Source organism: Nicotiana tabacum, chromosome 16, assembly GCF_000715075.1.
Source record: "Nicotiana tabacum cultivar K326 chromosome 16, ASM71507v2, whole genome shotgun sequence".
Taxonomy (NCBI): domain Eukaryota; kingdom Viridiplantae; phylum Streptophyta; class Magnoliopsida; order Solanales; family Solanaceae; genus Nicotiana; species Nicotiana tabacum.
This window is the reverse complement of record NC_134095.1, coordinates 4,990,376-5,062,464: the sequence shown is the minus strand read 5'-3', so window position 1 is coordinate 5,062,464 and position 72,089 is coordinate 4,990,376. Positions and strand designations below refer to the sequence as shown.

General features: G+C 39.8%; 1 protein-coding gene across 1 annotated transcript; it reads left to right on the top strand.

Annotated features, from left to right (window-relative positions):
* The first annotated feature begins 57,723 nt into the window (after positions 1-57,723).
* On the top strand, positions 57,724-58,134 carry LOC142170144 (uncharacterized). The gene has a single exon (XM_075231967.1). It carries the CDS (start codon positions 57,724-57,726, stop codon positions 58,132-58,134), a length of 411 nt encoding a protein of 136 aa, XP_075088068.1.
* The last annotated feature ends 13,955 nt before the right edge of the window (positions 58,135-72,089 follow it).

Here is a 72,089-nt window from a genome sequence, read left to right as displayed (position 1 = left end):
AAGTTGTTATTGCCTCTTCCCGATTTGAGAATATTTGTTTAAATGATGAAAATGAATTTGGAAATATTTTTTAAAAGAAAGAACTTCTTACTTGCTTCATTCCATTGAATTACAATCATGTTTATAAAAATCACCGATTTACTATATTGTTGAGATAACATTATTGGACCACTAGTAAGTGTCAAAATCGACCTCTCGTCTCTACTTCTTCGAGATTAGACGGAATACTCATTGGGTACACGTTTTCGTACTCATACTACACTTGCTGTGTATTTTTGTTGCACAGGTTTATGAGTGGCATAACAACATGATTGATACAGAGACTTAGGTGAGTTGCATTTATCGAGACGTCCGTAGCCAGCAAAGTCTCCTTCTTGTATTTTCATTTCTGTCCACTTGTATTCCGGATAGTCACTATATTTTATTTCATTCACTGGTAGATGCTCATGCACTTGTGACACCGAGTTCTGGGAGGATCACGAGATTTTTCAGTAGTTAAATTTTGTAAAAACAACCTCATTTATTTAGTGGAGTTTATTATTTGTTATTCAGTTGTTTAAAGGAAATAATATCAAAATAAATGAAATGAGAAATGGCTAGTAAATTATTGTTGGCTTGCCTGACAGTGGTGTCCGGCGCCATCACGACCCTTAGTGGATTTTGGGTCGTGACAACATGGTATCAGAGCACTAGGTTCCTTAGGTCTCACGAGTCATGAGCAAGTCTAGTAGAGTCTCGCAAATCGGTACAGAGACGTCTGTACTTATCTTCGGGAGGCTACAGGGCTGATAGGAGTACTTCCTTTCTTGATTCCTCATCGTGCGATTTGATTCCTCGAGGCTTATGCCCTTGCTCCTTCCTACTCAATCTTATGCTACGTGAACCGCTGGTTATAAATCGAGTATTGAAGAGTTGTAATGGCACTACGAATGTGGTGCGGAGTGTTTCTCCCTACGGGGTTGCCTGAGCTATTATCGTCGCCTTGTGGAAGGATATTCTATCGTTTTAGCTCAGTAGCGGTACTTCTGAGAACTCTGAGGCTAGACAGAAGTTGCCATGATGATATGAACGATTGTTCTGCAATATTGATATGATGGTAGGATGTTTGCCTACGTGTCAGGGGCAGTGAATGACTTGAAGGGAGGTTTACTCAATGCATGATCTATAGATTCGGTATTTTATTCCCGGCAGGGGAAAGGCAATCAGACTAAGAATGTTTAGATTTAGGTGGATGAAGTAACGAGACTTGGTATTTGCGAGCGTGGTAGAATTTTTATCTGCGATGTAGTGTCGTCGTCCTCGATTGTGTGTGTTAAGTTTACTGGTGTTATGGTCTTCTGCAATTCACCCTTGGGGTAAGATATTGTGAAATAATATTGGAGAAATGACTGTTGGATATCGCGGGGTGCGGTGGTTCAGGATTGAGTCGATGTTTCTAATATCGATAGCTCGAGAAAGATGATCCCCTGAAAGGTTTAAAGTAGTAGCAATTTGTGGGTTCAAGTGTTACGAAGGTAGATTTTATTAAGGCAACAATCTAGCAACAAAGGATGAGGAAGGACATGTGGGAAGTGTCAAGCGGTGGTTAACATTTCTTGATGGCCAGGTATAAGAAGCAAATGTCGAATAGTCGACTAAAAGGGTGAGTTTCGCCAAAGTGGGAGAGTAGCGGAGTTGCATATGGGCTTGTGGTAGGATGACCACGTACCTTAAGGAAAGTTGGAGTGATTTGAGAATTTTAGTGATTGGTGATTTGGGCCTACGGATTGATTTGAAGTATGGACTATTATGCGGCAGGAGATTTGAGTAATGGAAAAGAGCTGCTTGAAATGAAGGAAGATACAACCTAACTTTGAATTGGAAAGATGTTGCGGCTCAATTAATTGATGTCCATGATGGGTGAAGGGACTTATGTAGCTAGAGAGTGAGCCCAGACTCAGGATGGGTTATTGATGTTGTAGTGATTGTACCCCGTGCAGCAGCGTTGGAAGATGTCATGAAGAGATTTCCACAGGTGGGTGATTCCTTGTGAGTAGGTTAGCGGTCGCGTGGTTGGCGAGGCTTATGCAAAGAATTCTATAGGTTATACAACAAAGAGATCAGTCGTGCGGATGTGGTTGTTGATTCAGAGTAAAAAAAGGGGTTTTACAGAAAGATTCCGAGAATTTTGACGTTGATTGTGCAAGGTTATATCAATAAGAGATAAAGAATCTTGGTGAATTCCAGAGTTGTGTAATAGTGGCTTCAAGCTAAGTGGGAGAGTCACACCGCCTATGATTGGATTGCATGGTTAACTACTTGCGAGGTTTCTAGTTATTAGCATATTGATGGGCTATTTCAGCTACGGGAAAAGAACATAAGTGGTAAATTGAGCAAAGGAATTGTTAAAGGTGTGATATGGTTGGTCTTATTGGCTCATGTTCAGACTTGGGGAAGGATTTATGACTTGTATAGATGCGGGTTTCAAAGGAAGTGATTCTGCCGGGTGCTTCGTCGAGAGGGTATTCACATGCTAGAATATTCATGGAGTTAATTATATTCGGGGCCAAGTTAGAGCGAGTGGCTCTCAACAATGGTCCTAGTGGATCCAAAGGGGTAAAGTGTGGTGCCTAATGATTTCTAGCCTATAGGTATGGTTAAGAATCAAGCTTTTGTAGCAAGCTTATGAGAAGAGGCCCAGAATGTTCTATGATGTTTTGACTTGCAGTGTAACATTTGGGAGGTATGAAATAGTTCGTGGAATTGGATATAGCGTGGTCTCGTGATTCAAGGTCACTCAGGATGAGTGTGGATGGGGTGTGTTATATGTTGAATGGAGTTATTGTTATTTCTAAGGCAGTCAAGGATAAATTAGAAGAAGACAGATTGATTAGCCATAGTTTAATTGGCATATTGGTGGTAGTGATCAATTCCTTCAGCGTGATCAAGTTATGCAAGTGATTTGTGGCGGTACGTGTGAGGCTTGTCGGCCACCGTAATTGATATTATTCAGAAGTGTTCCACTGTTATGGCCTGTTATGTGTAGGCAGATCCCGGAAGGGCTAGGGTGGCTTAGACCCACTACTTGAAGATTTGCATATTCCACGATTATGGGAATTCACCTGTGTGTTGCTATGGTTCCCCTAAAGTGAGTTAAGTGAAAAGTTTTATATGATAAAGTGTTAACCTATTAGTGGTTCCGGAGTTATGATGAAAATCGTGTTCTATCGCATATTGGCATGATGGGTGCAGTAAGTGGTATGAAAATTGAAGTAAGGATTGAGGTTGCAGTTCAGTGTTGACAAGGATGCCATGGGCTCGGATGAGCAAGAAGGGAGTTTCGATGTTTAAAGTAAGTTGGTATTGTCCTCAGCGTCACCTGAGATTGGTGCTTTGTGAAAAAGGCTTTGCATCCTGGTTAAGGATTATTGATCTCTTTTCAGCGTTAGTGCGGCCGGTGATTTGGATGTACAGACCTGTTATCTGATACGGAAGGGCTATGGTAGCGTGCCCCACGGGAAGGTTGTATATGTGTGGCATGTAGTCACTTAATTGATTGAAGAGTTAAGCCAAGTATGAAGATTGTGGTGATGACGTTAAATTGAGAATTGATGCCTGGAGGGCACTCGATTTATTGGGTTGTGGACTGTGGAGGATTACTCCAGTTATGATGGTTGTTCTTATGTGTTATGAGAAAAGGGGAGTTATTATGGACCTTTGAAAGGTTATTAGCCTAGTTCAGTGCAATCAGAATCAGCTTGAGGTCTGTGGATGGATTTAAATATGAATATGGGCCTTATATCAGGCCGAATGTGTTCATTTCAGCATTGCGCTCCTTATGGGGGAGTATTCATATATGGGGTGTTATTTCGTCGTCGGCTATTTCATGTAATGCTATATTGTGCCGTGTGAGTTGTGAACAACTCGGTAATTTTCTTATGTATTAAAGTTCCGCGTAGCGATAGTGATATGTGAGCAGGATAGCTCTTTAGCTTCAGAACATATATCGCACCTCAGTTGTGTTTGAGTTTTGTAGCCTATGACACTATATGTCTTCCCAGGGATGGTATTATGCACTTAGCGTGCTTGTGACCGATATTCGGTATTTTGTTGTAATGAGCAATTTAGCTCGATGTATATCTCCTTCTGTGAATTCTATGTGTGGATCGAGTGGCGTGCCGCCATGGGTATGCTATTCGGATCGGGTTGCACGCCTCAACAGTGTGATGTTGAGTACAATTTTCTATATGCTATTTTTGTATGCCTTGTTTCCTATTTTCTAAGGAAAGTCCATATTAGTGCGTGAGTTGAGTAGTTCCTTCCAGAGTTCATTTTCCTTTTGTCACGTTCGAGTTCATAGCCTATGGGCACATTATGGCATCATATGAGACTTTTGATCATGTCCGAGGTGGCTTATTGCCTAAGCGGTTTGTATTGGGTGAGACGAGATCATTGGATTTAGGATCAGTGCAATCTGATTATATGAAGTATATCAAGGAGCTAAGACCATTATTTGGTTCAGAATGAGGTGATGGTTCTTATCAGGAGTATAGACCTAATGATTTGTTGGTTCGGCAGTTGGTTATGAATTTCTACACATCTCTTCTGTCGTGGCAGTATTGTAAGAGTTAGAGAAAGACCTATGTGTGTCATGAGGTGCAATGGGAGCATCAAATTTGTGGAATTTCGACTAATTTGATCAGAGAATGTTATTGTGTTCCTGTGAGTAAAGTGGTGCAAGGTGTGAATTAAGCTAAGGTATGCAGTCATGTTTTGGTGCTGCGTGTAGCTATTGATACGGTGAGCGTATGTTGGAACAGGCCTAACAGAGAGTTCCGAATATTGGAATTGGGCTCTAAGGCTTATTTGCTTAAGTGAAAAAGGATATCTTCAGATTAATCAAGCTAGGGTGCTCAGCTGAGTTGTGGTAGCACGGGTAGGTGCTCGAGGTGTTAAACAGTGATTTCGGACAACTCCAGCACAGTTCTTAGCACGTTCGAGGACGAACATATGTTTAAGTGGGAGAGAATGTAATGACCCGACCAGTCGTTTTGAGCTCTAGCACGTTGTTCAGTAGTTTGAGGCCATGAGCAGCTTCACTTCAGGTATTATGAATTGTGCGCACGGTCGGAATTGAATTTCGGAAAGTTCGGAGTTGATTTGGAAAGAGAATTCTCATTTCGGAAGATTTAAGTTGAAAGAATTGACTAAGGTTGGATTTTTGAGTAAACGACCTCGGAATCGGGATTCTAAGGTTCCAACAGGTTCGTATGATGATTTCGGACTTGGGCGTATGTTCGGACTGGGTTTTGGAAGACTCGGGAATGCTTTGGCGCCTATTGTGGAAGTTAACATTTTGAAGGAATTTCATAAGTTTGGGTTGAAGTGCATTTCAGTGTTATCAATGTCCGTTTGGGATTCCGAGTCTGGGAATAGCTCGGTATGGTGATTCTGGTGTTGGGAGCACGATTGAAAGTGAATTCGGAGGTTCGTGGGCCATTTTGGAGTCATTTGGCTAAAGATAGAAACTTGAAGGTTTTTGAGAAGTTTGACTGGAAGTGAACTTTTTGATATCATGGTCGGATTCCGATTCCGGAAGTCGGAGTAGGTCCATAATGACAAATATGACTTGTGTGCAAAATTTGAGGTCAATCGGACGTGATTTGATAGGTTTAAACATCGAAAGTAGAAGTTTGAAATTCTAAAGTTCATAAAGTTTGGATTGGAGGTCGAATTCGTGGTTTTAGCATTGTTTGATATAATTTGAGGCCTCGAGCAAGTCCGTAATGTGTTTTGGGACTGGTTAGTATGATTGGTTGGAGTCCCGGGGGCCTCGGGTAGATTCCGGGTGGTTAACGAATCAAAAATGGAATTTTGGAAAAGGCTGAAGTTGCTGGTTGCTTGTGTAACCGCATCTGCGAGACTAGGGCCGCAGGTGCGGAGCCGCAGAAGCCTATGGTCACAGATGCAAAATTGGTGGGGGAGAGCTGGGACAGTAGATGTGGTCATTTCGACGCCGATGCGAGACCGCATCTGCGGAGGAGAGGATGCAGAAGCGAAATAGGCTGGGAGCCCTGGATTGCAGAAGCCGCGTTTGGTTCGCACCTACGGAACCGCAGAAGCGGTCAAGAGACTACATGTACGGAAAGGGCTGGAGGCAGTGAGTGTTTTAAAAATCGGGATTTGGCCATTTTCTCTCATATTTTCTTGGCTTGGGTGATTCTTAGAGGGTTTCAAGAAAGTAGTTTCATCATCAACGATAAGGTAAGCTATCCCCACCTATCTTGAGTTAAATACATTGAATATATACGGAATTGAGCATGAAATTTGTAGAAACTTGGGGTTAGAGGGAAGACCTAGAAAATTGATATTCTTGGAATTTGACCACGATTTTGGGCATGAAATTGAGAATAAATTATATATTTGAGTTCGTAAGGTTATGGGTAAACATTATCTTCGAAAAATTTCAGATTCCGGGCACGTGGGACCGATGGCAATTTTGTCAACTTTTCGATCGGGGTTAGGAATTGCTATACATTGGATTGTAATGTGTAATTGAGCATATATTAATGGATTTGCATAATTATTGGCTAGCTTTGGAGTATTTAGCATCGATTCGGGTCTTCGGAAGGGCGTGGAAATGCCAGTTATGGATCTTCGGAGCGAGGTGAGTCTCCTTTCTAACCTTGTAAGAGGGAATTGTTCCCATAGGTGAAATAATTGGTTAGGTTCTCCTATTTGTGGGGGCTACATACGCACTAGGTGACGAGAGTCCATACGTAGTTACTATTATGTTTAAGTCCGGATAGTCTAGGACCCAAAAGCATGCTATACTTGGAATATTTGTAATCTTATTGACATTTGAATTGCTTAAATCCTATCGAATTGGTAAATGGATTTCTAAAAAGAATTAAACTTCATTTTTCCAAATTGTTAAAAAGAAGTCGTTTTCTTTGGATAATTGTTTCCTGATGCCTTCTTGATTGACTGTCTGTGCGTGTTTAAATTCTGGAACGGGCCGAATGCCTCGGTAGATTAAATAGATGCATCTATGGTTCGCGCCATTCGACCCTCTGGCAGTGCATAATTTAAATATTGTTGGATCGGACCGTGTGACCTCGGCATGATTTGCGCATGCTTGTATTGCTTGCCTTGAAACTTATTGAAGTTGTTATTGCCTTTTCCCGGTTTCTAAACGATGAAAAGGAATTTGGAAATATTCTATAAAAGAAAGAACTTCTTACTTGCTTCATTCCATTGAATTAAAATCATGTTTATAAAAATCACCGATTTACTATATTATTGAGATAACATTATTGGACCACTAGTAAGTGTCGAAGTCGACCTCTCGTCTCTACTTCTTCGAGATTAGACGGGATACTCATTGGGTACACGTTGTTTTCGTACTCATACTACACTTGCTGTGCATTTTTGTTGCACAGGTTTATGAGTGGTTAGCGACATGGTTGATACGGATACTTAGGTGAGTTGCATTAATCGAGACGTCCGTAGCCAGCAGAGTCTCCTTCAGAGTATTGTATTGTATTTTCATTTCTGTCCACTTGTATTCCGGACAATCACTGTATTTTATTTCATTCACTGGTAGATGCTCATGCACTTGTGACACCGGGTTCTGGGAGGATCACGGGATTTTTCAGTAGTTAAATTTTGTAAAGACAACCTCATTTATTCAGTGGAGTTTATTATTTATTATTCAGTTGTTTAAAGAAAATGATTTCAAAATAAATAAAATGAGAAATTGCTAGTAAATTGTTGTTGACTTGCTTGACAGTGGTGTCCGGCGCCATCACGACCCTTAGTGGATTTTGGGTCGTGACAGTTTAGGTGATCGGGAGGCCATTTTACCTTTTATAATTGACGTTTCAATTAGCCAAGAATGTTCTATACCACCGGGCTATTTACCTCCAGCCTCAAATTTTCTATTATCAAACCCTGTAATCTTATTTTAGTACATACTTATTATGTTTTAGTTTATACAGGAAAAGTTTATTTTGGTACATTGTAAAATGTTTATCAACAATTTAGATTCATTTAAACAATGCAACTGTAGTACTGATATAGTAATTATTGTGAATTTCTATTCTCACACTATACTTATTAACCATTTTTTCTGTTTAAAATAGAATGTCTATGTTTTTAGTGTGGATACCGTTCACTTTCTACCAAAAAAACTCTTTGGACGTAACATAATCACAAAAATACATGAGATTCATGTTTACTTTCTCTAGATAACTGTATAATACTAAATCGTTAAAATTTAGTCACGGATAATGATAAACCGTTAAAATATATAAATTTATCTCTTAATTTTATATAGAGTAAAATTAATACATTAAATGTGAATTGATAGTACTATAATACCCTTTTTCTCTTAATATGTAAACTGCAATTCAAGTTTTCCCTTTTTTTTTATAAAACTTCAGGCTCACTCGAATAATGCAAAGGAGAAATATACAATTTGATCAGATTAACACGTTGCTTAATCAGTTAATCTCGTCCACTTATCTAGCTTCCTGCTTATTACTGAGTTCTACTTGTACTTACAGTGGAGTGCGACGTACAAGATCCACTAGTCTGTCCCAACTCCCACGTCAAACCTTCGCCAAAAAGAAAAAGAAAAAATCTAAAAAACCTCCTTAGCCCTAAATCCTGAATCCCCCCTTTTGGAACATCAACAAAGAAAATTACTGGTAATTCTAAAATCTGAATAATCTTTTTTGATTATTTTTCTGGTAATATTTTCAAAATTTAAATGTCCTTTTATTGATTTATCTTGTCCATATTCTTGGATTATCCATTTATCTCCCACACCCTTTTTACCTGGTCTTGCATTGCGTCTATTTCCTAAATATTTATAGGACTTTCTAATAGTTGTTGCCTGCCTTATATTTTGTAAATATTGAACCTTTATATAGGGAACTAACTATTATAATCAAACTGGATTTACTTAGTACTGTAGTTAGTATGTGGTTTGCCGATGGGATCGGTTAGTTCTGTCTTGCAAGAGTTAAGAATTTCCTATAATTGCAGAATTTCCAGCAAGCCTCAGGAGTAGAGACTGAATCTTGTCATGTCTCTTGGCCTTGGGTCCTGTGATTAGGGGTAGTGTGTATTGGATAAAGTATGCTTTTTTTGCACCAACTGGACAAGTAATACTTTCCAGCTTTATCAATGTTGTTGTTACCCAAATTAACTTCTTTTAGACATATAAGTAATTCATCCCATTTCTTTGGCCCTGGGAAAGATTTTACCTTTTAGGCTTATGCTTTTCCAAGAAGTACTTATTTTTGGAATGTATACTTGCACCAAGAAATCTGAAAGAGTGCGTGAAACCAAGTCATCTTTTTTGTTGAATGACTATAAGCATAGATATATTGATCTGCATGCGTAGCAAGCAATATAAACGAAAAGCATTTGCTGCGCGTCTTGCATTTCCGTGGATTACTCACCAACAAGTTTCTATTTGCTTACTCTTCGTTTGATTGTTATTGATTAATGGACAGTTTTGTCACGACCCTAATTTTCCTCCATAGAATGTCGTGACGACACCTAGTCTCTAAGACTAGGTAAGCCCAACACTTATTGAATTAATAGAATAATTTAACCATCAACTGATAAATATGAAATAGAAATCGTTATACACAACTTACAATTCCCAAAACCGGCAGTACAAGTCATAAGCTCTACTGAGTTTGCTAGAAAATTCCTAAATGCAACTGTTCAGAATAGAATTAAACAGTACAAGTAAAATATCAGAAGGTGACATCGAGGCCTGCGAACGCGACAACATGTTTACCTTGAGTCTCCACAACAATGCTCGACCAACTAGCTAATAACCAACAATGACCGAGGCATCTGGATCTGCACAAAAATATAAAAAAAGCGTAGTATGAGCACACTACAATGGTACCTAGTAAGTATCAAGACTAACCTCGATGGAGTAGTGACGAGAGATAGTCAAGATACCTACTGGACTAAACAACCTAAACAAGTATGAAAATGAACTAACAGAGAAACAATATTAGTATAAAGCTAAGGAGGATAAGGAATACAACACAATTCTTCCAATGATACACCAGTAACAACAATTTTTAGCAAGAAACAGTGAGGTAATAATACTGTAGAGTAAGCTGAACACGGTCTAAGTCCAGTGAAGCCAATAAAGGAAAAAAACAGCAACAACTCAATAAGAACAACTGCTTTCACACCAGGTTCAAGCATTTTCACGAGGTACCAAACCTCATAATCACAGCTCGAGGGTCCCAATTCATGAACCCTAATAACTTGACATCTTGTGCCCATATAACAATTCATAATCACACGGACAACTCACGTGCCAACAGAATAATTCTCACACAGAAGGTAAGTAGACAAGAGTACATGTAATGGTCAATAACGTTAGGATTCATTTTCTTATACCGATATGGGTAGTTCATTTACGTCTATTCTTGTACAAGTATTTTACCACAATCCAAGTCAACAAGTAAGAGTAGAGACAATTAATGGCACATAAGAAACGATCACCACAAATGTATAGTGTACTAAATACAACAATGAAGTTGAAGCAACGACTAGTACAACAAGATTAGCTACATATAACTAAGCAAATAGCACAACAGATAAAAAGATAGTTAATAGTATGATAAGGAAACACCAATCAAAGGCAACTACAAAAGAATAGGGAAATGTCAACAAGAACCCTACTGAGGTACCGCCTCGTAGTCTCAAATCATAAAAATGAATCACAAACTTTCTTTATATCGCCGTGGGAGCCTTTTCATTTAGTTTTGAAAATTATTTTTTCCGAAATAGCATCCCGCGTTTTAGTCCCCTTATCACACCACATGACTTCTAATAATTCCATACTAGCCACACGTATCAAACCTACCTTATCTCACCGCATGCGTTTCAATACCCAGATCTTATACCACCGCATGCGATCAATAATAACAACAACACAACAGAAACCTCGTGCAACATAATAACAATAGCACGTCAGAAACCTCGTGCAAACACAATAACAACGGCATGGCAGAAACCTCGTGCAAACACAATAACAGCAACACAGCAGAAACCTCATACAAACATAATAACACGTGTGCCAAAACATAACAACTCAATAAAATGACTTTCACAATATATACCCACATACCACAATATTTCCTCAAAACAATTTCAATATCACAACCACGCATAGCCCTCGTCTCAACAATACTGAATACAACAACAACAACGACAATAACATGAGGATACGACAAGTAAATCAACTCAGGAACTTCAGAACACAAAGAAACGGTAGAACGAGCTCACAAAGAAAGACACAACATAGAATATTGGTCTCAACAAGAATAACTCAACATGGAAGAGATAATATGTAGCAATGATTCCATAAAAGTACAATTCGATGATAGGAGGGATAACATGAATCAATGATTCCAAATAAGGATAAGTCAAAAATGATAATGGATAACAAAACTTCATTTAGGGTTGAGCAATTACAGAAGAGATACAACAAATTCAACTAAGGATAAGCAATTACGGAAATGATAATAATAACTTCAATTAAGGATAAGCAATTAGGGAAGGATATCATGACAATAAAAGAGGCAACAACTTCAGTTAAGGCACATAAGAGTTTAATCGGCAATAAGGGTAGAGCATGAATCAAATAATTCCAAATAAGATACGTAAGGGTGAATTTAGTAAATGGGGGGATTTAACATGATAAAACAACTTCATATCTAATTAACACAAGAACCTAGGAGCCTTAAAAGGTCAAATTTCCACAAACAAGCCCAAGCAAGTACTCATCACCTCACGTACACGACCTTCACATGACACAATTAGCACAAATGTCTCGAATCCTAAAAGGTAGTTCCCCCACACAAAGTTAGGCAAGATACTTACCTCAAAGAAGCCAGACCGATACTCTAAAATAACCTTCTCGAGTGAAACAACCCCCTGACATCTCAAATCTAGCCAAAATAACTTCAAATCATAAATAAACTCATAGGAAATAATTTCGGATAATAAAGCTTCAATCTTTAACAAAACTAAAAAGTCAACCCAAAAGAAAACCCTCCGGGCCCGCACCTTGGAACCCGATAAAATTCACAAAACCCGAACACCCATTCCGATACGAGTTCAACCATACCAAAATTATCATATTCGATAACGAATCGCCCTCTAAATCCTCATTTTTCATTTTTGAAAGATTTTACAAATTTTCTAATTTTTCACTTTGATTCTCACAATTTTGATGTTAAAACTCAAATAAAATCATTAAGTATACATAGCAATTGAACAATGACACTTACTCAATGATTGTAGATGAAATTCCTCTCTCAAAATTGCCCACTCTCGGACTTAGGATTCATAAATATCACAAAATGAAGCAAAAACTCGAATTACACACCTAAAAACAAGCTGCAGATGTCGCATTTGCGATCTTGCGAACCCTCGCAAAAGCGAAGAAGCCTTCACAATTGCGAATAAGAACAAAGATGGAAAATGTCACAATTACGATAAAATGTTCGCAATTATGAACTGGAACAGGGTAGCGCAATTGCGATAAAATATTTGCAATTGCGACTACACTAGAAACCAGCAGTCTCCCCGACTTGAAAATAAGCATAACTCTCTCATATGATGTCCAAATTCGACGATTCTTTTTTTCTATGGCTCCATAATTACGATATGGATCTAATGCATTAATAAAAACAGAAATTGGAGCTTATTTTCATAATGTGGTACTATTTATTCTTGAAGAAACGATGTCGAAACATAAAAAACGAGCGCAACACAACCCAAACCTATCTGAAACTCACCCGAGCCACTCGGGACCCCGTTCGAACATAACAATAAGTCCCAAAATATAACGTGGATCTGCTCAAGGCCTCAAATCGCATCAAACAACATCAAAGCTATGAATCACACATTAAATCAAACTTAATGAACTTATAAACTTTCAACGTCTTGAACTTGCGCAGAATCATATCAAATCATTCTGGAATGATGTCAATTTTTGCATACAAGTCCCAAATAACACAACAGAGCTATAACAACTCCTGAAATTGGAATTCGAACCGGATATCAACATAGTCAACTCCCAGTCAAATCTCTCAATCTTCCAAACCTTCAACTTTCCAACTTTCGCCAAAATGCATCAAATCAACCTACGGTACTCCAAATATAAATCCGGATGCACTCCTAAGTCCAAATTCATCATAAAAAGTTATTGGAACCATTAAAACCCAATTCTGGATTTGTTTACACAAAAGTCAAACTCCAGTCATTTCTTAGCGCTTGAGCTTCTAAAACAAAAATCCTTCTTCCAAATTGAACCTGAATCATCCGAAACCCGAACTCGACCGCACACGCAAGTCATAACACATAATACGATGATGCTCGAGATCTTAAGCCACTGAACGGGATGACAATTCTCAAAACGACTGGTTGAGTCATTACAAGTTTGGTACAATCGCATCTAGTAGCAAAAGAAAAGTAACAGGGAGAAGGGTTCCATTCACAAATGTCAACTATCCATCTATGAATACCCTTCTCCAATTTTATTTCCTAACTTTCAGAGAAACTTTCAAGTCTTAGTGAGTGCACCTCACGCAGTTACATGGGTAGTTGGCCCTTCTATCCTACAATGTAATTGATGTCCAAAATGACTTGGCATATGAAAGGCTGAACTTACAAATGGGAGAAATGCTTGAAGCTTTAGAGTTACAAAAATCTTCGGAAGTTAATGATAGCCACGAATTTTTCTTAGATGTGGAAGCCGAAAACCCTTCCTTGGCACTTGATCAAAACCAAGAAGAACTCTCAAGTGATCAAAATAAGAAGATGATGCTCATGTTGGAGACATATCTTGCAAATGAGGAGAAGCACAACTTTGCACTCTAGGACTTGAAGAAATTCTTGACTCAAAATGATGATAATATCTGCAGTTTGGAAAGTCAAATGAAAACATTGGTTGAGGCACACTATGCCCACCAACTTGAGAGGGTGGAAAGAAGTCAAGAAGAGTCCAACTACGAGGAAGAAAGTGAGCTCCACTTTGAGGAATCAAGAATTGAACATCTACCAACCGACTCCATGAGTGTTAGTGATGCCAAGAAAAATATGGAATTAGAGTCAACCAGTGTGAATGAAAATTTGGTTGAGATTGACTCTAGTCCGGGGGGAAAAAGAGAATGTCAAAATCCGGGAAGAATTGCAATTTGGAGGGTTGATGTCACATTCCAAGCATTTTTCAACATTAGAATTGTGGGGTGATATGTTAATTGAACTACACAAATCAATGAGGGGTTACGAGGAGGAAAGGCAAAAACCATACATCTTACAATTTGAGGGAACAAGAAGACAAAATGACATTCCTCACATGAAAGCCAAGAAATGCAAAAGGAAGAAATTGAGGCTTGTCTTGATCATCAACTTACCACCCCCACTGCTCGTGGTCACAAACTTGATTCCAAGTTGGGTTCCCAATTCATATCATCAAAGTGGCGAGAAAAGTGGTAAAGTGACTTGCGTCGTGCCACGACGTTAAATGCGACACTTGGTGGGAGGCAACCCGTCGTTTTCAATATTTTTTGGTTATTTTTTAAATTTTTTTTAGAATATTATTTTTGACTAATCTGCCAAGTTTTAGAATTTTTGGAGTTGATTTGAGCAGGTTGGAGTGGTCCGGAGAACCAAAACCAGTAGCTAAAAATTGCAGAAGCACCAGCATTCGCGTTTGCGAACCTGACCCTTATCGCAAAATCGAGGACATTGTCGCATTTCCGACATCTGCTGAACATTGAAAGTTCGCAATTGCGAACCTGGTGTCGCAAATGCGACTCTGAAGCACTTAACTGGGTCTCGAACTGAACTTAACATAAAATTGCAAAAACAATCTATTGAGGCTAAAGATTGGTATCTCTCACTCCCCAAATTTCCAAATACTACCTCATTTTCACTCCTTAGTGAAAGCATCCAAGTATGAAAGTTTAAATTGTTTCATCTTCTTCTTCTCCTTCTTCTTCTCTCAATTTTCTCTAAAAACCTACGGTTTCAAATGGATAACATTCCTCTACCCGAAATTATTTAAAATTTATTCAAATCGTATGTTGATTTCTGGGTGAGGTTGGTTGAGAGTGTGAGTTTTGTTCTTTGCAAAAAAATGCGGAAGTCTGAGTACCCAGGGCTTTGTAAAATAGAAGTGAATTTTTGTGCTTAATATGTGATCGATGAAAGGCCCGAATAAGATTCTTCTCCGAATCATTGATATATTTTCAATTCATGGTTGTCTACGAAGTATATTGCATGATTTTATGTTTAAAAGATGATTGGGTTATCCAGACTTGTGCTTGTATTCAAAAGTTGTAGGGCTTAGGACTGTTCTCTGAGAAGGAGAGGCTAGGGACGACGATATCGCAATTGCGATGGCCTCTTCGCATTTGCGAGATTCGCATTTGCGAAGAGGTGGTTGCAATTGCAAAGAATCTCAAGTCCAGTCAACTTCGCAATTGCGATCCTCTCAGTTTCCTCCTCCCTTCATATATGTGATAAATTGTCCGCCATTGCGATCTCTGTTAGCTTCGCAATTGCGACATCAAAGAGCAGCTATTTCCAGGCTTGAAATCTTGAATTTTTTTCTAAGGCTGGGTTTCGATTGTCCAATCATTTCTTGACCATATTTGAATCATTTTGCAATATTTTTCATAGCCATACCATGTTTTCACTCTAATCATTTGTTTACAGGTACCGTAAGCTTAAAATGAGCTCTAACTCTGATGAGTCCCCGAATGACAACCCTTTTGAAGAGGAGGATAATTATGACCAACATCAGTTATTGTCATTGGAATGCCAGGAACGGTACTATGCTAAGCTGATTTCAAAGAAATTGCTACTGGAAAGGGGTATAGCGCTGGATAATGTCCCGGAACGTCTTCCCGAGTTGCATCAAAGGCTTGTAGACATGGGAAGGAACTGTTTTACCCCTCAACCTTGCAGAGCCAATGAGCAATGGGTAAGGGAGTTTTATGCCAATCTCCCAGCTATCAGGTTAAGGAAGCCAAAGATGAGAATTCGCGGCAAAATGGTGCATTTCGGAGCTGAAGCTGTGAACCAAGTTTACCATCTGCATGACAATGACATGACCCCATTACGTGCAAAAGATTGTGCCTCAGGTGAGTGGTTGTCTCAAAAATTGTGCTCGGGTATAAATGTTCCATGGGCAGCTGAGAAGGGAGGGATCACATCTAAAGAATTCACTGTCGAAGAAAAAATATGGCTGGTCATTATATGCAGTCGCATATCCCCTGCAGGGAATGTATGGAATGTACCAATGACAAGAGTTCAAATGATATCCTCTATTGTTGATGGTATTCATATCAATGTTGGTGAAATCTTCATAAGTGAACTGCGGGAGTAACTAGCTCTTAGGGGTCAATCATTGATGTTCCCATCTCTCATAACTGAATTATGCTAACTTGCTAGAGTTGAGGAGGCTCCAGAAGACAACTTGATTGATCCGGAAAAGCCTATTCAACCATTGAAGAAATGAGGAGAGGGCGGTGAAGAGCAAAAAGAGAAAGTTGGGATCGTCTTCTCAAACTGATCAGGGTAGCCAACCATCATCTTCTGCAGGAGGACCATTTGTTGTGCTTACTGAGGAAATGCGGCTAATTCATGACCTAGTAATTGGCCTTCCACAGGGACCTGGGGAAACATTTGAGGGACCCGCTGCATACATTTCAAAGAAAGAGTTTCAAAAGTATCTTGATGATCAGAAGAAGCAGGGGGATCACCTTAAGACACTACACAAGGCATACGTTGATCTGGCCAAGACGCATGGTAAGTTAACAATTCTCATGACAATCTGGAAAAGGCACACACCAAGATGAAGAAAAGGGAGAAAAAAGAGATATATTCTTTACTCACATGTGGAAGGGTGTGAAGGGGCTATGGAAAGTCCTAAAGCCTCAAGACTCAATGTCATCGACCGAGCCGGAAAATGATGATGATGCTCTAGTTGATTAGTCCGAGGAAGAAGGAGAGGAGGATGCCTCTGAGTCAAACATCGAGGAGAGCACCTGATGCAGTATTCAGGGAGCACTTTCCACCATTTTACTCTATTATGTTTAGTTGCATTGGGGACATTGCAACATCTTTAGTTGGGGTGGCTTCTTGTATAACTGTTGATCTTGTATAATTGGATAACTGTAGGTATGGTAGATTGGTACTTTGTTTTCATGTGATGTTATTATGTTTTCATGTGATGTGTTATACTAGTATGTTTAATAGCTGCTTAATTTTTTTATAGTATGTTTTATTTTGGTGGCGATGTCACGACCCGGCCCACACTGTGCATATATTGTCCGCTTTGGGCTTCGCCCTCACGGTTTTGTTCTCCCCCAATCGAACATGGGGAAAAGGCCTATGCACATGTAGGTCCAAGTCCTACTAATATATCCCAGGACTCCCTCTCTCTTTTCCGATGTGGGATTCCTGCGAGCTACAGGAGTGCTACAGCACCTGTACTGTACTCACCCCACCAACAAGAACACAACGTCCTCGTTGTGGGTACCCACCCATCGTACTTCCTGAGAGTCGGCTCTGATACCAACTGTCACGACCCGTCCCACACTTATATAATCTTCCCGTGGGACATACTCCCACAACCTACCACAACAATATCTAGAGCGTACCTCCAAACCACCGATCGCACTAACGCTGAAGAGCGATCAAGAATCATTAACTAGGACGCAAAACCCTTTTTACAAACACCGATCTTAGGTGACGCTGAAGACAATACCAACTTACCGTAAACATCGAAACTTATCTCCTGCTCATCCGAGCTCATGACATCTTGTCAAAATTTTCCTTCACTCGTGCCATTCTCCGCCCAATTTCCACAACCAGAACTGATTCACCAACATGCATCGAATCGAAACTAACATAGTACATAATCGCATAATCCGCTAACCAATAGCAAGCTCCCCAACTTGGCTCGAAGCCATAGATCATAACACACTATACTCATAACGCATATACTCCATTGTTGCCTCAATACCTTAGTGAGGTTAAACTCAAATCCTCTGTAAGCTTGTGTAAACACATTTCATCTAGTACTTCAACTCTTTGGCAATCTCGCAACAGTTAAACTCACTCTCTTAAGTGAACCAAAAATTTCAAACTTTAACACTTACAATTCATTTGCACATGAGATATTCTATCATTCACATGAGGATCACACCGCCTTAGCACACTTCACGGGAGATAACCCACCTGCTTCGCCTCAATATAACATTTTTGTATACCTTCCACCGCCATAAGCATTACGCAGTCACTTGATCTTCCTGAGTCTGTACTCATACCACAATATGAAATTTACTTCACTCCCAACTAGGAGTCATGAAAATATTCTTCAAACGCCCATAACTCGGGCTATAACATGAATCAAGATAGACTTCAAGCATCTACTAATTCTTCCATCATTCACAGACCCCTTGTTGTCTCTTCCAATTCGTATGGATACGCCTCGTAGTACTAACATACTCCTCATATAGCCACAACCATCATTTTCATTAACGGGGACACTACCGAACATATAAGTTCAAAAACACTTGTTTACACAATCAGCACCTTGGCGCTCCCGCCATAGGCAAAGATACAACCTCAAGTCCTCCAGACTGGCCCACCATAAACTCACAGAGATAACACCTCGCCCCTCGATCGGGGAATCACAAGCCATCGAGGCACATCTGATACTGAGCGCCCATGCGCGCATACGAATGTGTGGAAGGAATTTCAAAAGTTTCTTTTCAAGATGAATCAAGGACGCACGATAAGAATTCAAGAATGTAAAGTTTTTCTAAAGGTTCTGTAGCCTCTCGAGGATAAATACAGACGTCTCTGTACCGATCCGCGAGACTCTACTAAACCGGCTCATGACTCTCGAGACCAAGTAACTTAGGCTCTGATACCAACTTATCACGACCCGGCCCACACTGTGCATATATTGTCCGCTTTGGGCTTCGCCCTCACGGTTTTGTGCCTAACACCTTCTCCTGGGTTAACAAAATTCCTTACCCGGATTTCTGGTTCGTGGACTATTAAACAGAGTCTAGCTTTTCCTCGATTCGGGATTCAACTGGTGACTTGGGACACCATAAATCTCCCAAGTGGCGACTCTGAATCTTTTAAATAAATCCTGTTTCGATTGTCCTTTAATTGGAAAAACTCCTTTACACCCTTTACGGGGTGTAGATGAAACAAGGAGGTGTGACAGCTCTGGCGACTCTACTGGGGAACGAACCCAGAATTTCTGGTTCAGGATTCAGAATTCGAGCTGAGATGAATTGTTATATTTGGCTTTATCTGATTTTGTTACATGTTTGGGCCTAATGTGCTAAATGTTATTTTTTACCGCTTTGATATTATCTGAACTATATATATAAACTGCTACGAAACCCCTCTCTTCTCTCTCCTGAGGAGTGCACGTTGGTCGTGACTTCTTTCTGTTAGTGTCATATCCCAAATAGAACGAGGTTCGGACAAGTTGCAAAGCCGGATGATCTTTTGGTTACCGGTACGCAGCCCCCCCTCGGCTCGAGTTGTCCGCTCGGGTAAGCCAGGTCTAGAACAATAAACCCAGGTTTTAAATCTAGTATAAAAAAGCCTCATGCCGGATCCCTAGTAGGAACGCTTGTTTGCATCATGTGCATTTTGACTTTGGGGACTCAACACAGGGGTTGGGTCCATCTAGGACAGGTATACCCCAAAAAATAAAAGACCACCCTGATACATCTTATGTGCTACATGTTGCATTTATTCAAGGGTAAAATGGTCATTTGGTGGACAAATATAGCTGAGGGTAAATGGGAAAAAAAAAAGAAAAAAAACAATGAAAAAAGAAAGAAGAAAAAAAGAAAAAGAGAAGGGGAAGTGTGAAAATATTGCAAGTAGGGTCTAGTTATGTTTTTTTTTTTTGTTACATCTTTAAGAAAAAAGACAAAAAAAAAACATGAAAAATTCAAAAAGGATTTTGCACTTTTTCATCATTTTTTTTTTCAAAATCAAAAATTTAAAAAAAAAAAGAAGGAAAAAGAAAATCCAAAAAGATTTTGTATGTTTCATCTTTTTTCAAAAAAAAAAAGACAAAAAAAAATGTTTTCTCTAAAAATAGTTGTTTTTTTTCTTGCCTTAATCCAATTTGCCCGAACTACGCAAACCTGATTCTCGTCTTTCGGAGCGGGATACGTAGGCAACCCACATAGGGTCCGGTATTCCTAGTAAATCTTAGGTTCTTGGCTTTGCAAGGTCTTAGCCAAATCTTGCATTTTTAGTCACTTTCAGCCACATAGGTTAATTTTAGAAAAATTGTCACAATCATGTCTTGCGTGTGTCTAGTAGGGAATATTTTCATCTCACATAGTGTTGGTTTAAGTTTTCTCATACAGGTGTGAATTTTTTTACCGGAGTTTGAGCATGACAGACACCCCATGACCATCCAGTCAGGATCGCTCATTCAGGAGTTGCTTAAGGAGATTTGTTTTATTTTTTATGTCCTGAGGCTGTTCTTCATTTTATGTCATCTTTTACTTTCTACTTTTGTACAGTAATGTCACGTCTTTTGTTATTGTTATTTTCTGTTTTATATTTGAAAAAATGTGATGTAACTCAAAAATCCAAAAAAAAGAGATGTTGCATTTTATATTTCCGTTATATTTCCTTTAGTATATTAGGATTAAAAAAAGGAGGATTTTTGTTTTTAATACCTCTTTAAAGGTTTTCCCTAAGATATTAATTCCAAAAATCCAAAAAAGATTTTCTTTTGAGGTTATAGAAAAAACATTTCTTTCATTTTTACTAGATTTAGGACATTGCATATAGGAGAAATAAGATACCTTATCTTCTGTTTATTTTTAAAATTTCTCCTTTAGGTAATTAAAATTGAAATCCAAAAATAATTTTTATCTTTTTTATTTCTCGTTACGAAGTCTTTCTTCAAGAATATCAAATGAAAATTCAAAAAAAGAGTCAAAAAATATCTTTCTCTCTTCTAGGATTTTTCTTTAATAGAGTATTTGCCTCAAAAAGAAAGGAAAAGAAAAAATCTGTTAAGCTTGAGTTTAAAATAGGTTATAGAACATTAAATTTATAAAATTAAAAAAAAAGGGTTTGCTTCTTTTATTTCTCTTTTCTCATCATATTGTCATAAAAAAGGGGAAAAGAAAAGGAGAACGTTGGTTTGTTTACTTTATTTCCAATCTTCCAGAACTACGCAAAGATCTGATTCATGCGGCGTTATGATACGTAGGCAACCTACATAGGGTTCGATCGAATCATTTTTTTGTTATTATTAAAAGAAAAGGAAAATATGAAAAAAAAAAAGGAGTTGAATACAGAAATCGTGAGATGTGAGATATGAGAGAAAGAAAGGGGGATGGTTAAAAAAAAAGAAATGAAGGAAAATGAGCGAGCTAAGAAGTGCGAGGGAAGAAAAGAAAAGAGAAGATTCAAATGGACAAATTGGGATAATGCCAAGTGACCTTATGACCCTCGAAGTCATTCTAGAACCGATAACTGTGACTAGGTGCATGACACGAAATGTGATATTTTTAATTGTTAAATGCTCTAACGCTAACATGATGAATTCATTTTGTTCCTTTTGTTCTCCTCATTGTAGCAGAAGGGTGGTTGGTTTGCGGTTCTTAAGATAACTCATCCATTCAACACAAGGCCAAAGGGCAAGGTAGCCATGACTAGCAAAAACTTGAGCATAAGAGTTGTTGACCCGTCAAGGGAGTTTGTGGAGTCAGAGTCTGAATTGAAAGAGGAGTTCCAAAGGGTGAAGCAACATATGGCAGAAATGTATCAGTCTTGGATCAGGGGGCATCCTCCGCCTTCATTCCCCACTAACTACACCGAAAACCCTGCAACTATCCCACCACTATCCCAAATCCAGATTCCCACTGCTGTTGATATCACCCCACAACCTTTTCACACTCTACCCGCCAAAACCACCTCGTATCCCACTCCTTTGGCCACTCATGCTCTTGTAGCTCCTCCCTCAGCTACTTTTCCTCAATCCTCTAACGAGGTTGTGTTCAAAGTCCCTGATGCCCAACACTATGCACCAGAACCAACTTTCAAAGTCTCAGATTCATACTCTCCCGCTCCTCATTTTGAGCCTCCTGATAAAACTAAAAAGCCTGCTAAGATAGTGGAGCAGGATGAGATATCCAGGAAGGTGAAAATCTTAGAGCAGTCTTTAAGAAACATGCAAGGGATAGGGAGCCAGATGAGCATGTCTTACAAAGACTTGTGTTTGTTTCCTGATGTCCAACTGTCTGCTGGGTTTAAGATGCCAAAGTTTGATTTGTATGACGGGCACGGAGATCCCGTGGTCCACTTGAGAGGTTACTGCAGTAGATGAGAGGCGTCGGTAGGAAAGACAAATTATTGATGGCATATTTTAGTCAAAGTCTGAGTGGGGCAGCTCTGGAGTGGTACACCCGCCAAGATGCTAGCAGGTGGTACACGTGGGATGATATGGCTCAAGCCTTTGCCATGCACTTTCAGTACAATATAGAAATTGTCCCAGATCGCATGTCCCTCGCCAAGATAGAAAAGAGGCCTAATGAAAGCTTTAGGGAATACGGGCTCAGATGGAGAGAGCAAGCTGCCAGAGTCTATCCTCCCATAGAATAAAAAGAGATGGTCGAGTGCTTTCTTCAAACTCAAGAACCAACTTACTTTGGGCATTTGATCACGACTGTGGATAGGTCTTTTAATGATGTGGTAAAAATGGGAGAAATGGTAGAAGATGGGTTGAAGTCTAGCAAGATCATGAGTTATTCTGCTTTAAAAGCCACAACACAAGCAATTCAGAACGACACAGGAAGCTTGCTGGGTCAGAAGGAACATGATGATTTTGCCATGGTTGTTTCAGAGTCATGACATGGACCAAAGGGTCCGCCTCACCAATATACCCAACCTCAACTCCAACCCCAAACCTGTCCCTGAGCTCCACATGATCCACCTCAGTATTATCCTCCGAACAATGTCTGGTCATATGTCCAACCACCAGGTCACTCCCTATGGCGAGCGCCAGCACGGCATAATGCATTCTTGCCTTCACAACATTTTCGAGCACCCAACAACCCTAAAAAATAGGGGCAGGGAAGGGGACAAAGGCAAATAAATAGTTTCACGCCAATTGGGGAGTCCTACACAAGCTTGTTTGAAAAGTTAAAGCATTCTGGCCTGATTGAGCCGCTCCTCGGCTATACTCCAGACCCATATGCAAAAGGCTTTGATCCTACCGTATGATGCATGTACCACTCTAATGTCCAAGGGCATAACATTGAAGATTGTCGTTCTTTGAAAAGGGAAATAGAAAGAATGATTCAAGAAGGGGTAATTGTGATCAATGACAGTGACAGGGAGTATGTGAATCCTCTTGGGAACTTGCGGACTGAAGTTAATAATATTGAGGTTGTTAATGGTTTTGGCAATATTGATGGGGAACCCAGTGGCTAAGATGTCGTGCTTGGTAATTGGAAAGACACTTCATCTCTTGGCTAGCTGGAGAGGAGTCTTGGTGGTTTATTTTGTTGTCATTTCTGCCGTCCGGGTTATTTTCAGGGTTGTAATCCGGATATTGTCTTGTGATTCAAACCCTTTTATCCTTTTATTTTGCCTATTTTATTTTTTGTAGTAACTTGTTTAGTGTTGTCTAGGTTTGTTCCAGGGTTGTAACTCAGTTTAGTTTGATGGTTTTGTTGTTCAAACTCTTTCACCATCTGTCTAATGCAATTTTCTGTTATTTTTAGTCATTTATGTTTAGTTCTCTTTTCCTTTTATAGTCTTTTTCCTGTTGACTCTAGTGACAGGACATGCACTCGTAATTCTCAGCTTGGTTTTAAAAGTCAGTTTAGTCACGAAGCAATGAAACAATGTTGAAGATGTAGGGACATTGGAGGGAAATAAGTAAAGGCATTTTGAGATCACTTCAAACCCGAATTGTGTGAAACTGGGGCAGGTGGAACATAAAAATACACTATTGAAATTCATCATGCTGCATCGGGTAAAGATAATGACAAGTTTGCCCCAAATTTGTAGGGGGTCGTTCGTGGTAATGAGAGTGAGGGTGTTGTCCAATGGGGCTTGGTAATTAACAGATGTAAAAGGCGAATGTGTGGATATGGTTATCAAGTCTAGTACAATCAAAAGATGTTACAAATGTTTTCCTTGGTCTGTTTTATTATGTAGTTTGCACTTGGCATGTTTTGGAGATTGGAATGATGAAGGCATTTTGTTCTGCTATCTAAACACTTTATCCTTTGTTACCCCTTTGAGCCTCATTTATTTTCTTTCATACCCCTCTTTTGGAATCAATAGCAAAGATCAGAAACACAAGAATGAAAGATAAGTAAAGGAAAAGGAGAAAAGAAAAGAACGAAAAGGGAGAAAAGAAAATGAAATTGAAAAAAAGAAGAAAAGAAAAAAAGAAAAAAGAGGAAAGAAAAAAACCAGCAAAACAAAAAAAAGAGAAAAAGAGTAAAGAAAAGAAAAGAAAAAAAAGAGGAAAAGAAGAAAAAAGGAGAGAGAGAGAAAAGTACAAAAACGAAGCAATTCCTATGTCATAAACTACGTTCGACCTGATTCCTTTTAAGGATACGTAGGCAGCCTCACGATTCGGTCTCATCAAAATAAAAATCCAAAAATCCCCAAGCAAGAAACTGGGGTAGAAGTTGTGGTTGTTGCAAGAAATCTGATTCCAAAAGTTGTAATTCTGAATACACTTGAATTGTTTTTAGCCTTTGATACCCTTTCTTGCTAACCCTATCCAAAATCCCACATTACGGTCCAAAGAAAGACCTTCCGATCAGTCTTCGAGAAATGCCAGGTCAAGCAATGAGAGGTAATGCATATCAGGGGCAACATTTTGGTCCAAGCAGGAAAATGTTAAAATGAGAGAGTCTTATTGGTGAAAACCTTCACGAGCACCGTAAGGCGATGAGATCTGAGAGAAATAATAAAAATGAGAGAGTCTTATTGGTGAAAACCCTCGCGGGCACAGTAAGGCGACGGTAAGTTGAGAGAAAGAACAAAATGAGAGAGGCTTTATGGTGAAAAACCTTCGGGCACTACAAGTCGAGTAAAGATCATGAATCAGATTGGAAAATTGGAGCATTGAAGCCCAGTTTCACGGCAGAGAAGTACAATAAGAGTTGAACATCGGACTCTCTTGGCAGATTAGGCCATTTAATCCAAAGGTGCATGTCACGGTCATTAGAGTTGGTATCTACATCTGATAAGTGTTTAGTTTTTCTTGTTAGGAATCATCTCTTTCCACTGTCCTTACTATGTTCCTTTTGTTTTGTTTACTTCCCCTTCTTGAGTCTATTTGGTTAGAACAAGTGAGAAATGACTTCAAAATTTGCTACCAACTTTCCAATTGTATATAACGGAATTTTTCTAGCACATCAAAGTGGCATAAGTCAAGAAAGAACAACGTGCGCACTGAGTTGTTAACAATCAACATGCTTTGGGGTCCATGAGAAATACAAAGGTTTGGTATATATCAATTCATGAACAATGCAACAGATAGAGGATGTTGGGTGAACGGATCAAAGGTATTCTCTGTGATGAGGTTGACAGAGAAAGTGGTTAACCAGTGACAAGCGAGGTCTTCCGAGCAGAAATCAAAGTTATCGTGACAAGTGAAAGAGCAATAGGCCTCAAGGCCAAGGCCAGTGGTTTATGTCAAGAAAGAACAACATATGCACTGAGTGGGTGGCAATTGATGTGCTTTGGGATTCATGTGAAACACAAAGGTTTGGTAAATATCATTTCATGAGCAATGCAACAGATAGAGGGTATTAGGTCTGAACGGAGAAGAGGTATTTTCTGTGATAAGGGTGACAGAGAAATTGGTTAGTCAATAAGCAAGCAATGTCTTTCAAGGTGAAATCAAAATTATCATGGCAAGTGAAGGAGCAATCGTCGCAAAATCAAGGCCACAAACCAATCACCATGTTTAAACTCACAAGTTTTCTTTGTCTGAAATAGGGACGAAAGCTACGTTCATATCAAAGCTTGGAAGGTTAAAATTTTCAGGTGTACTGCCCCAATTCTGCTTACGCAAAGGATATTGAGAAGATCACACATCACCACCAGGAAAAAACATTTCCTAGTCTAGGTTTTCAAGTTATATTTTGCTTTAGGAGACGCACTTCCTAAATTGAGATTTTACCACTAGGAGACGCACTTTTTATTTGGTTCATTTAAGTTCACTCCTAGGAGATGCACTTCCTAGTTTGAGTCATTGATGTTTCACCCCTAGGAAACGCACTTCCTAGTCTGGGTCTTTTGGGTTATATTTTTGAGTTAGGAGACACACTTCCTAAATTGAGATTTTCTCCTAGGAGACGCACTTCCTAGTTTGAGTCATTGATGTTTCACCCCTAGGAGACGCACTTCCTAGTCTGGGTCTTACGGGTTGTATTGTTGTTTTAGGAGACACACTTCCTAAATTGAGATTTTCTCCTAGGAGACGCACTTCCTAGTCTGGTTCATTTAAGTTCATTCGTGGGAGACACACTTCCTAGTTTGAGTCATTGAAGTTTCACCCCTAGGAGACGCACTTCCTAGTCTGGGTTTTTCAGGTTATATTTTTATTTTAGGAGACGCACTTCCTACATTAAGCTTTCCCCTAGGAGACGCAATTCCTGGTTCCACGCACTAAAGTTATACCCTTAGGAGACGCACTTCCTAGTCTGGGTTTTTTAGGATACACTTTTAGGAAATGCACTTCCTAGTTTGGATCGTATGAGTTTTAGTCACTGAAGTTTTCACCCCCAGGAGATGCACTTCCTAGTCTCGGTCATTTAAATTCATTCCAAGGAGACACACTTCCTAGTTTAAGTCATTAATGTTCCACCCCTAGGAGACGCACTTCCTAGTCTTGGTATTTCAAGTTATATTTTGGTTTACAATATTGCTAACAACTTACAAATCGTCCAGTTACCAAACTGGGGCAGAAAAATTTCTTTATTTTGTCGATTTTGTTGAAATCAGGAGCCCGCCTGGAGAGGAGGGATTACATTTCAAGTTGAAGTTAGGAGCCCGCCTGGAGAGCAGGAATACATTCAAGTTTAGAAATCAGGAGCCCGCCTGGAGAGCAGGGAATACATTTCAAGTTAAAGTCACGAGCCCGCCTGGAGAGCAGGGAATACTTTCAAGCGTAGCAGTCAGGAGCCCGCCTGGAGAACAAGGGAGTACAATTTAAATTTTAGCTTTCAAATTCTTTGTTTTGTTTATCTTGAAGTCAGGAGCCTGCCTGGAGAGCAGGGAATACTTTTCAAGTTAGAAGTTAGGAGCCCGCCTGGAAAGCAGGGAATACATTTCAAGTCCAGCAATTAGGAGCCCGCCTGGAGAGCAGGGAATACATTTCAAGTAAGCAGTCAGGAGCCCGCCTGAAGAGTAGGGAATACATGTCACGTCAGCAGTCAGGAGCCCACCTGAAGAGTAGGGAATACATTTCACGTTAGCAGTCAGGGGGCCCCGCCTGGAGAATAGGGTCAGTTTTTACTTTAGTCAAGCTTAGTTTATAGTTTTCATAGTCTCTTATTTAGTTTACTTTCATCATTGCATCAATAGTACAAGTGATTTACAGTTTTGCTAACAACTCACAAATCTTCCTAGTGCAAACTGGGGCAGAAAAATTTCTTTGTTTTGTTTGTTTTGTTGTAATCAGGCGCCCACCTGGAGAACAAGGGGAGGCAACTCAAGTTTCTAGGGAAAGAAGCATCAAAGGAAGACAACTCGAGTTTCAAAGGAAAGCAATTTCAAAGGAAGACAGTTCAAGTATCAGGGGAAAATGGTGCAAGGTGCAAGAGAAAACAGTGTCAAGTGAAGACGGTTCAAGTTCAGCAATCAGGCGCCCACCTGGAAAAAGGGGAACTCAATTCAGAATGCAATTCAGAAGTTGATGAAGGATGTGAGCTGCTCAAGACATGGACGAGGTCACAAGCACTACATGTCCGGTCTTTGTCCGAAATCTGAAGAAGAACATCACTTGCAACTAGCAAGCGTCAAGGTTCAAATCCAAAGTCTGCATGAAGAACCATTCAAAACTCAAGATCAAGCTTCAGAAGACTTATAGATAGGAATCTTGTAGCTCGTAGTTGATAGGTTTAGTTAGTCTTTTTCATTTGATTTTGATGTAATAACAGGAACCGCGGACCGGAACCTCGGCGGAACGACACCTCGATCGGTTCTCCACCTCGGTATACTCCATCATCTCACTCATTTTTGAACTACACGTGGCCTGATTCCTTTATAGCCAAGGATATGTAGGCAGCCCAGATACCAGGGCTCGGTCACATTCCCCTTTCTCTTAGCTTTGGTCTCTCCAAATAAGGGTCGAGTCAAAAAACCTGTCTAGTCAGTCTTTGTCTGAAAACTCTGTACGTTTCCAGTCAAAGAAGGGCAGTTGTAGACATGTGATTTTTGACCCTCCCCAAGATTTTTCATATTTTAGCGCATAAATATTTGATTTAGGCATAATATAGATATTTTAAGTAATTTTGACTCTTTTACTTTAATTTTATTACAAGAAAGCAAAAAAATCACAAAAATAGGTTCATTAATGTTTTGTAGTCATTTTTAATCTAAAAACAATCTTAAAAAATATGTACAACAATAGTATTGTATTTTTATTTTAATATAATATTTGAAAATACCAAAAATAGATTTGTTTTAATGGTTAGTTTTATTTTAATAATTATTTGAATAGTAGGAATAATTAACAAATGGGCCCGTATTTTTAGTCTTGTTCGCAGCGAAAGAATAGTGCTTGGGCTCGAGCAACCTATCTTTAGGACTAATTTTGGACCTAGCCCATAATTGCCAAGCCCATAATTCTTAGGCCGATACCCCTTAAACTAAAACCCTACCTAAACCTAGACTATATAAATAAAAGAAAAAAACAAAAAATAACGAAGGAGGGCTGGGAAAGCAAAATACGCAGAAGTTGCGCACCAACGAACCCCACCCTCACGTTTTCTTCTCCAACGACCCCTTCCCCGTTCTTCTTCTTCTACCAACAGCCCCCAAAACCGGGAACAACCCAGCTCGCCGGAGAAAACACCAACGACCCCTGAACGTTAATCTTCAAACGACCCCGTCTCTGCCTGAAACCCGCCGGAAAAAGGAGCTCCACCAGCTCGTCGGATCAACGAGTTCCAGACGTGACAAACAGAATTAAGCGACCTCACCCAGCTCACCATCATCGCTGGACCTCCGTTCACCGCGAAGCTGCCATTTCCGGTGAAGCTTCACGTCACAAACGACCAGCCAACACCAAGAACAGCCACGCACAGTAGTAGCCAATCTCCTCCCGTCCATTCTGTCACGAAAAACACAACCCTCATCTCCCTCTCACCGGAAAACACTCACACATAGCCACACACACGCACAGAGAGGGAAAAGGACAGTAGCGAACCCGTCGAGTTTTGTGAGCATGAGAGGCACATGAGTATGGTTTCTGGATTCGCTTGGTTTATTACAGAATATCGTCCATTCAATTTGTTGAAATTGAGATCGAGGTAGAGTTGGAGATTCGAGTTTGCTGTTGATGTCGTCGTCGAGTTTTCCGGTCCTGGTTCATGGCTCCTGTTCGATTATTGTCGCTGCTATTTCATTCAAATTTTGGAGTTAAAACCTTGTACTTGCTGATTTTGTATAGAGAAAGAATTTGCTTAACGGGTTTACTCCGTTCTCTTCCCCTATTGTTTGCGATGTTATTTTGTGTGCGACAACAAATTATTCCTTCGTATTGGCCATTTGCTTACCTATTCCCTTCGGTTTGGTACTCTATTGGAATTACGAAAATGGTTCGTTGTGTGATTAAGTCTGTTCGGCTTTTTTTTTTTACAATCTTGATTATGTTTGAAAGGAGGTCTTCGGTTGAGGTTTGAGCTTCATAGACGTTAATCTGCTCAGTTTTATTAGCCTACTCATATTCTCCTTTAGTGATTTTCTTTAGTTATTTTCTTTGAAGTTACAATTAGGCAGTCAGCAATTGGGGTCCCTAATGTCAATTGGTGTTTAAAACATAAATTACTTTTGTCATATATTTGAAGGAGATTAATAGCTTAATATATCCTCTTTTGGGCAAGTTGGTACTATTTGATGATATCTTTGAGTTTTAGCGGATTAAAGTCAGTTTTGGCTCATAACTTATTTAATTGGATCTTGTTAGAATGATCACTTGTAAAAATGGGCTTTTTTGGAGTCATTGATGTCCCCTTAGCGGCCATCCTCAAATAATGAATACCGTAGTTCTTTAGGCCGAGGTGTGTCATTCAACAAAGCATATGATTTATGGCACTCAAAGACTAAATCAAGAAAATCATTTTTAGGGAAGTAATTGAGGCGTGCCATGCCAAATAAAATCCCAAAATCCATGGCCCTCACTTAATTAATATTAACCCTTTAGAAATCGAGGCGTGTCATTTAGTTGATTTTCCATAGCCCTCGCAAAGTTGCAAACACGTAGTTACTTTAGGCGCATTATTTTAATAATTTACCTTCCTAAACTCGGGTGCACATTTATGTGACCCAAATCCAAATCTCAAAAATGTTTGATAAAATATGTCGTGGACCGCGGGTGCATTTATGTGACGTGGTTCAAAACGCATTTTATATGACGTTGAATCTTTCCTAAAAAATATTAAATAAAAGCGGTTATAAAGCTGAAATTGAACTATAGGCTAAAACCTGTATTAAAATCAGATAATTAAGCTGAATATATAAGTTAAGCAACCTTGCTAGAACCACGGAACTCGGGAGTGCCTAACACCTTCTCTCGGGTTAACAAAATTCCTTACTCGGATTTCTGGTTCGCGGACTGTTAAATAGAGTCTAGCTTTTCCTTGATTCGGGATTCAACCGGTGACTTGGGACACCATAAATATCCCAAGTGGCGACTCTGAATCTTTTAAATAAATCCCGTTTCGATTGTCCTTTAATTGAAAAAACTCATTTACACCCTTTACGGGGTGTAGATGAAAAAATGAGGTCTGACAGAAGGTTTTTGGAGAAGTTTGATCGGAAGTTGACTTTTTGATATCGGGGTCGGATTTCGATTCTGGATGTTGGAGTAGGTCCGTAATGTCGAATACAACTTGTGTGCAAAATTTGAGGTCAATCGGACGTGATTTGACGGGTTTCAGCATCGAATGTAGAAGTTTAAAATTTCAAAGTTCATAATGTTTGGATTGGAGTACTATTCATCATTTCGACGTTGTTTGATGTGATTTGAGGCCTCGAGCAGGCCCGTGTTAAGTTATGGGATTGGTTTGTGTAGACGGGGTCCTGGGGGCCTCGGGTGGATTTCGGATGGTTAACGGATTGAATTAGAATTTGGAGGAAGAGCTGAAGTTGCTTCCTTCTGGTGTAACCGCATCTGCGAGAATTGGGCCGCAGGTGCGGAGCCACAGAAGCGGCTAAGAGGGGCGCATATGCAGTTTTGACCAGAAGTGAAGAGACCGCAGATGCGGTCATGTAGCCGCAAAAGCGAGACCGCACCTGTGGTGGTTGAGGCGCAGAAGCGGAAAATGGGGTCTGGTGAGAAACCGCATGAGCGGTAGAAAGGCCGCACCTGCGAAACCACAGAAGCGGTCAAGGGACCGCAGGTGCGGAAATGATGGAGGCAGTGAGGTTCTTTTAAATCGGGGGTTGAGTTCATTTCGACCCCACTTCTTCCATTGGAGCCAATTTTGGAGCAATTTTGAGGTGCTATTTTCACCACCAAGCATGAGGTAAGTAATTTATGCTATTTTTTAGTTAAATACATGATTATATATGGATTTGGACACGGAAATTGGTAGGAACTTGGGGTTTGAGGGGAAACCTAGAAAATTGATATTCTTGGATTTTGACCACGACTTTGGGTATGAAACTAAGAGAAAATCATATATTTGAGTTCGAGAGTTCATGGGTAAACTTTATCTTCGAAAAATTTCGGAATCCAGGCACGTGGACCCGAGGGAAATTTTGTCAACTTTTCGATCGGGGTTAGGAATTGTTATAAATTGGGTTGTAATGAGTAATTGAGTAATTGTTATTAGTGGATTTGCATAATTATTGGCTAGTTTTGGAGCATTGTACATCGATTCGAGTCTTCAGAAGGGAGTGGAATGCCGGTTAAGAATCTTGGGAGCAAGGTGAGTCTCCTTTCTAACCTTGTAAGAGGGAATTATCCCCATAGGTGAGTTAATTGGTTATGTGCTCCTAGTTGTGGAGTCTACGTACGCACGAGGTGACGAGAGTTCGTGCGTAGCTACTATTATGCTATTGTCTGGGTAGTCTAGGACCCAAGAACATGTTGTACTTGAAAATATTTGTAATCATATTGACGGTTTGAATTGCTTAAATCACATCGGATTAGTAAGTGAATTTCTAAAAGATTGAGCTTCATTTTCTTGAATTGTAAAAAGAGAATTGGATTTTCCTTGGATAGTTGTTCCCAGGTGATGTCTTGATTAACTATTTGAATATGTGATTCTATGTGTACCTGCGTCGCATGTATGATTCGCGAGCAGGGTATTGTTTGTTTATTTTATGTTGACCGCGTCGCATGGATGATTCACGAGCGGCGAAATAGATTTATCTATAGTTCGGGTCGTTTGACCCTCAGCAGTGCACATTTTACATTTCTGTTGGATCAGGCCATACGACCTCGACAGGATTTCCGCATGCTGGTATTGCTTGCCTTGAAGTTTATTGATATTGATATTTGCCCTCCTAGCCTTGAGGTAATTGAAAATTAATAGATTATGATTCGGGAGACTTTTAATATAAAAAGGAACTTTTACCTGTTCGTGACTTATTTGAAATTACTACCGTTCTTAATAAATCCATGATTATTCGCATTAATAATATATATTACTATTGGACCACTAGTAAATGCCGAAGTCGACCTCTCGTCTCTACTTCTTCGAGATTAGACGAGATACTCATTGGGTACACGTTGTTTTCGTACTCATACTATACTTGCTGTGCATTTTTGTTGCACAGGTTTATGTGGGGCTAGAAGCTCAGTGGCATAGTGGCATGGTTAGTACGGAGACTTATGTGAGATGCATTTTCGAGATGCCCCGCAGTTGGCAAAGTTTTCTTCAGAGTATTGTATTGTATTTTCATTTCTGTCCACTTGTATTCCGGACAGTCATTGCATTTTATTTCATTCACTGGTAGATGCTCATGCACTTGTGACACCGGGTTTTGGGATGATCACGGGATTTTTCAGTAGTTAAATTTTGTAAAGACATCCTCATTTATTCAGTGGAGTTTATTATTTATTATTCATTTGTTTAAAGGAAATGATTTCAAAATAAATAAAATGAGAAATTGCTAGAGAATTGTTGTTTGCTTGCCTAACAGTGGTGTTCGGCGCCATCACGACCCTTATTAGATTTTGGGTCGTGACAAGTTTAATTAATTTGGATTAGTTTTGCATTGTGTAGTATTTTTATCTTATATTAAATGGAGTTAATTAAGGTGTTGGACCACAATTTCAAGAGTCTTAGAGCACAATTTTAGGACCCAATTCGGACTTGGCCCAAACAAGACATGCTCAATACCCATTAAACCCAATACCCTAAAAAACCCTACTTCCTCACCTTTAATACACACTACAATAAGGAACCTAATAGACCCCTAGACTAGACCTAACGCCTAAGATCACGCCACCAGAAATCAGCCGTATTTCTCACAATCTGGGACTACACACCCCTTCAGCATGCTAACCCTAGAGAGGACACACACCTAAACTTCATCTTTCTCTCAAAAACTTAGACCAAAAAACCCTAGAAACACCTTCCTGTCGCCGACCTCACACCAGCTCCCAACACACTTACCCTAAGCAGCCCCGCCCCATCTCCGCCAGCTGCTCACAATCGCCAGCACCCCACCCACCTCCATCGCCCAGCCACACAGAACACCCCTCACCTCACCGCCGTCCCACCCCTTTCAAGAACCCAAACAGTGGCCTCTCTCCACCAGCTGCTAGAGCAGCAGTATCCCAAGCCACCGGACCTCACGACTCAACCCAGCTCGTCGGAATTCCTCCATAGTCACCAAGCTCCCTCCTCTCAAAAACGAAAAGTAGTGACCATCAACAGGCGTCCTTCAAAACCAGTCATAAAACAAGACTTTTCAAGTTCGTTTGCGGTAGTATTCTGTCAGGATCAAGTCAAATTCGTCGCCATCATTCAAGTTTCGGTCTTGGTTCGATATCCCCGTACATCTAGTTCAAGTTTTCTGGCCATTTGTTTTAGTCGACGTTTCAAAGATCTCACCTATAATGGATTTTCTTCATGTTTAAGATAAAGAAGGTTGCTGTTAAAAGTATTTTGGGCCTCTCATTATGCAAGTCATTCTGTTCCCGTTGTCGTTTTCTCTCTCTACAATTTCAAAGTTGTCGAATTCACTTTTCTAAATCATGGGGGTTCGTTTGAGTTCGTGGTTCCGGGTTTGAGTGGATGCTATTTTCTCGACTGAGTTTAACTTGGATTAAAAGCCTTATATCTATTTGGATGCTCAAATATTTAAAGAAATCTACTCATTGAGGTCTCTCTCTAACTCTGTTTGCATTTCAATTCCCCGATTTGTTTTTCTCGATGTTATGTGAGATCGTTGCTCGATTGCCTATTACTTTTAGTTTTTGTGATTGAAATTGGCTCTGTTTCATGAATAAGGTGGGGAACATAATTCTCAGATTTCATAAAATAGCATTTGTGCTCAATAAGTGTTAAATTTTGTTCTTTCTTGTATAATTTATTCAATTTGTATGGATGCAGAAGATAAAAATATTCCATTAAGTGGGCTGTGATTCTAATTGGGTGTAACACGTTTGAATACGTTAGAGTGTTTTAGGCTTGCTCTTAACTAATTATACTATCGTGGTTGTGTACATGTTCGTGTGACATAATTACGATCTTAAAAACAAAATCGGAGTATGTGTTCGCGCAATTTTAACTAAACTTTCTTAATAATAATAAAGCGTCATTAATTGTGGATACATACGCGTGACATGATTTTTGACGCGCCAAACGAAATAAGTACACATATGCATGACTCGTTTCAAGATAATTCCTTAATTACGATTAAATCAAGTAATTAAAAGTGGTTAAGGGGTGGATTAACATAGGTTCTAAAATAAGTAATTAGACAATTTGATTAAGTCAAGTATTATCAAAGTGACTGTGCTAAAATCACGGAACTCGGGAATGCCTAACACCTTCTCCTGGGTTAACAGAATTCCTTACCCGGATTTATATGTTCGCAGACCGTAAATAGAGTCAAACTTCCTCGATTCGGGATTTTAAACCGGTGACTTGGGACACCAATAAACTATACCACCCTAGAGAGGACACACACCTAAACTTCATCTTCCTCTCAAAAACTTAGACCAAAAAACCTTAGGAACACCTTCCTACTGCCGACCTCACACCAGCTCCCAACACACATACCCTAAGCAGCCCCACCCCATCTCCGCCAGCTGCTCACAATCTCCAGCACCCCACCCACCTCCATCGCCCAGCCATACAGAACACCCCTCACCTCACCGCCGTCCCACACATTTCAAGAACCCAACCAGTGGCCTCTCTCCATCAACAGCTAGAGCAGCAGTATCCCAAGCCACCAGACCTCACGACTCAATCCAGCTCGCCAGAATTCCTCCATAGCCACCAAGCTCCCTCATCTCAAAAACGAAAAGTAGGGACCATCAACATGCGTCCTTCAAAACTTGTCATAAAACAGGCCTTGTCAAGTTTGTTTGCAGCAGTATTCTGTCCGATCAAGTCGAGTTTGTCGCCATCATTCAAGTTTCGATCTTGGTTCGATATCCCTGTACATCTAGTTCAAGTTTTTTTGCCGTTTGTTTTAGTCATCGTTTCAAATATCTCACCTATAATAGATTTTCTTCATGTTTAAGATAAAGAAGGTTGCTGTTAAAAGTATTTTGGGCCTCTCATTATGCAAGTCATTCTGTTCCCATTGTCGCTTTCTCTCTCTACAATTTCAAAGTTGTCGGATTCTGTTTTCTAAATCATGGGGGTCCATTTGAGTCCGTGGTTCTGGGTTTGAGTGGTTGCTATTTTCTCGACTGAGTTTAATTTGGATTTAAAACCTTATATCTGTTTGGATTCTCAAATATTCAAAGAAATCTACTCATTGAGGCCTCTCTCTAACTCTGTTTGCATTTCAATTCCCCTATTTGTTTTTCTCGATGTTATGTGAGATCGTTGCTCGATTGCCTATTACTTTTAGTTTTTGTGATTGAAATTGGCTCTGTTACATGAATAAGGTGGGGAACATAATTCTTAGATTTCATAAAATAGCATTTGTGCTCAATAAGTGTTAAATTTTGTTCTTTCTTGTATAATTTATTCAATTTGTATGGATGCAGAAGATAAAAATGTTCCATTAAGTGGGCTGTGATTCTAATTGGGTCTAATGCGTTTGAATACGTTAGAGTAATTTAGGCTCGCTCTTAACTAATTATACCACCGTGGTTGTGTACACATTCGCGTGACATAATTACGAGCTTAAAACAAAATCGGAGTATGCGTTCACGCAACTTTGACTAAACTTTCTTAATAATAATAAAGCGTCATTAATTGTGGACACGTACGCGTGACATGATTTTTGACGCACCAAACTAAATGAGTACACATACGTGTGACTCGTTTCAAGATAATTCCTTAATTACGAATAAATCAAGCAATTAAAAACGGTTAAGGAGTGGATGTACATATGTTCTAAAATAAGTAATTAACAATTTGATTAATCCAAGTATGATCAAAGCAACCGTGCTAAAACCACGAAACTCGGGAATGCCTAACACCTTCTCCCGGGTTAACAGAATTCCTTACCCAGATTTTTGTGTTCGCAGACCGTAAATAGAGTCAAACTTCCTCGATTCGGGATTTTAAACCGATGACTTGGGACACTAATAAACTATCCCAAGTGGAGACTCTGATTTAGTATAAATAATCTCGTTTCGATTATCACTTAAATTGAAAATAACTCCCTTATATACATATTCGGGGTAGAAAAATGAAGTGTGACACCCCCACTGTTTTGACTTGATACCTGTACTCAGTAATGCTGTAGTTTATTATTTTCATAACTCAGCAGTATTTACTCTATTTTGATATTTTAAATGATATTTTGGGTTGAGCATCATGTTTTACTATTGCCCGAGTGGCTTGAGATATTTCTGACTGAGTCAGGCCGAGGGCCTGTGTTGTGAGGATATTATGGGATCGGGTTGTGTGCCGCAGCATGTTGTTACTGATTCATGATATTGTGAGGCCTAGGGCCTGATTGATTTATTCCACGAGGTGGCTTGTTGTTTTGAGGCCGAGGGCCTGATTTATTATGCCACGAGATGGATGTTATAACACTTGGGCTGTAAGAGCCCCTCCGGAGTCTTAACACCCTCACTGAGCGCGGGTACCCAGTGTGAGTGATGTGATGTAGCCCGAGGGGCTGTTGTTGTTTCATGTTGTTGCCCGGGGGGCTATTCTTGATCCATGTTTTGTCTAAGGGGCTGTTCTTGATTCATGTTATGCCCGAGGGGCTGATTACAGGTGATTGTGAGGTAGCTCGAGGGGCTGGTTCTGTTGATATTATACCCGAGGGAAAGTTTATGATACATGTTTTGCCCGAGGGGTTGTTTACGCTTCTATCCTTTTTCTTACTGTTTTCATCACTCGTTTGAAACTATTGAAATATGTTTTCATCACTCGTTTGAAACTATTGAAAGATATTTTCATCACTCGTTTGAAACTATTAAAAGATGTTTTAAAAGGAAAGGTTTTACTGAAACTGAGTTGTTTTACGAGAAAGATGGTTTCTGTACTGTTTTGAGCAATGTACTGTATATGTTGTAGTGTTATGACATGAAATTATGTGTTTTCTTACTGCTCAGCTTTCATTTACTTTTATTACTTATTGAGTTGGTGTATTCACATTACTCCCTACACATTGTGTGCAGATTTAGGTATTTCTGAACTCGGTAGCGGGTGTTGATTGCTCAGAACATCAGAGTTAGCAAGGTAGCTGCCCGACGTTGGCAGCCCTGCTCTTCTCCCCCTTGTATTCCTTAGACTATTTTTAGTATACTTTTAGACTCTTCGTTGTATTCAGACCTTAGTAGATGCTCGTGACTTGTGACACCCCGATGTCGGGCTTGTGTTATATTTCCGGACTGGTTATTTAGACCTTTATTATGGAAATTTCTTGTTAAATTAAATGGCTTAAAATGACTTTTATAGAAAAATGGTCTATTTGGGAATTGTGTTGGCTGGCCTAGTTTTACGATAGGTGCCATCACGACTGGGTCAGTTTTAGGGTCGTGACAAGTTGGTGTAAGAGCCTAGGTTACATAGGTCTCACGAGTCATGAGCAGTTTAGTAGAGTCTCGCGGATCGGTACGGAGACGTTTGTACTTATCCTCGGGAGGCTACAGAACTTTTAGGAAATCCTACATTCTTGAATTCTTATCGTGCGTCTGTGATTCAGCTTGAAATGTAACTCTTGAAATTCCTTCCATGCGTTCGTATGTGCGCATGAGCGCTCGGTATCGGCTGTGCATCGATGGCTTGTGATTCCCTGATCGAGGGGCGAGATGTGATTTCTGTGTGTTGATGTTGGGCCAGTCTGGAGGACTTGAGGCCGGGTTTTTCCTGTAGCTTGAGCAGTGAGGTGTTGATTGTGTGAGCACGTGCTTTTGAATTTATATGTTCGGTAGTGTCCCTATTAGTGGACCTGATGGTTGGATGACTATGTGATGAGTATGATGTGACTGTGAGATGTATTAATCTGATTTGAATGTGACGAGAAGGTCTGCTTGAGGGTAGAAAGAACTATTTGGTGCCCGATTTCCATCATGATTTGATGTATAGCCCCAAGTTATGGGTGTGCTGAAGAATCCTTTCATGTTGTTTAGTTGGGCAGTGAAGTAGATTTTATGTCATGATATGAGTCCAAACTCAGGAAGATTGAGTGGCTACGTGATGGTTATGACAGTGGAAGGGTATAAAGAGATGTTAGTTTGAGGCGAAGTAGGTGGGTTATCTCCCGCGGAGTGTTTTGAAGTTTGTGTGATCCATATGATGTTTGTTGGAAGACCTCTTTTACCAGTAAAATATATGTGTTGCAATTTGAATTTGGATCGCTTTAAATAGTGGGCTTGACTGTCATGAGGGTGAATGCGAGATTTGCAGAAGATTTGGAGTACTAGATGGCTTGAGTTGCACGAGCTTATGAAGGATTGAGTTTAATCTCACTATGGTATTATGGCGGTATTAGAGTATAGGCATTGTGAGTTATTATGTGTTTTGATCTATGGCTTTGAGCCAAGTGGGGGAGTCCGCTATGGATCAGTTGATTGCTTGGTTATGTGCTATGATGGCCCCAGTTTGAGGCGTACCGGTAAATCAGTTATGGCTTTCAGAGGTTGCGATCGAGGATGGCTCGAGTAAAGGAAATTTCAATAAAGTTTATGTTATGCTTTATGGGTGTATGAGAATCACGGAATGACTTGAGTTGTTATTGGTAAAGGATGTACGGTGCATAGAACAGGAAGTTACTTGGTTGCATTAAGGTGAGGTTACATTCTACGATGTCGGAGTGCATATGGAGCACAGGTCATCCGGTCCGTTTGGTTAGTCTAATTGAGGTTTGAGCAGAGTGGATGAATCTCGAGATGGTTCTAATGGTTCAAGAATTTACAAGTAATAATTGGGATTTCAAGTGTGTATTTGGCTAGAAATTGAGGTTTACATTGGATGATGACAAGACTTGTGGCATTTTTGTATCATTATGGATTCTACATACCAGTATTAGGAAGGCAAAGGTAATAACCTTAGATTCGCAGAAGGTCTCTTCAGAGCAGGTATCTCGGTTGTGGTACTTTTGGGGGTGCTTCAGAAGGATACAATGGTTTATGGGCCTTAGGGCGGTGTGATTTTATGCTTGGGTCTTGCATGGTGAGTCTGGGTTGAGGATTGTGGTATTTTGGCAAGGAGAAGTATCAATTTGAAGGTAATTTAGAAGGAGCTTGGGATAAATAGGACAGCTTGGTAGTAGGTCGGACCGTGATGGTAAGGGATATGATTAGTTCTTTGGGTTCTTACGAGGTAATGAGTTTCTACATGTATTTTGTGGAAATGCTCTTGGGATTTTGATGATCTTCATAGCTTGGTCGAGTTAAAAAGATTCAGACCTGATGGTTTGGTTGGGCGCAAACGAAATTCGGAGAGTCCTTGATGGTTTCTACCATGGTTGGAGATATACCTTTTCTACGAGCGTGAGGAGCATGGGATGTATAGTGAATTACTTTTAGATGGGATCAATGGAAAGTTCTTGGCTAGTTGAGTACGTAGTTGCCTGTGGCTCATAATGGATATGAAGTTCTCATGTTTATCTTAGGATGGTATGGCATATGCGGTATGTTGTGTAGGATTCACATTTGCATGTGTAAGGTCACGGTTCAGTTATGAAAGGAAGGTCACAAATTCGTAGGCAACATTGACAGTCTTAGATGACTAGATAAATGAGATCACTGATTGGTATGGCTTGATGAGGGTATATATTTCAAAAGGTGTGGATGTGTTTAAGTTATGGATACTTCATTAGTATTGCGGCACTCTCTTGTTTGATCGACTACTAATGTTCGAGTTTGCTTGGAGGCATAGAAGAATTACAGGAGTACCCCTCGTGGGATGATTGGGTATTAGAGGTGTGTTATATATTTGGATGGTGAGTTAGGATCGGATATGGTGATTCATGTGCAATATGGACTTGGAGACTGGAAGTTCACATAAACAGGTTATGTTGTATCGGCCTTATGTGGTGACTATTGGGGTTTGGAGACCCGAGTGGATCCTTTGTCACTTAGTATGTTAGATTTTGATGTGATGTTGGGTATGGACTAGTTGTCTCTGTGTCGTGGTATTTTGGACTGTCGCGCTAAGACGGAAACATTGGCTATTCCAGGTATGCCACGGATTTGAGTGGAAATATTAGACGGATTATGTTCCTAGTAAGGTGATTTCATTTTTGAAGACCCGGCGGATGGTTGGGAAGGGTTGTCTTTCTTATTTGGCCTTCGTGAGGGATGTCTGTGCAGAGGCTCCTATCAATGATTCAGTTTTGGTGGTGAGGAACTTTCTGGATGTGTTTCCTGCTGCCAGGCATGTCGCCAGACAGGGTTGTTGATTTCGGTATTGATTTGGTGTCGGGCACCGTATCATATGGCACTGGCGGAGTTAAAGGAGTTGAAGGAGCAACCTCAGGAACTCTCTAATAAGGGGTTCATTGGTAGGCCTATATGGATGTGTGTTATGCATCGAGTCGGTTTTGTTGACTCCGAGTTGCTATTGTCGAGGGACGTGTTGATTCGATTGTGAATGAGCTTATTAATGTTCTAGAGTGATCTATAGGTTGCCTTTCCGTGTTGTGAGGCATTATGATTTATGAATTATAGGCACATGTGGTGTGATTTTATTGGGGTATCATAATGGAATTCGAGCGGGAAGAGTATTGGGTATTGCTCGGTGGATGGCATATTGGCTATGTCATTTCGGTTTTGTGTGGTGTCATGTCAGTTGCTTCTCCGTGGTTATGATGATTTGCTTTTGGTACTAGACATCAAATGGCGCGAGATGGTTGATTTTTAGCATAGTGACTTGAGGTGCTTCATGTGGACCAGTGTTTGGATAGGGTCGCGCATTGTAGCGGAGTTATGTGGAGGTATGATCCTTCAGGTTAGATTTGTGCGTTCTCGTCCTACGGTGTATGGAGAAATCCTAGTATCGTGTTGTGGTAGTACTGGTGAGCTTGTGGTACAACTCTCTCATTTGAGTCACTTTCCATGATTTGAGTATATTTGGACTATTGCTTATTGGTGCACGGGTTGCATGGGTTGTGGCTTGAGATTGTATCGATGCGTCATGTCACTAGAGTAGCCGTATTGAATAAGATGAGGTCGTCAGGATCTAGAATGAATACTATAGGATTCGATTTCTACATGTTGGAAGGATATTATCCATGTCCGTCTTAGAAATTTACTATGGTCCGTGCCAAAGGAGAGGGAGCTTCATGAATGGTTGATCTGAAGAATGGGTATGATTTTTGTGTGTTTCTTTCATCATTGGAAGTATACAAAAGTGTTGGAATGAGGCTTTATTTGTAAGAGGTTATTACCGGTATTGGGTTGTTTGAGCAGCTGTTGTGATTAGAAGTTATTGCTATGAGTGGTTGAGTTGTGGGGTATACCATGTGATTTTCCATCTTGAATTGTGGTTATGGCTTGATACGGTCTGTTCGGACTTACTTAGTGTGTAGATGTGAGTTTTTGATCTTATAGATAATTTCGAAAGTGGAAATTTGGTTCTAAGGTTTATGGGCTAGGTTGGATTGTGAAATTTTAGTTACATTGTGTTATCGAACCTATATGAGATAGGGTTACGTGGAATCACCCCCGGGTATATGCATAGTAAGATTACATAGTGATTTGAAGGTTTTTGGAACAACTCTGGGCACGTTCGAGGACGAACATATGTTTAAGTGGGGGAGGATGTAACGACCCGACCAGTCGTTTTGAGCATTTGCACTTCGCTCGCCAGTTTTCGGGCATGACTAGCCCCGTGTGATGTATTATGACTTATGCAAATTATCGATTTTGGTTTTTAGGATAATCAGAATAGATTTGGGAGAACAATACTTAGTTTGAAGCTTTAAATTTGAAGGGTTGGCCAAGTTTTGACTTTTTAGTATTCGATCTCAGATATGGATTTTTATGATTTGGTTAGCTTCGTTAGGTTATTTTGGACTTGGGAGCACGTCCAAAATGTATTTTGGAGGTCCGTGGTAGATTTAGGCTTGAATTGGCGAAATCAGAATTTTGGCATTTTTCGGTCGGCAGTGGAAATTTTGATATCAGGGTTGGAATGGAATTCCGGAAATTGGAGTAGGTCTGTTGTGTCATTTGTGACGTGTGTACAAAATATCAGATCATTCGGACAAGGATTGATAGACTTTTTGATCGAATTCGGAATTTCGGAAGTTTTGGAATTCTTAGGCTTGAATCCGAGGGTGATTCGATGTTTTGATGTTGTTTTAAGTGTTTCGAAGGTTGGAACAAGTTTGAGTAATGTTATGGGATACGCTGGCATGTTTGGTTGAGGTCCCGAGGGCATCGGGTGAATTTCGGGTGGTTAACGGACCCATTCTTGGTTTTGAGAGTTGTAGATTTTGCTGGTTTCTGCTGTAGAGATTTTGTTCATCGCGTTATCGGAGGGTGTATCGCGTTCGCGGAGGGTGTCTTCTGTGGTGGTGATTTTGTTCTACGCGTTCGCGAAGGAGAGGTTGCGAACGCAAAGGTTAAGGCAGCATGTGCATCGCGGACGCGTGATTGGGGTCGTGTTCGCGAAGAGGAGTGAGGTTGTTAGGGACCCCAGGTCCTTGGTCTATGCGTTCGCAAGGTTAGGGCTGTGTTCGCGAAAGCCTAGGTTGGCGAAGCATCGCGTTTATGTGGCAGTGTTCGCGTTCGCGAAGAGTAAAGTGGAGAGGCAATATAATTTGGTCTACATGAATGCAGAGGGCGGTCACGTTCGCGAAGAAGGAAATTTTACCTGGGCAGAATGTTTAAATAGTGGCTTTTGCGATTTTGTTCTATTTCCACCATTTTTGAGCGATTTTGGAGCTTTTTGAGAAGGATTGAAGAGGGAATCGAAGGGAAACACTTGGAGGTAAGATTTTTGAATTCAATACTCGATTCTATGGTGATTTCTACCTAGTTAGACATGAAATTTATGGGATTTAAGGCCTAAAATTGGGAAATTAGGGCTTGAAATTGGAGACTTTGATTTAGGGATTTGAGGGGTCTTTTGTGGTTGGATTTTGATGTATTTGATATGTATGAACTCGTGAGAGTGTAAGGATTCTAGTTTTGTGATTTTTATCGGAATCCGAGACGCGGGCTCGGGGGTCGGGACCAATTTCGGGATTTTTTATGTAAATTGGTTATTTTCGAGTGGACTTTGTTCCCTTAGCGTATTTTGATGGTATGGTATTGTTTTTGGCTAGATTTAGAGCATCTGGAGGCCGAGTCGAGAGGCAAAGGTATTGCGAGCTATAATTTGGACCGGATTGAGGTAAGTAATGATTGTAAATGTTGTCCTGAGGGTATAAAACTCCGGATTTCACATCGTTGTGCCTTTAAGGTGACACACACACTAGATGACGAGCGTGATGTCATGCACCATTGGGGATTATGACTTGGTCCGTCCCGTACGACTGTTGAGTCGCGTATTTGATTGAAAACTATTTGATATCATTGTGTTTTGGAAAGTATTACTATGTTTTGGGCTGAATGCCACATTTGGGTCGCGTGCTAACTATTTTGGACCCTTAGGGGCTTTTTACTACTATTCCCTCATTGTTTTGACTTGATATATGTACTCAGTCGTGTTGTACTTTACTTTTTTCATAACTCAGCCGTATTTACTCCGTTTTGATATTTTAAATGATATTTTGGGTTGAGCATCATGTTTTACTATTGCCCAAATGGCTTGAGAGATTTCTGACAGAGTGAGGCCGAGGGCCTATGTTGTGAGGATATTATGGGATCGGGTTGCGCACCATAGCATGTTGTTACTGATTTATGATATTGTGAGGCCGAGGGCCTAGATTAATTTATTCCACGAGGTGGCTTGTTGTTATGAGGCCGAGGGCCTGATTTATTATGCCACGAGATGGTTTGTTATAGCGCTTGGGATGTAGGAGCTCCTCCGGAGTCTGAACACCCCTAGTGAGCGTGGGTACCCAGTGTGAGTGATGTGATGTAGCCCGAGGGGCTGTTGTTGTTTCATGTTGTTGCTCGTGGGGCTATTCTTGATCCATGTTTTTGCCCGAGGGGTTGTTCTTGATTCATGTTATGCTCGAGGGGATGATTACGAGTGACTGTGATGTAGCCCGAGGGGATGATTACGAGTGACTGTGACGTAGCCCGAGGGGCTGGTTCTATTGATATTATGCCCGGGGGCTGGTTTATGATACATGTTTTGCCTGAGGGGCTGTTTACACTTCTATCATTTTTCTTACTGTTTTCATCACTCAATTGAAACTATTGAAAGATGTTTTCATCACTCGTTTGAAACTATTGAAAGATGTTTTAAAAGGAAAGGTTTTACTGAAACTGAGTTGTTTTACGAGAAAGATGGTTTTGTACTGTTTTGAGCAATGTATTGTATTTGTTGTAGTGTTATGACATGAAATTATGTGTTTTCTTACTGCTCAGCTTTCATTTACTTTTATTACTTACTGAGTTGGCGTACTCACATTACTCCCTGCACATTGTGTGCAGATTCAGGTATTTCTGAACCCAGTAGCGAGTGTTGATTGCTCAGTGGTAGAGTCATCGGAGTTAGCAAGGTAGCTGTCGGACGTTCGCAACCCTGCTCTTCTCCCTATTGTATACCTTAGACTGTTTTCGTATATTTTCAGACTCTTCATTGTATTCAGACCTTAGTAGATGCTCGTGACTTGTGACACCTCGATGTCGGACTTGTATTATGTTTCCGCACTGGTTATTTAGACCTTTATTTTGGAAATGTCTTGTTAATTGAATGGATTAAAATGACTTTTATAGAAAAATGGTTGATTTGGGAATTGTGTCGGCTGGCCTAGTTTCACGATAGACGCCATAATGACCGGGTCGATTTTAGGATCGTGATACTTTCCTTTTATGTATTATATCGGAAGTTCTTATATTTAGTACTTTAAACTTAATTTATCCTTAGATAAATCAACTAAAATTTTGTTCATTAAATTCCTCCTAATTAGATACTATAAGTTCACCTTTTGACTGCATCTGCGATCCCAGCTCTTCCCCATCAAATCGCATCTGCGACCTTAGGGCCGCTTCTGGACTTCAATCCAAACTTATGAAATTCTTCAAAAAATGCTAACTCCCACTATAGGTTCCGAAACGTTCCCGGGTCTTCCAAAACCCGATCTGGACATACGCCCAAGTCCGAAATCATCATACGAATCTGCTGGAACCTTCGAATCTCGATTCCGAGATCGTTTGCTCAAAAATCTAATCTTAGTCGATTCTTTCAACTTAAAGCTTCCGAAATGAGAATTCTCTTTCCAAATCGACTCTGAACTCTTCGAAATTTAATTCTGACCCCGCGTACAAGTCATAATACCTGAAGTGAAGCTGCTCATGGCTTCATACTTCTGAACGACGTACTAGAGCTCAAAACGACTGGTCAAGTCGTTACATTCTCTCCCACTTAAACATACGTGCATCTTCAAACGTGCTGAGAACTGCGCTGGAGCTATACGAAATCACTGCTTAATACCTCATGCACCTACCCGTGCTACCACAACTCAGTTGAGCACATTAGCTCGAGCGAATCTGAAGATGTTCTCTTTTATTCAAGCAAATAAGCTTTGAGCCTAGTTCCAACATTCGGAACTCTCTATCAAGCATGCTTCCAACATATGAACACCGCATCAATCACCACACGATGCATTGATACAAGATTGCATGCCTTTGTTGAATTCACACTATGACATGCACAACTCACATAACCATAATAATATCCTCTGATCATAATTAGTCGAAATTCCACAAATTTGACGCTCCCAATGCATCTCAGGACCCACATATATCCTGCTCTAACTCTTACAATAGCATCATAACGGAAAATGCGCATAGAAATTCATAACCAACTGCCGAGTCAATAATTCATTGAGTTTATACCCCTGACAAGAACCATCACCTCATTCTGAACTAAATAATGGTATTTGCCCTCTTTTTCCCATAACACACAAGAACAACCATCATAACCGGAGCAATCCTCCACAGTGCACAACCCAATAAACTGAGTGCCCTCCAGGCATAAATTCTCAAATTAATGATATCACCACAATCTTCATACTTGGTTAAAATCTTCAATCAATCAAGTGACTACATGCTCTACTTATACAATCTCCCCGTGGGACATGCTCCCACGACCTTCTGTAACAGATAACGAGTCTGCACATCCATAGCACTAGCCGCACTAACACTGAAAGCGATCAATAATCCATAATCGGGATGCAAAGCCTTTTTTGCAAAACACCAATATCAGGTGATGCCGAAGGCAATGCCAGCTTACTCTTACGCATTCAAATCCCTTTCCTGCTCATCCGAGCTCGTGACATCCTTGTCAACACCGAACCGCAACCTTGATCTTCACTTCAAATTCCATAACACTCACTGCACCCAACATGCCAATATACGATAGAACAAGATTTTCATCATAACTCCGGAACCACTAATAGATTAATACTTCATCATACATAAACTTTTCACTTAACTCATTTCAGGAGAACCATAGCAACACACAAGCAAATTCTCATAACCGTAGAATATGCTAGTGTTCAAGTAGTGGTCTAAGACACCATAGCCCTTCCGAGATCCCCCTACACATAATAGGCCATAATAATAGAATACTTATGAATAAAATCAATTACGGTGGCTGACAAGCTTCATACGTACCGTCACAAATCACTTGCATAACTTAATCACGCTGAAGGAACTGATCACTACCAGCAGTATGCCAATTCAACCATGGTTAACTAGTCCACCCTTTTTCCAATTTATCCTTAATTGCCTTAGAATAATAATGACTTCATTCAATGCATAACGCATTCAACCTGCACTCATCCCGAGTGGCCTTGCAACATGAGACCATTCTATCTCAAATCTCACAAACCATCTCATACCTTCCTTGTGCGCATATTCGTATCTCAATTGGTACATCCATTCTGATAATTCCTTTACGAATCCGAAGTCATTTTCTCTCATTCCTCCAAAAGCTATACTGCAAGCCGAAGATATCATAGAACATTCCAAGCCTCCTTTCAAAGTCTGTTATAAAAGCTCGATTCTTAACCATACTTATGGGCTCGAAATCATTAGGCAACACACTTTAACTTTTGGACCACTAGGACCGTTGTTGAGAGCCACTCACTCTGACTTGGTCTCGAATATAATCAACTCCATGAATCTTCTAGCACATGAACACCTTCTCGACGAAGCGCCCGGCCGAATCACTTTCCTTGAAACCCGCATATATACAAGGCATAAATCCTGAATCCTCCCCCAAGTCTAAACATGAGTCAATAAGGCCAACCATAGCACACCTTTGACAATTCCTTTGCTCAAATTATCTTTTATGCTCTCTCCCTTAGCTGAAATAACCCATCAATATGCTAATAACTGGAAATCTCATAAATATACGACCATGCAATCCAACCATAGGCAGTGAGACTCTCCCACTTAGCTTGAAGCCACTATTACACAACTCTGAAACCCATCAAGATTCTTTATTTCTTAGTGATATGACCTTGCGCAAGTGAATCGCCAGATTCCTCGGAATCCTTCCGTTAGCTTCTCGTGAACACTATGAATTGCTAGCAACATTCACACACTCGAGACCTCTTGCTGAATAGCCCGTAAAATCCTTCGCATAAGCTTTGCCAACTATGCGACCGCTGACCTGCTCACAGGAAATAACCCACTTGAGCCCGTGCTCATTCACCCGCTACACAAGTCCATTCCCTCCTCGTAGACATCAACCAAATGTGCGACAATATCTTTCGATTCAAAGTTATGTTATATCCTTCTCCATATCAAGCAACTACTTTCCGTCATATCCCATCTCCCGCCGCATAATAGCTAATACTTCAAATTAAATCCATAGACCCAATCATCGTCCGCTAAAATCCCCAAATCATTCCAAACTTTCCTTAAGGTGTGTTGTCATCTTGTCACAAAACCCATATGTGACTTCGCCACTCTCCCACTTTGGCCAAGCTCACTCCTTTAAACGACTACTTGACCTTCGCTTCTTATACCTGGCCTTCTAGAAATTTTAATCACCGCCTGACACTCCCCACATATCCTTCCTTATTCTTTGCTCCTCAGTTATTGCCTTAAATAAAATCTATCTTCGTAGCACTTGAACACACAAATCGCTACTAAATTTAAACCTTTCCGAAGATCATCTTTCTCGAGCCGTCAGCATTAGAAACACCGATTCAATCCTGAACCACCGCATCTCGCGATCTCTGACAACCATTGCTCCAATATTATCTCACACTATCTTGCCCCAAATGTGATTGCAGAAGACCATAACACCGGCGAACTTAACACATTCATCGAGGACGACGACACCACATTGCAGATGAAAATTCCACCATGCTAAAAAAGTCTCGTTATTTCCTCTACCCAACTCTGGACATTCATAGGCCAATTGTTTTTTCTCCGCCAGAAATAAAATACCAAATCTCTGAATCATACACTAAGTAGACCTCCATTCAGTTCATTTACTACCCCAACACATAGGCAAGAACCTTACCAACACGTCTATACTAAGTGACAACCGATCATGAGCAATCATAGAAATCTGCGCATCGACCCAAAGCTCTCAGGAATACTGTTACTGAGCAGAAATAGCAAGATATCCTTCTACAAGGCAACACTAATAGCCTAATCAACTATGCAGGGAGAAACATCTCACACCACATCGGTAGTACCATTAAAATTCTTCAATTCTCGATTTATAATAATCGTTTCGCATTGCATAAGACTGAATCGGAAGGAAATAAAGGCATAAGTCTCAAGGAATCAAATCGCACGATGAGGAATCAAGAAGGGAAGTGCTCCTGACAGCCCTATATCCTCTCCGTACCGATCTGCAAGACTCTACTAGACTCGCTAATGACTCGTGAGACCTAAGGGAACCTAGTGCTCTAATACCATGTTGTCACGACCCAAAATCCACTAAGGGTCGTGATGGCGCCGGACACGCTGTCTGGCAAGCCAACCATAAATGCTTAATTTAATTCTTATCTTAATAATTTTTCAATACAGATAGTAAAAGATAATCTTTACAAAAATAAATAAAAGAATATTTAGAAGTAAATACAGAATACCCCATAATCATCCCAGAACCCAGTGTTACAAGTGCATGAGCAATTTCTAGGAAATAATGTAATACAACAACCGTTCGGAATACGATATTGGACAGAAAGTAAATACAGTAATCTGAAAAAGAACCTGTTGGCCGCGGATTGTCTCAAGAAGTACAGCTCACCTAAGTCTCCGTATCAACCATGCTGCTACGCCCACTAGGCCACTAGAGATGCATGTGTCTGTGCAACAAAATGCACAGCAAGTATAGTATGAGTACGAAAACAACGTGTACCCAATGAGTATCACGTCTAATATCGAAGAAGTAGAGATGAGAGATCGACTTCGACACTTACTAGTGATCCAATAATAATATTTGTAAAAATGGGAGGAGATCATGGATTTTATAAAGCAATTATAAACTCATAAAGCCGGATAGCAGGTAAACAACTTCTCAAATAATAATGGATTCCAAAGATTTACTTTTCATCATCTTTTATCAATTTATCTCCGGCCAGTAAAGACAAATATCACCATTTATAAATCTCAGGCAAACAATACAAGCATGTGCATATCATGCCGAGGTCATACGGGCCGATCCAACATAAATGTAAAATATGCACTGCCGAGGGTCGAACGGTGCGAACCATAGATGCATCTATTACCCCGTTCGTGAATCATACATGCGACGCGGTCATCATAAATAAACAAACACCCCGATCGCGAATCAAACATGCGATGCGGGCACACATAGATACACGCATTCAAACAGCTAATTAAAAATTTATCGGGGAAAAATATCCAAATAAAAGCCAATTCTCTTTTAACAATTTAAGAAAATGAAGTTTAATCCTTTTAGAAATTCATTTACCAATTCGATAGGATTAAAGCAATTCAACTGTCAATAAGATTGTAATATTCTAAGTATAACATGCTTTTGGGTCCTAGACTACCCGGACTTACACATAATAGTAGCTATGCACGGATTCTCTTCACCTCGTGTGTACGTAGCCCCCACAAATAGATGCACATAACCAATTATTTCACCTATGAGGACAATTCCCTCTTACAAGGTTAGAAAGGAGACTTACCTCGCTCCGAAGATCCATAACCGGCATTCCACGCCCTTCCGAAGACTCGAATCAATGCACAATGCTCCAAAACTAGCCAATAATTATGCAAATCCATTAATATATGTTCAATTACTCATTACAATCCAGTTTATAACAATTCCTAACGCCGATCGAAAAGTTTACAAAATTGCCATCAGGCCCACGTGCCCGGATTCCGAAATTTTTCAAAGATAAATTTTACCCATGAACTCACAAACTCAAATATATGATTTTTTCTTAATTCCATGCCCAAAATCGTGGTAAAAATCCAAAATATAAATTTCTAGGTCTCTTACCAAAAACCCACAATTTCTACCAAATTTTCATGCTCAAATTCGTATATAATCCAAGTATTAACTCAAAACAAGTAGAATCCACTTACTTCATGCTTGGTGATGAAAATGACACTCCCAAGTTGCTCAAAAATTGGCTCCCATGAAAGAAAATGAGTGAAAATGAGCCAACCCAAATTTTTATAGAACACACTGCCTCCAGCCTTTTCGTACCTACAGTCTCTCGACCGCTTCTGCGGTCCCGCAGGTGCGGACCAAACACCGCTTCTACGGTCTAGGGCTCCCAGCCCATTCCCTCTTTTGCGTCCTCTCCTCCGCAAGTGCGGTCTCGCTTCTACAGTGAAATGACTGCATCTGTGGTCCCAGCTCTCCCCCATCAAATGTGCATCTGCAACCTTAGGGACGCTTCTGCGACCTTAGGGTCGCTTCTGCGGCTTTGCACCTGCGGCCAAAACCTCGCAGGTGCGGTTACACCAGATACCAGCTGCATCAATCCTTTTCAAATTCCAAATTTCAATCCGTCAATCACCCAGAATCCACCCGAGGTCCCCGGGACCCCGTCCGAACATACCAACAAGTCTTATAACATAGCACGGACCTGCTCAAGGCCTCAAATCACATCCATTAACGTTTAAACCATGAATCTCCCTCCAATCCAAGCTTAATGAACTTTAGAATTTCAACCTTCAACATGTGATGCCGAAACCTACCAAATCACGTTCGATTGACCTCAAATTTTGCATACAAGTCATATTCAACATCACGGACCTACTCCAACTTTCGGAATCAAAATCGGACCCCGATATCAAAAAGTCCACTTCCGATCGATCTCCTCAAAAACCTTCAAATTCTATCTTTAGTCAAATGACTCCAAAATGACTCGCAGACCTCCGAATTCACTTCCGATCGCGCTCCCAACACCAGAATCACCATACGGAGGTATTCCCAAACTTGGAATCCCAAACGGACATCGATAACACTGAAATGCACTTCAACCCAAACTTATGAAATTCTTCCAAAAATGCTAACTCCCACCATAGGTACCGAAACGTTCCCGAATCTTCCAAAACCTGATCCGGACATACGTCCAAGTCCGAAATTATCATATGAATGTACTGGAACCTTCGAATCTCGATTCCGAGATCGTTTGCTCAAAAATCCAATCTTAGTCGATTCTTTCAACTTAAAGCTTCCGAAATGAGAATTCTCTTTCGAAATCAACTCTGAACTCCCCGAAATTCAATTCCGACTCGTGTACAAGTCATAATATCTGAAGTGAAGCTGCTCATGGCTTCAAACTACTGAACGATGCTCTAGAGATCAAAACGACCCATCGGGTCGTTACACATTGGTGGTATATGAAATTTGTATCTATAAATTTAGGTAGATATTTATTATGTGATGATATCATATTATATATTTAGAATATATGTATGAGTAGGAATAACATGTATTTACGGTTAATTTGTTATTCATTTGATTATATGAAAAACTATGAGTAGTTGATACTGAGTTTGATACATGCATAAATATATGTGGATGATTATTTTCAAGGTTGTAAGACATGAATTAGTCTTATAGTAATACTTGAAGTATCTTGAGAATATAATATATGTAAAAATGAACATATATGTGTTTGATTAGAGAAAGAGATCAAACTGTTTAAAGTGTTATAATGGTTTAGTTAGAAAACCATTTGGAAAGGAAATTAAAGTTCTTGTGATTTTTTACACACATTATGGAGCATAAAGTCCTCATGATTTTCTACTCCTGCTTCAAGATCAAAGTTTGCGTGATTTTTTACTCGTTCGTTGAGATTAAAGTCTTCGTGACTTTCTACTCATTTGTCGGAATAAAATCTAAGAGACTTTATACTCATTTTGGAGATTAAAATCTTAGTGATTTTCTACTCTAATTTATTATTCGGTTTGAAGATTAAAAACTTCACCGTTTATTAAATTTGATTGTGTCATATACTACTCGATTTGAAGATTAAAAAAAACTTTACCATTTATTAGATCTAGTTGTATCAGATGTTACTCGGTTTGAAGATTAAAAACTTCACCGTTTATTAATTTTTAATGTGTCAGATTGGTTTGAAGATTAAAACTTTACCATTTATTAATTCTGGCTATGTCATGGCATAAACAACAGTTCTTGTGGTTGGCACTACAATGCAATAGGGGCATTCAATATGAATCTCCTTTTGAAGAATGTTTGAAATATGAAATTATTCACCAAACGACTGCCCCTTAGTCAACGCAATCTAATGGAATTGCGGAAAGAAAAAATCGATCATTAAATAAAATGATGAATACTTTGTTGATAAGTTCTAGTTTACTCAAAAACTTATGGGGAAGCTATTCTTACAGCTAACCGAATACTCAATCGAATTTCCCATAGCAAAACACAATCCATTCTAAATGAAAAATGAAAAGGAAGAAAGCCCAACTTAAAATATTTAAAGTGTGGGGGTGTTGGTTCAAGTTCCCAACCCAAAAGGGTAAAGATCTTACTGGAAAATATTTATTGTATTTTCATAGGATATGCAACAAATAGTAATGCATATCATTTTCTGGTTCATAAATCAGAAAATCTTGACATTCATATTAATACGGTAATCAAACCAGATAATGCTGAATTCTTTGAGAATATTTATCCATATAAAAAGGAATGTGAGTCGTCTAGTGAAATATCTAAACGACCTCGGGAAGAAGCAAAGGAAAGTATACCTAATGAGGTGAATCCAAGGTGTAGTAAACGTCAAAGGACAACTACTTCCATTGGATCATATTGTCTGATATTCTTGTTAGAAAATGAGCTTCAAACTTTGAAATAAGTTATGTCTTCCTCGGAAAGAAGCAGTCGATAGTGAGATAGAATCCATATAAGTAATCATATTTGGGAATTGGTTAATCTTCCTCCAGGAAATAAACCTATGGATTCTAAGTAGATTTTCAAAAGAAAAATGAAGTCTATTGTGCTATTGACAAATATATGGCAAGGTTAGTTGTCAAAGGGTTTAGACAACGAGAAAGTATTGATTACTTTGACACTTACTCGCTGATAACAAGGATTACATCTACTGGGGTGTTAATAACGTTAGCCATCGTGTAGGACCTTGAAATCCATAAGATGGATATGAAGACAACATTCTTAAATGGAGATTTGGAGGAAGATATTATATGGAACAACCTGAAGGGTTCGTAGTTTCCGAAAAAGAAAAGAAGGTGTGTCGACTTGTTAAGTCACTTTACAGACTAAAACAAGCACCCAAACAATGACATGTGAGATTTGACCAAATAATATTTTGTCAAATAGTTTGAAAATTAATAAGTGTAAACAAATGTGTTTACGTTAAGAATACTCCAAATTATATAGTCATTATTTGATTATATGTGGATGATATGTTGATGAAATATTTAAAATGTGGGGGCTTTTAGCTTATGCATGACAAAAACTAGTGTTAGACTTGATGTCTATGTTATTTAGAAGAATTAAATGATATACTTTTTGGACCCCATGAATCTTTAGTGGATATTGATATGGTAGTTGGTAAATTCATTAGTTGTTTAATCCTAGTGAAGACTAGTTGTACTAATTCGAAAGTTGGTCACGTGCCTTTCTCGAAAGATTGTTTTCTTTATTGAAAACTTATATTGTTAAGTTCTTTTATGAAAGGGTGTCACTTCGAAGGTTATGACTTTTCATAGAAAGATACGTCTATACATTTTTGTATGGACATGATCGTTCATGAATCAATGTATTAAACATTGGTCTATAATAAGGTGAACCAACCGATGAACATGTCCAAAATCCATTGCATGTTGGATTTGTTTCATAAGTGATATAATATGCATATCATATAGACGTATGAATAAATATCTGCTTGAAAATTGCGGAGTGATTGTGAAATGTGTTTTATATTAAAAGGTTGTGCCCACAGCTGATGCCAATCATTCCAGTTGTTGTAATAATATACTATTACTACATTAAGTGTAGTCAATAATCTGTTATGCAATCAAAAGTCGAGACGTATAATTCTACGAGATAAAAAAGTTTGCATTGAACTTTCATGACAATGAAACGAGTTTTGAAGTATTTGAAATATAGTCCAAATTATGCTAAGCACTACAATAAGTATTCCACGATAATAGAGGGGTATAGTGATGCAAATTAGATCACTGGTTCAACCGATTCTAAACAGCCAATGGAGGAGCGATGCATTGGAAATCGTCCAAAAAAATGTACATTGACCGCTCTACAGTGGAGGCTGAGTTTATAGCCTTAGACAAGGCTGGTGAAGAAGCTGAATGGCTCCGAAATTTCTTGAAAGATATTCTATTTTGGCCCATACCTTTGGCACCTATATGTATACATTGTGATAGTCAAGCGACAATAGGCAAGGCAGGGAGCGTTATGTATAATGAAAAATCTCGTCATATTCGACGGAGACACAATACCATATTAGAAACTACTCTCTAGTGGTGTTATTACGATTGACTAAGTAAAGTCAAGAGATAACTTGTCAGATCCACTTATAAAAAGCCTATCTAGAGAGGTAGTTGAAAGATCATCGAAGGTAATGGGGCTAAGGTCTAGACAAGTCATTATGGCGGTAACGTACCTAGTAAACTGGAGATCCCAAGAGCTAGGTTCAAAGAGATCAAACAAAGTTATGAATGGCATTCATAACTTTATATATAGAGAGATCAAACCAAAATAAACAACTATATATATATATAGTTGTTTATTTTACTTAAATTCAAAGCCAAATCAATTTTGTCGACTTTTTAACATTTAAAACAAAATCAAATCAGACAAAAAAATATCGATTTTTTTCTCGGTTTTGTTTGGTTTGCTTTTTTGATTTTCCGTGATCACATCTAAATATAGGAAGTTGTTTTGGAATTTTCACAAAAAGAAATAAAAGTAACTAATGACAACTTATTTATAATATATTTTATCTTTTACTGGTTTATCTTTATTGCTTCAAGTGCATTTTTACCAATATGACTCTTAGAACTCTTTCATAACTCTTTTTTACTCTTTTTTATTCACATGATAAAATCTATATAATGTCCTATGGCATTAATTATTAAAATACCAAGTTTAATAATACACTATTATTTATAGTTATAAAATAAAAATATTTACACTTTCAAAATGATTAAAAAATGGAAACACAACTCTTTCATCTCACACTTAAACTTTAAGCTTTAAACAAAATAAAAAATATCATTCAGACCTACCACTCACTTAATGTTGCATATTTATTTACCTAAACTGAATTTCATTTTTAGAAACGAGACAAATAAATCTTGACTCTATTCCAACATTCCTTCAATTTATTTATTAATATTATTAGATTGTTAATGTATGACGAAAATTCAAATCCCTGATTTTACTGTGCTAATATATACTAAGAATCCAAATGTCTCAAATATGTCATATTATAAAAATATTAGAACAAAAACGACACTAAAAGGTTTGTAAGAAACTAAAGAGACATTTCAAAGTCCAAACTCAATTTTAAAGTTGAGTCCTACAATTTTCTTTTTCCCATTGGTTCAAGAGTCCTACGTTTCAAGTACAGCACATAAGAAAATACCTGGACAAATCCGTCGCCAAAATAAAATAACTCTAATATCATTTAACTAGTTCAAACCCAATGCTGTAAAATTATTTTATTACAAAGTGCAAGAATGTTGAGATAATAGTCTCTCATGGTTCATCTCAGAAGAAGATTAAAGAAGAAAGTCAGAAGAAGAATAAAGAAGAAAGCTCAATGAAGAAGATGACTATTCTAGGGTCTCCGACAAAAACAACTTAAGTTCGGAATTTACAAGAATGAGATGCATAATACGTGGCTCAATCTTGAACGTTGATGATTTAATTGATGGATCAATTCTGAGTCATCCAGATCAATAAGTGTAGCTGATATTCACATGCTTAATACGTGTGAAATATCATTGTAGAAGAATCTTTTTCTGTTTTGTAGGTTATTAGTTAGCCAATAGAATTAGAGCAAGTGTATAGGATTTATCATTTTCTTTTATAGCTTATTTACATCAGATTTTACATATTGAGTGACATATAGTTGTATATATACAGTGTCTTGCAAAGAAAGTAATACATAGGAAATTTTCTACAATTCTTATATTCTATTTCCTTCATGGTATCAGAGCAGTAGCTCGATTCTCGAGAATTCAGCTTTCTTTTCTTGAATTTCTATCACTAATTCATTTGTTTCACCATGCCTGATACTGCTGAAACCTCAGTAGTTCCAGCTACTGCAGGAAGTGGTGTCAATCTTGACCCAAATTACCCCTACTTCCTTCATTCCTCAGATGCACCTGGAATGAGTCTAGTGAATGCAGTCTTCGATGACAGAGGTTTAGAAGCCTGGAGGAGATCTGTGTTGATAGCTCTCTCAGTAAAGAATAAGCTGGGATTCATCAATGGAAGTTTCCCATCACCTGTTGCAACCTCGAAGGATCATCAACCATGGAGTAGGTGTAATGACATGGTCACCTCATGGTTACTCAACTCACTGTCCAAAGACATTGGAGACAGTGTCATTTATTCCAAATCTACAATGGATCTGTGGACTAGTCTTGAACACAGATTTGGGCAGTTCAATGGTGCAAAATTATATCACCTATAGAAGGAGTTACATGGATTATCACAGGGAACAAATGACATAGCAACTTATTTCACCAAACTCAAACGCCTATGGGATGAATTGGATTCATTGAAATCAAACATGAAATATAATTGCACTTGTGTGTGTGATGGAAAGCAATTGTTGGAAAAATCACAAGAGGGTGAAAGGTTGATTCAATTCCTCATGGGCTTGAATGAATCCTATGGTCAAGCTAGAGGAACCATCTTAATGATGAATCCTCTGCCAAATATCAATCATACCTATTCACTCATTCTTCAAGATGAGAATTAGAGAGAGATATATGTTAATCCTTTGATATCTTCTGATTCTTCAGCTTTCATGGTAGGATACCAAGTTTCAAAGAACCAATATAGTTTTCAAAGATCTGGAAATCAAAATCCAAAACTACCTAGTGCTAAGGCAAAGAAATTAACGTTTAATCCCAATGTGTCTTGGTCCTACTGTAAGAAAATAGGGCACTCAGTGGCAGATTGCTACAAAATTATAGTGTTTCCTGAAAATTTTGAGTTCACAAATGGCAAGACAGGTCAAGGATCTATCAGGAGTAATGGGGCTTTGTTTAGAGGAAAAAGGAGGAGATGCCAACAACAATTACAATGATGCATTGGAACAATATTTGTCTAAGGACCAGTTCTCTCAACTAATGCATTTAATCATGCAGGTCAAAGTCTCAAATTTAGGGAGTTCAAATTCAGAAGTAAAGGCAAATGCAGTTGCTGGTACAATTGTGAAATACTCTGGATCTTGTTTTTCAGTCTTTAATTCTAGCACTTGGATAATAGATTCAGGGGCCTCTGAACATATATGTTTTGATTCAAATGCTTTTATTTTACTTACCCCTCTCAATGTGTCTCTACACATTAACCTTCCTGAATCAACTAGGATAACTGTCACTCACATAGGAAAGATATCCATTCTTCCTAACTACGTTCTGGAGAAAGTCTTTATGTACCTACTTTCAGATACAATTTATTATCTGTTAATATGTTTTATTTATAGTTTCTTTGCATTATCTCATTCTCTTCTAATCAATGTCTATTGCAGGCCTCTTTAATGAAGAGTGCTCAAGTTTTTGGTAAAGTAAGAGAGGTATTATATCTATTGGAACCTACTGCTATCAAATCTAGGAATAGTACTCAAGAAAATATAGTTTCATCTTTTAAGCATAGTGATTATGTTAAGTTTTCAGTACCTTTTTCCTTTTTCTACAAATACTATCTCTTATGTAAACCTTTGGCACATTAGATTGGGGCATCTACCTTTTTCATCAATGAAATACTTCAGTTTTATCTCTTTTCCTTTCAATTTTATATGTTTTTGTGATGTTTGCCCCAAAGCTAGACAAACTAGATCTCCATTTCCTTTAAGTCAAATCAAAACAAAAAGAGCATTTGAATTAATATATGTTGATGTTTGTGGTTCCTACAAGGTCCCTACTTATAATGGATATAAATATTTTTTAACTATTGTGGATGATTACACTAGAGGAACTTAGACATTTCTATTAAGCAAAAAGAGCAATGCATTTGGGGTTTTGAAAAACTTCTTAGTCATGATTGAAAGGTAGTTTGGAGTCAAAATACAAAAGCTAAGAACAGACAATGCATTTGAGCTTGGAAGAGGCAGTCAAGAATCTGCCTTCCTTTCCTCATAAGGGATTCATCATCAAACAAGTTGTGTAGCAACCCATCAACAAAATGGAGTAGTTGAAAGGAAACACATTTATTTTTTGGAAATTGCTAGAGCTCTATTATTTCAATCACATGTTCCTATTGCCTATTGGGGAGAATGTTTACTAACAGCTACTTATTTGATTAACAGGTTACCTTCCAAAGTTCTCAAAGGCAAGACACCTTTTTATGTGTTGTTTAACCAACCTACATCTTATAATCACCTTAAGAGTTTTGGTTGTTTATGTTATATGTCTACCCTGTCTAATAGAAGAAGTAAATTTGACTCAAGAGCAAAAGCTTGTGTATTTTTGGGTTATCCTCTAGGACAAAAGGGATACAAATTGTTGGAATTAGACACGTTGAGGGTTGCAATATCTAGAGATGTTCACTTCTTTGAGGATTAGTATCCATTTGCTTCTAACCCTACTTCATCCTCTTCAGATTCTATATTCCCTATCACTTCTCCAACAGATACCACTTGTCATATATCTCCACTAATTCCCCCTTCACTAAATGAAGACTCTCTTGACTCTCCAATTCCTACTAGTGATCACTCACCCCATAACTTCAATTCACCTAGTTCTAGCAGCAATAGTAAGAGTTTCCCTTCTTCTGCAATCCTAGCTAGTTTCCATTTAACTCACATTGGACATTTATCTAGAAACAGTCCCACATCTAGCTCTCATTCACCTAGGATCAATTCTCTTTATCATAATTTGACACCACATGTACCTAGGAGATCTGGTAGAGAAACTCAATGGCCAAGCCATTTCAAGGATTACATTTGTAATAACATCTTTCTCACTCAGTTTACTGATTCTTGTCTAGCACACCCTGCTAAGACTAATGTTTACTCTTTTGGAGCCTTATCAACACATAATCAACACATCATGCAGTCCATTTCAAAAGTACAAGAGCCAGTTAGTTATTCTCAAGCCTCTATACATCCTGGTTGGCAAAAAGCCATGGACTCAATAATTGCAGCTCTACAAGAGAACCATACTTGGAATGTCGTGCTATTACCTAAAGGGAAGAAGGCATTGTCTTGCAAATGGGTTTACAAAATCAAGCACAAGTCAGATGGCTCAATAGAGAGACTCAAGGCTAGATTAGTAGTTGGAGGGGACATTCAAAGGGAAGGAATATATTATACAGACACATTTTCACCAGGGGTCAAAATGACCACTATCAGATGTTAAATGGCAATAGCAGCTATCACAACTCCGGTTCGCCCTCTGTAAACCATCATAATGGCACCTAGTCTCTACAACTAGGTAATCCTAAAATGCGAAAGATAAATCAATTTGCGGAAGAAAATAATTTAAAACAGAAATACTGTAATAAAACAGCATTTAAAAGTGTTGCTCGGCATACACAATATTAACTCTCAAAAACTAATACATTTTCCTAAAACACGGAATCTCATGAAACCACAAGCCTTTGAATGTCTACCACTGTCTAACTCCAGAATATCTAACAAAGAAAGAAAATACATAAGGGCTAATACAATAGGGAAAGTAGAAAGAGACTCCTCAATCTGCGGATGCGGCAGATATACCTCGAAAGCTCTGGAACAGTCACCTCACCTCAAGGGTGATAGGACTGAGTCAAAGTACCTGGATCTGCATATGAAAAACATGCGCAAAAAGGGCGTGAGTACACCACAGCGATACTTAGTAAGTGTCAAGCCTAACCTCGGTCGGGTAGTGACGAGAAAGGTCAGGGCCCTATTGAGATTAAATAAAATACAAGGGATGACAGAGTAAGAAAAGCAGTACAGTTGAAAGCAGACAATAAAAATTTAATACAGGATAATAAGGAATACAATAACTAGAACAGAGATAAAAAGAATCACAAAGAAATACCACTCTCCGCAAGGATAATAACTGGGGATCTCTCAGTATCCCGAGGATCACTTAGTACCCTCAGTGTATGCCAGGTATCTCTTGGTATCCTCAATATATGCTAGGGATCTCTTGATATCCCGAGGATCTCTTAGTATCCTCAATATACGTGCCAGAGATCTCTCGGTATCCCGCACCTCAGCTCAAATTATAAGTATGTACTGGGGATCTCCTGGGATACCATCCTGTAGTCTCAAAGAAAAACATACAGCCGCAACACAAGAATACTCAATTAAGCACAATTTCGAACCAAGTAAAACATGTAATTCTAACCGAACATGCTTCACATAATATAATTAAGGTAGTTTAAGCAAATAAGCAATTAAGTCAATTAAACATGCTTTTTCTAAGCTAACAGCAGGCTTAAATTGTAGTGGTATAAAATAGGAAAAAGGAACACAGTTGAAATTACTTAAGGAAAATCAAATTTTCAACAATTAGCTCAAGTACGCACTCGTCACCTCACGTACAAGGAATTTCAATTATCAAATATACCAAATCCTAAGGGGAAGGTCCCACTACACAAGGTTAGGCAAGCCACTTACCTCGAACCAGCTCAAAATCAACCCGAAACCACGTCTTTTCCACGAGTACTCGAATCCAAATGGACCAAATCTATTCAATTCAGTTGCATAATGTAAATAACACTTCAAGTAACTGATTCTACAATTAAATTCTAAGCTAATACGCGAAATTAGGTAAAATGACCAAAACGCCCCTCGGGGCCACGTCTCAGAATTGGGTGAAATTTATATTTTCAAAAATCTCGAACTCTTACGAGTCTATACATAACAAGAACACTGAAATCGTAGTTCAATTGATCCCTCAAATACCCATGTTAAGGTCTCTTAATCTCAAGCCCTAATTACCCATTTTTCCCAAATTTTTCACCACTAATTAGGTCTTTAATCACATATAAACGAGTTATGAAGTCAAAGATGTTACCTTCAAGTGATTTCGTTTTGGTTTCCTCAAAAATGACCCCCAAAAGTTTCAATCCTGTTCAAAAATGGTAGAAAAATGAAGAAGGGTCGCGGATGGGCTATTTAAATACTGCCCAGATTTAACCATATACGATCGCAGAAATACTTATGTGATAGCATAAAACAACATCCTCAAGCAACGCGATCGCGACCCGCTCTATGCGATCACATAAAGAAAATTCCATCACCCCACTTCCACACCAAGTCCTTCTACGTGAACGCACAAGTCCTTATCCGAACGCAATGACCAATAACTCACCCTATGCGATCAAACTCCTTCCTCGGCGATCGCAATTCACAAAAAATGCCTGGTCTCAACTTACTCTACGCGATCGCAGGTGATCTCACGCGATCGTAATGAACAAATCACTGCTGCAAAAATACCAGAAAATCAGCAATCTCCCAAAGACCAAAAGTGCCGTTTGAGCATCCGAAATACACCCGAGGCCCCCGGAACATCAACCAAACCTACCAACATATCCCATAACTTGATTCAAACTTGTTCCAACCTTCGGAACGCTCAAAACAATATCAAAACACCAATTTAGCATCGGATTCAAGCCTAAAAATTTCAAAAACTCTAAAAATACGCTTTCGATCAAAAAGTCTATCAAACTTCGTCCGAATGACCTAAAATTTTGCTCACACGTCACATTCAACACTACGTAGCTTCTCCAACTTCTGGAATTCCATTCCGACCCTCGGATCAAAATCTCACTATCGAACCGGAAACTTCAAAAATTCAACTTTCGACATTTCAAGCTTAAATTAGCTACGGACCACCAAAACACAACCCGAACACTCTCCTAAACCTGAAATCACCCAATGGAGCTAACGGAACCATCAGAATTCCATTCTGAGGCTGCCTTCACACTGTTATGACTACGGTCAATTTCCAAAACTAAAGCTCTCATTTAGGGACTAAGTGTCCCAAAACTCTCCGAAACTCAAAACCGACCATCCCGGTAAATCAAAATAGTAGAAATAAACACGGGGAAAGAAGTTAATAGGAGATTAGGGCATTAATTCTTAAGACGGCCGGCTGGGTCATCACATCCTCCTACACTTAAACATTCGTTCGTCCTCAAACGAGCATAGAGACATACCTGAAGTAGTGAAAATATGAGGGTAACTGTTGCGCATATCCTGCTCTGTCTCCCAGGTCGCCTCCTCGACCGGCTGACCCCGCCACTGAACCTTCACTGATGCAATGTTTTTTGACCTCGACTTTCTAACGTGTCTGTCCAATAGTGCCACTGGCTCCTCAATATAAGATAGATCCTTGTCCAACTGGACTGAACTGAAATCCAACACGTGTGACGAGTCATTGTGGTACCTCCGGAGCATCGAAACATGAAATACCGGATGAACTCCTGCCAAGCTAGGAGGTAATGCAAGCTCATAAGCAACCTCCCCAACACGCCTCAATATCTCAAAAGGGCCAATAAACCTCGGACTCAACTTTCCCTTCTTTCTAAATCTCATGACGCCCTTCATAGGCGAAACTTGAAGTAGAACTCGCTCTCCAACCATATAGGAAATATCACAAATCTTCTGGTCCGCGTAGCTCTTCTGTCTGGACTAGGATGTACGGAGTCTATCCTGGATCACCTTAACCTTCTCCAAAGCATCCTGAACCAAGTCTGTGCCCAATAATCTAGCCTCACCCGGCTCAAACCAACCCACTGGAGATCTACATTGCTTACCATATAAAGCCTCGTACGGTGCCATCTGAATGCCGGGATGATAGCTATTGTTGTAGGCAAACTCCGCCAATGGCAAGAACTGATAGCAAGACCCTCCAAACTCAATCACACACGCACGGAGCATATCCTCAAGAATCTGAATAGTGCACTCAGACTGTCCGTCCGTCTGAGGGTGAAATGTTATACTCAACTCCACCCGAGTACCCAACTCATGTTGAATAGCCCTCCAAAATCGTGATGTGAACTGAGTACCCCTATCGGAAATGATGGAAACCGGAATACCATGTAGACGAACAACCTCCCGGATATAAATCTCTGCCAATCGCTCTGAGGAATAAGTAGTACACACAGGAATGAAGTGCGCAGACTTGGTCAGTCGATCCACAATCACCCAAATAGCATCGAACTTTATCAATGTCCGTGGAGCCCAACTACAAAGTCCATGGTGATTCGCTCCCACTTCCACTCCGGAATCTCTATCTACTGAAGCAACCCACCCGGTCTCTGGTGCTCATACTTCACCTACTGATAGTTGAGGCACCGAGCTACAAATCCAACTATGTATTTCTTCATCTGCCTCCACCAATAGTGCTGTCTCAAATCCTAATACATCTTCGCGGCACCCGAATGAATGGAATACCGCGAACTATGGGCCTCCTCCAGAATCAACTCCCGAAGCCCATCAACATTGGGTACACAAATCCGACCCTGCATCATCAATACCACATCATCACCAATAGTCACATCCCTGGCATCACCATGCTGAACCTTGTCTTTGAGTATAAGTAAATGAGGTTCATCATACTGATTCTCCCTGATACGATCAAATAAGGAGGACCGAGAAACCACGCAAGCTAGAACCCGACTGGGCTCCAAAAGATCCAATCTCACAAACTGGCTGGATAAGGTATGAACATCCATCGCCAAAGGCTTCTCCGATGCTGGTAAATAAGCCAAATTCCCCAAACTCTCTGCCCGGCGACTCAAGGCATCGGCTACCACATTGGCCTTGCCCGGGTGATACAAAATAGTGATATCATAGTCCTTCAGCAACTCTAACCACCTCCTCTGGCGCAAGTTTAGATCCTTTTTCTTGAACAGGTCCTGCAAGCTCCGATGATCAATATAAATCTCACAAGGAACCTCGTACAAATAATGACGCCAAATCTTCAGGGCATGAACAATGGCAGCTAACTTAAGGACGTGAACAGGGTAATTCTTCTTATGTACCTTCAACTGCCTGGACGCGTAGGCAATCACCCTACCGTCCTACATGAAAATAGCTCCAAGGCCAATCCTCGAGGCATCACAATAAACAGTGTAAGACCCCGAACCTGTAGGCAATATCAAAATTGGGGTTGTAGTCAAAGCTGTCTTAAGCTTCTAAAAGCTCGCCTCACACTCTTCCGTCCACTGGAACGGATCACCCTTCTAGGTCAGTCTGATCATAGCGGCTGCAATCAATGAAAACCCCTCCACAAAATGACGGTAATAACCCGCCAAGCCAAGAAAAATGTAGATCTCTGTAGCTAATGGTCTGGGCCAACTCTGCATTGCCCCTATTTTCTTCGGATCCACCTGAATACCCTCACTCGACACCACGTGGCCTAATAATGCCATGGAATCCAACCAAAACTAACATTTCGAGAACTTAGCATCTAACTTCTTTTCTCTCAAGGTCTGAAGCACTGTCCTCAGGTGTTGCTCATGATCTTCCCAACTCCAGGAATATACTAGAATATCATCAATAAAGACAATGACGAACGAGTCAAGATACGGCCGGAGCACACTGTGCATCAAATGCATAAAGGCTACTGGGGCATTAGTCATCCCAAATGACATAACAAGAAACTCTTAATGACCACACCGAGTCCTAAAGGCAGTCTTTGGAATATCTGGCTCCCGAATCTTCTACTGATAGTAACCTGAGCGCAAGTCAATCTTAGAGAACACTCGTGCGCCCTGAAGCTAATCAAACAGATCATCAATACGAGGTAAAGGATAACGGTTCTTCACTATAGATTTGTTCAACTTGCGATAATCAATACACATACGCATAGAACCATTTTTTTCTTCACAAACAAGACAGGAGCACCCCAAGGTGACACACTGGGCCGGATCCTTATTAAGCAATTCTTGTAACTGATCCTTCAACTCCTTCAAATCAGGAGGAGCCATACGATACGGAGGAATAGAAATGGGCTGAGTGCCCGACAACAGATCAATGCCAAAATCAATATCTCTATCAGGCGGCATGCCTGTAAGATCAGTTGGAACCACATCGGAAAAATCCCGTACTATTGGTACTGAATCAACTGAAGGGGTATCAATACTGACATTTCTCACATAGGCTAAATACACGTCGCATCCCTTCTCAACCATTCGCTGAGCCTTAAGGAAAGAAATAACTCTACTGGGAGTGTGATCTAAAGTACACCTCCACTCAACATGCGGTACATCTAGCATAGCTAGCGTTACCATTTTGGTGTGACAATCAAGAATAGCATAATGGGGTGATATCCAGTCCATACCCAAGATAATATCAAAATTTACCATGCTGAGCAACAATAAATCAGCTCTGGTCTCAAAACCACTAAGAACAACCATACATGACCAATAAATATGGTCCACAACAAGAGAATCTCTCACAGGAGTAGAAACATAAACAGGGGAACTCAAAGAATTCTGAGGTACACCCAAATACAAAGCAAAATAAGAAGACACATAAGAGTAAGTGGAGCTTGGATCGAATAGAACCGATGCATCTCTATGACAAACCAGTATAATACCTATGATGATAGAATCAGAGGCAACAGCCTCGGTACGAGTAGGAAGGGCATAATATCGGGCCTAGCCTCCCCCTCTAGGGCGACCTCTACCTCCCCGACCTCCACCTCTAGCTGGCAGAGCAGGTGGGGTAGCAACTGGAGCTGTAACCATAGCCTAAGACTTTGTGGGGCACGATGTGGCTGATAAGTCTGTGGAGGCGCACTCCTCCCAAGTCTAGGGCAATCCCTTACCATATGGTGTGTGTCACCACACTCAAAACAAGCTCTGGGAGGACGTGGTGGTTGTGACTGGCTCAGGCCAGGTCTGCTGGACCGACCTCTGAAATTACCCCGCGCAGGAGGCGCGCTAGAAACTGGAGGTGCATAATAAGGCTCTTAATACCTAGGAAGAGCTGGAATACCACTAGCCGCTGGAAGAGCTGAATGAACATGGCGACTCATGTAACCCATACCATGACGACCTGCAGTTGGGGCACGGGCACCAGAATAATGGCCCGACTCTTGAGACCTTTTGGCCTCCCTCTCCTCTCTCTCTCTAGAATGCATACCCTCAATCCTCCTAGCAATGCTCACCACCTGCTGATAAGAAATATCCATCTCCAACTCACGAGCCATGCTAACCTGATGTGCCCTTCAATAAACCGGCGAACCCTCTCGCGAATAGTAGAAACCAAGGCTGGTGCATGTCTAGTCAAACTAGTGTAATGGACAGCATACTCTGAGACAGTCATAGCACCCTGGCGCAAATGCTCAAACTCTGTGCGCCATACATCCCTGATATACCCATGGTACGAAGAATACCTCGAACCTGGAAAGTAGTGAAAGAAACCTCGTTCGACCCTGATATACCCATGGTACGGAGAATACGGTAACACTCATCTAGAAATCCCAGAGCATCATCCGATGCTAAACCACTGAATACAAGAGGCTTGTACTTCTTGAACCTCTCAAGCCTCAGCTGCTCATCCTCGGAAGCCACTACCCTATCCTCGGCCTGACCTCGGACTGTAGGTTGTACAGGAATAATCTCAAGGACCTGCTCAACATGCACTCGTTGCTCAAGAGTGCGGGCGGCGGGAGTCTGTGCTCCTCCCCTGGCCTGAGATGTAGCTGCAGCAAGGGGAAGTCAAAGTGGTGTACATGCTCATGAAATGTACCAGAGTCTTCTGAAGTGCTGGAGTAGTAGTAGCAGTAGGCGTATCAGGTGCTTGGACTCTGGCTGGAACTGCTGGTGGTACCTCGATGGCAGCTCGCACAGGTACTCTGGTTGCACCACGTGCGCGTCCTTGGCCTCTACCCCGGCCCCAGCCTCTGACGGCTGCAGCAGGGGGCGCAGGTGCCTGATCATCTTGGGTAGCGCGTGTACTTAGCATCTGTGAGAGAATAGAAGACAAAAGTTTATAATTGTGATGTCAAAATCACGCACGACAAGGAAATCAAATGAAGTGGAATTTTCCAAACAGTTACATAGTCTCTCGTAGATAAGTACAGACGTCTCCATACCGATCAGCGAGATTCTAATAAACCGGCTTGTGATTCATAACTCCTATGAACCTAGAGCTCTGATACCAACTTGTCACGACCCCGGTTCGCCCTCTGTAAACCATCGTGATGGCACCTAGCCTCTATGACTAGGTAAGCATAAAATGTGAAAGATAAACCAATTTGCATAAGAAAACAATTTAAAACAAAAATAGTATAATAAAACAACGTTTAAAAGTGCCGCTCGGCATACACAATATTAACTCTCAAAAACTAATACATTTTCCCAAAACTCGGAATCTCATGAAACCACAAGCCTTTGAATGTCTACCAGTTTCTAACTCCAGAATATCTAACAAAGAAAAAAAATACAGAAGGGCTAATACAATAGGGAGAGTAGAAAGGGACTCCTCGATCTACAACTAGGTTAGTAGTTAGGGGGGGACATTCAAAGGGAAGGAATATATTATACAGACACATTTTCACCAGTGGTCAAAATGACCACTATCAGATGTTTAAAGGCAATAGCAGCTGTCACAACCCTGGTTCGCCCTTCGTGAACCATCGTGATGGCACCTAGTCTCTACAACTAGGTAAGCCTATAATGCGAAAGATAAACCAATTTGTGGAAGAAAAAAATTTAAAGCAGAAATAGTGTAATAAAATAGCGTTTAAAAGTGTCGCTCGGCATACACAATATTAACTCTCAAAAACTAATACATTTTCCTAAAACCCCGAATCTCATGAAACCACAAGCCTTTGAATGTCTACCACTGTCTAACTCCAGAATATCTAACAGAGAAAGAAAATACATAAGGGCTAATACAATAGGGAAAGTAGAAAGGGACTCCTCGATCTGCGAACGCGGCAGATATACCTCGAAGGCTCTGGAACAGTCACCTCGCCTCAAGGGTGATAGGACTGAGTCGAAGTACCTGGATCTGCACATGAAAAACATGCGCAGAAAGGGCATGCGTACACCACAGCGGTACTTAGTAAGTGCCAACCCTAACCTCGGTCGGGTAGTGACGAGAAAGGTCAGGGCCCTATTGAGATTAAATAAAATACAAGGGATGACAGAGTAAGATAAGTAGTACAGTTGAAAGCAGACAATAATAATTTAATACAGGATAATAAGGAATACAATAACTGGAACAGAGACAAAAACAATCACAAGGAAATACCACTCTCCGCAAGGATAATAACCGGAGATCTCTCAGTATCCCGAGGATCACTTAGTACCCTCAGTGTATGCCAGGGATCTCTTGGTATCACGTGGATCTCTTGGTATTCTCAATATATGCTAGGGATCTCTTGATATCCCGAGAATCTCTAGGTATCCTCAATATATGTGCCAGAGATCTCTCGGTATCCCGCACCTCAACTCAAATTATAAGTATGTACAGGGGATCTCCTGGGATACCGTCCCGTAGTCCTAAAGAAAAACACACAGCCGCAACACAAGAATACTCAATTAAGCTCAATTTCATACCAAGTAAAACAGGTAATTCTAACCTAACATGCTTCACATAATACAATTAAGGCAGTTTAAGCAAATAAGCAATTAAGTCAATTAAACATGCTTTTTCTAAGCTAACAGCAGGCTTAAATTGCAGTGGTATAAAACAGGAAAAAGGAACAAAATTGAAATTACTTAAGGAAAACCGAATTTTCAACAATTAGCTCAAGTACGCACTCGTCACCTCACGTACAAGTCATTTCAATTATCAAATATACCAAATCCTAAGGGGAAGGTCCCCCACACAAGTTTAGGCAAGTCACCAACCTCGAACCAGCTCAAAATCAACCCGAAACCACGTCTTTACCATGAGTACTCAACTCCAAATGGCCAAAATCTATTCAATTCAATTGCATAATGTAAATAACACTTCAAGTAACTGATTCTACAATTAAATTCTAGGCTAATACGCAAAATTAGGTAAAATAACCAAAATACCCCTCGGGACCATGTCTCAGAATCGGGTGAAATTTATATTTTCAAAAATCTAGAATGCTCACGAGTCTATACATAACAAGAACACTGAAATCGGAGTTCAATTGGCCCCTCAAATAGCCATGTTAAGGTCTTAATCTCAAGCCCTAATTACCCATTTTTCCCAAATTTTTCACCACTAATTAGGTCTTTAATCACATATAAATGAGTTATGAAGTCAAAGATGTTACCTCCAAGTGATTCCCTTTTGGTTTCCTCAAAACTGACCCCCAAAAGCTTCAATCCTGTTCAAAAATGGTAGAAAAATGAAGAAGGGTCGCGGATGGGCTATTTAAATACTGCCCAGATTTAACCATATGCAATCGTAGAAATACCTATGTGATAACATAAGACAACTTCCTCAAGCAACGCGATCGCGACCCGCTCTATGAGATTGCATAAAGCAAATTCCATCACCCCACTGCCACACCAAGTCCTTCTACGCGAACGAACAGGTCCTTATCCGAACGCAATGACCAATAAACTCACCCTATGCGATCAAACTCCTTCCTCTACGATCGCAATTCACAAAAAATGTCTGGTCTCAACTTACTCTACGCGATCGCAGGTGATCTCATGCGATCACAATGAACAAATCGCTACTGCAAAAATACCAGAAAACCAGCAATCTCCCAAAGACCAAAAGTGCTCGTTTGAGCATCCGAAATACACCTGAGGCCCCCGAAACCTCATCCAAACCTACCAACATATCCCATAACTTCATTCAAACATGTTCCAACCTTCGGAACACTCAAAACAACATCAAAGCACCAATTCAGTATCGGATTCAAGCCTAAGAACTTCAAAAACTTTAAAAATACGCTTTCGATCAAAAAGTCTATCAAATCTCGTCCGAATGACTTGAAATTTTTCACACACGTCACATTCAACACTATGGAGCTACTCAAACTTTCGTAATTTCATTCCGACCCTCGAATCAAAATCTCACTATCGAACTGGAAACTTCAAAAATTCAACTTTCGGCATTTCAAGCCTATTAGCTACAGACCTCCAAAACACAATCTGAACACGCTCCTAAACCTAAAATCACTTAACAGAGCTAACGGAACCATCTTAATTCCATTCCGAGGCCATCTTTATACTATTCCAACTATGGTCAAATTTCCAAAACTAAAGCTCTCATTTAGGGACTAAGTGTCCCAAAACTCTCTAAAACTCAAAACCGACCATCCTGGCAAATCAAAATAGCAGAAATAAATATGGGGAAATCAGTTAATAGGGGATCGGGGCGTTAATTCTTAAGACAACCGGCCGGGTCATTACATCAACAAAGAAGGACTGGCCAATCTATCAATTAGATGTGAGCAATACTTTTCTACATGGAGACTTACAAGAGGAAGTCCACATGAAATTTCCTTCTGGAATGTTTTCCCCGAGTCCTAA

Excerpts from the sequence above, each read along its gene's own strand:
- LOC142170144 (XM_075231967.1), top strand. The coding sequence starts at position 57,724 with ATGCCTGATACTGCTGAAACCTCAGTAGTTCCAGCTACTGCAGGAAGT.